Here is a 72089-nt window from a genome sequence, read left to right on the forward strand (position 1 = left end):
CCTAGTTGTGCTCCATCTTTCTTTAGTGAATCCCTCAAGGTAATGGAGTCAAAATCTTCTCTTTATATCATGATTCAAGAGATCCAATAACTACATCTAGGGGTGAAACACCAAACTCAACTACTTGTTGAAATGGAGGAATCCTTAGTAGAGGCATTTCAAGCCTAAATCTCCACCACTCAAACTAGAAGGAACTCAAGGAGCATCTATTTGCTACCGAGTCCAAAGTCCGAACTGAGCTTGCCCTGAAGAAAAATGTCTCTCAGGACTTAGCACAAAGGACTATGAAATTATATAACCTGAAAAAGATGCATGCTTCCGTGATATCTCGTATGACCAGGGAGGCAAAGGCCAAGGATCGAATAATACTGCAACATCAGCAAGACTTGGACCTACGAGTGATCAACCTAAGCACCCTACAAGCTGAATTGGAACGAACCAAATATGAGTTGGTGTCTTCCCAATTTGCCTCACAGGTCTATAAGGGTAAGTTAAACAAACGTTTGAAGATAGGGCAAGTGGCCTATTTCTATTTGGGCTACAGTTTGGCCACCCGCTCGTACCTAGGGTGGGAGGAGCAATATGGTACCTCTGCTAGGAAGAACACCTAATGATTGATCTGCCTGATGAAATAATTATAGGAGAGAGACCAGAGGATACATTTTTTCTGGATTGAGTAATCAAACTATCTTTGTATTATGTGTTCGATGATGAAATATTGACTTATGTGTCAGCTTATCATCCTTAATTATCGTGATCAACCCGTAAGATTGGGTATATGGTGTCGAAGGGTTCAATATGCATGTATTATCAAACGTATATTAAGCATTGGGTAGAGCAACTTTTGAGATAATAGCGGGTAGAACAACGATTGAGATATGAGTCGGGTCGAGCGGCGATTGAGATATGAGCTGGGCAAAGCGGCAAATATGAGCCAAGAAGAGCGGTGATTAAGATATGAGCTAGGAAGAGAGGCTGTAAAGATAAGAGTTGGGTGGAATAGCTGTGGAGATAAGAGTCAGACGGAACAGCTGTAGAGATGAGAGATGGGTAGAGCAGCTGTAGAGATGAGAGTTGGGCGAAGTGGAGATTGAGATATGGGTCAGGTGAAGTGGCTGTAGAGATGAGAGCCAGGCGGAGCTGTTGTAGAGATGAGAGTTGGGCAAAGCTGTTGTAGAGATAAGAGTCGGACGGAGCGGTTGTAAAGATAAGATTCGGGCGGAGAGGCTATAGAGATCTGTGCTAGGAGGAGTGATTGTAGAGATAAGAACTAGGCGAAGTTTTATCCTGACCGAGAGGTTATAAGTACGAGAGCCCACCTCGTTTACACTCTCATTGGGGTGAGAGTCTGGAATTTGATCGGATGGTCGTCTGACATGCTGGTCATTGGGTCATAAGAGCCCTGTTTGCTTATAACTCGTACTAGGGCGAGAGTTTGGAATTTGATTGGCTTGTCGTTGAGACATGAGAGTCCTGCTCGCTTATAACTCACACTCAAGTAAAAGTTTGGAATCCAACTGATTTGTAGTTGGGATGCGAGAACCCTGCTTGCTTATAACTTGCACTGGGCAAGAGTCTGGAATCCGACCTGCTGGTCATTGAGACGCGAGAGCCTTGTTCGCATATAACTTGCACTGGGATGAGAGTTTAGAATTCGATCGGCTAGTCATTGGGATGCAAGAGTCCTGCTTGCTTATAACTCACACTAGGGCGAGAGTCTGGAATCCTACCGATTGGTCGTTGGGATACGAGAGCCCTGCTCACATATAACTCGCACTAGGATGAGAATCTGAAATCCGACCGACTGGTCATTAGGACGCGAGAGTCCTGCTCGCTTATAACTTGCACTAGGGGAAGAGTCTTAAATTGGACCGGCTAGTCAGTAGGATGTGAAAGCCCTGCTCGCTTATAACTCGTACCGGGGAGAGAATCATAAATCAGACCGGATGGTCGTCCGACTAGATGGTCATTTGACTGAATGATCATCCTACAGGATGGTCGTTGGACGCAAGATCCCTACTCGCTTGTGTTGGAACCCCAAGGTTGTTTTGGTGTGATCAACAAGTTAAGTTAGGTCTTGGTGTTTCTAACCTTGTGTCTAAGTGTGCAGGAGCTTAGGAGCACAGGTACTCGAGTGGAAGATGCAGATAGCAAGAAAGACGGCACGCGGTGCATCCGAGAGACGAGGTGCTGCGGAAGAGTACCCCGGTGGATAAGAAGGAAGCGTACGGTGGTTCTGAGGGACGAAAGTCGGAGCGGAAGATTACTCGGGGAGCAAGAGACGCAGCTAGCAAGAAGGTCGGCACAGGGTGCGACCGAGGGACGAAGACTGCGGATGAGTAGGCTGGTGGACGAGAAGGAAACACGCGGCGATTCCGAGGGACGAGAAGCGGGAGCGGAAGGCTGCTCGAGAAGACTGGAACTTGGGTTCAGGTGAGCCCTTTTCCTAATGGTAGAGATCACCCAAGCAAGTGGATACGGAGGAGAAGAACCGGACCGAGGCGGGACTGAACCAGAGAAGAGGTCCCGGACGAAAAAGTTAACATCTGTTGACTTTGGGCTCCGAGGCGCCCGAAGCAGTCCGGGGCGCCCGGAACCCTTTCGGGCGCCTGGACCAGATTTTTGACCAGGATCGAAATTTGACTCAATCTGATCGTTGGGGGATAAAGTTTATCCCCCCAAGGGCGCCCGGAACCCATTCGGGGTGCCCCGGCCAAGGCTATAAATATAGCCTTGGTCCAGAAGCTTTTTCAACGAACTCAAAATTGTAAATCCAACGCTTGTGCACTTTAGAGTTTTAGTTGAGCTTCTTTCTTTTTGCACGTCAACGCTGTAAGAGGCTTCTTCGCTTGAAGAAGATTGATATTGGGCTTAATCTTCCTTGGATTAACAACCACATCGGTTGTAACCAAGTAAACACTCGTGCCTCTTATTTTATGCTTTTTAATTTACTGCTTAATCTATTTATGCAAGTGTTAGCTTAAAGAGTTCGAGGAAGGTTGTTTTTGTTTTATTCTACAGGACTATCCAACAACCCCTTCCTAGCCGGCCCAACGGTCCTACAAGTGGTATCAGAGCCGAGGCGCTTCAGGAGGACTAACCGCCGATCGAAGCAATGATATGGCCGGAGCTAACATCTATCCACCAACATTCGAGGGGGAGTTCGCATTCTGGAAGCGACGAATGGAGGTTTACTTTAAAACTGATTTCAATATGTTATTAATAATGAAGTATGGTTTTGTAATGCTCAAAAGCGAAGAAGGAGAAGAACTAAAGGAGCATCAATGGACTGACGAGCAGCGCGACAAATTCATGGCAAATGGTAAGGCTGAATCCAGTCTTTTGAGCGTGTTACCTGCTAAGGATCTTGACAGAGTCGGAACATACAAAAGCGCAAAAGAACTTTGGGAAAAGTTCTTAAAGCTCTACGAAGAACCAGTTCAAGCTGTCTCCTCAATAGACATCGAGCCGTCATGAGAAGAATCCGAGATGAAAGAAATTACCGAGACAGCCCCAACAAACTCAATGGTCGAATTCCATCCCGAAGCCACAGAAAGCCCATCCCGGATGAGCAACGATGCAGGGGAAGAGACTTCGGAAGAAAGCAACTCGACAGGGGGAGAATCAACTATCGAAAAGATAAGTCAGGTATGGACTTGAACTTCTGATCAATTGGTTCAATCAATCGAAAAATTGCTTGAAGATTTTTTCGAATCATAAATTGAATCTTCGAAAAAGTTTTTTAGATTAAGAAATCTATTATTAATAGACTCCTACAAATTAGAATTTTTGTTAAAAAATTCCTACAAACTACAAAATATTTTTTTGAACGAATCTTGCACATTGCCGAAAGAATTTTTTATATCGTCGGAAAAAAATTTTGGATTAAAAAATCTTTTGTCAAACGAATCTTGTAAAACAGAAAAATTGCCGAAAGATTTTTTACCTATTCTTTTGCTGAAAGAATGTTGCTAAATAAAAGTATTGTCAAAAGAGTCTTGAAAGTTACAAAATACTTTGTCAAACGAATCTTGTAAACTTGAAACATGTTTGAAAGATCTTTTACCAAATATTTCGTCAAAAGAATTTTCTGCATGTTTAATACTATTTACTTTAAATCTGAAAAAGTGTGATTTAAGAAATTATGATATATTGAAATGGAAATTTAAAACTTTCTGATAAAAGTATTAGAATAAAATAAATAAATAAATAAATGTATAGAATTTTTTTTTTTAATATTATCAATTTTCTTAAATTTTCTTGCATAAAGTTTTGGGCTTAGAAAAAAAATTTTTATGGTGAAAAACTTAGAAATTTTTCAAAAGTTATTCTTAACTTAGAAATTTTCTCTAATATTTTGATATTGCTGTTGTGAAAATTATTGCAAAATTTTCAAAGTTCTCAAAATTTACTAAAAAAAAGTCTTAATGACTTGGAATTTTTTTTTACCTAGAAATTTTCCTTGACTTAGAAATATTTTTTTTTGAAATATTTTTTTTCTAAGTCTTTAACCATTAGATTGTTTTTCTTGAAACCCTATTTTTTTGTGATCAAAGGGGGAGAAGGGAAAGTATAAGTCTAGGGGGAGGTAGATAGATTTATTTTTTTTTTTTCTTTTCTATCTTTTTGCACTTAAATTGTAAATTAAGTAATTTACTTAATTTTATTTAATGTCTATTTTAACCCTAGCTTAACTTGGGTTGATCACACCAAAAAGGGGGAGATTGTTGGAACCCCAAGGTTGTTTTGGTGTGATCAACAAGTTAAGTTAGGTCCTAGTGTTTCTAACCTTGTGTCTAAGTGTGCAGGAGCTTAGAAGCACAGGTACTCGAGCGGAAGACGCAGCTAACGAGAAGGAAGGCACGCGGTGCATCTGAGGGACGAGGTGCTGCGGAAGAGTACCCCGGTGGATGAGAAGGAAGCGTGCGGTGGTTCCGAGGGACAAAAGCCGAAGCGGAAGATTGCTCAGGGAGCAAGAGACGCAGCTAGCGAGAAGGTTGACATGGGGTGAAACCGAGGGACGAAGACTGCGGATGAGTACACTGGTGGATGAGAAGGAAACACGCGGTGATTCCGAGGGACGAGAAGCCGGAGCGGAAGGCTGCTCGAGAAGACCGGAACTTGGGTTCGGGTGAGCCCTTTTCCGGATGGCAGAGATCACCCAAGCAAGCGGATCCGGAGGAGAAGAACCGGACCGAGGCGGGACTGAACCAGAGAAGAGGTCCCGGACGAAAAAGTCAACATCTGTTGACTTTGGGCTCCGGGGAGCCCGGAGCCCTACGGGGCGCCCAGAACCCTTCCGGGCACCCGGACCAGACTTTTGACCAGGATCAAGATTTGACTCGATCTGATCGTTGGGGGGTAAAGTTTATCCCCCCAGGGCACCCGGAACCCCTTCGGGGCGCCCCGACCAAGGCTATAAATATAGCCTTGGTCCAGAAGCTTTTTCAACGAACTCAGAACTGTAAATCCAACGCTTGTGCGCTTTAGAGTTTTAGTTGAGCTTCTTTCTTTTTGTACGTCAACGCTGTAAGAGGATTCTTCGCCTGAAGAAGATTGGTATTGGGCTTAATCTTTCTTGGATTAACAACCACATCGGTTGTAACCAAGTAAACACTCGTGCCTCTTATTTTATGCTTTTTAATTTACTGCTTAATCTATTTATGCAAGTGTTAGCTTAAAGAGTTCGAGGAAGGTTGTTTTTGTTTTATTCTACAGGACTATCCAACAACCTCCTCCTAGCCGGCCCAACGGTCCTACAGCTTGTAACTCACACTAGGGTGAAAGTCTGGAATCTGATTAGTTGGTCGTTGAGACACGAGAGCCCTGCTCGCTTATAACTTAGACTGGGGAGAGAGTCTAGAATCCGACTGGCTAGTCACTGGGACGCAAGAGCCATTATCACTTATAACTCGCACTGGGATCAAAGTTTGGAATATGATTGGATGGTCGTCCAACTAGGTGCTCATTGGACGCGAGAGTCCTACTCACTTATAACTTACACTAGGGAGAGAGTCTGGATTCTAGCCAGATGGTCGTCCGATCGGATGGTCATTGGACACTAGAGCCCTACTCACTTATAACTCGCACTAGATCGAGAGTCTGAAATTTGATCGACTGGTTGTTAAGACGTAAGAACCCTACTCACTTATAACTCGAACTGAGGCAAGAGTCTAGAATCCAACCGACTGGTCATTGGGGTGCGAGAGCCCTGCTTGCTTATAACTCTCACTGAGACGTGAGTGGAATCTGACCGGATGGTCGCCCAACTAGATGGTAATTGGGATAGGAGAGTCCTACTCGCTTATAACTCCCACCAGAATGAGTGTCTGGAATATTAGACAAAGGTGAATATGGCTAGAGGATGCCCCTTAAGTGTTGTAAGGTCAGAAACACTTCGCACTCCATGGGCGATCCAGTTTCTTACCACCGATATTTTGGAGATAGGGATCATGAAACAGGTTTCTTGAGATTGTATACAGCCCATGCCCTTGGGGCGCTAACTTAGTTACTTTTCCAATTGGATATACATCGCCTTCCTACTGCATATAGGATCCACTTACATAATGATCCGGCAGTAAGAAGGGTCTCAGCCTGAGAACCGATGAAAGGCTGTGCGGTGGATGGCCGAGCCGAGCGGATGGGTAGGTCCGAACGGAGCTATAGATAAACCCATCCATGGGCTCATGTTTCCGACGCCCAGGCAGGAAGACCGAAGGGCCGAGCGGGAGTCCGATCAGCAGGGGCCAAGGGCCGAGGGGGTTGTCCGTTCGGCCAAAATAGGGGCGAGGGTATAAAGGGGGTCGAGCGGCCTATGCGCTCGACTCAGGATATGAGATGTCAGCCGAAGCATGTCTAATGATTAGGCCGTACACAAGATCGCACGATCTTGCCGTCACATCATGGAGAGGCTGATACAGTAGCAGTATGGTCTCATGGACGTCTCCCTGACAGATCCATATTTAGACATGGCCCTTTTGACAGACCCATACCTGGGCATGGTCAAAGGCAGGTGGTTGCTTTGATTGGCACGCCCAGGCTTCTTTGAGAAATCTATATAAGGCTTCCATTTCTCCACTGGAGGTATGAAAAATCTTCATCTTGAAGCCACCTTTTTGTTATTCCTCGCCTGACTTGAGCGTCGGAGGGCCGTCGCCGGGACACCCCTCCCGGCTCGGTTTCGTTGCAGGTTCACCGGAGCATTCGAGGATCTAGCAGGAAGCGCCACATGATCAAATTGGCGCCGTCTGTGGGAACGCTCCTGCATCCGATCGGTAACAATGGACGAGGCTGGACGACAAAACACGGTGACGCTTTCGAGGGAAGAGCTCGACGCTCTGGTCGAGATAAGGGCCGCCAAACTTGTTGAACAAAAACAGAAAGCAGCGGCCGAACGACAGGAGCAACAAGCGACATCTGCGTCTGGTGGCCGAGCGGAAGCACCTCCAGCTACCGTCGCATTTCACCGGGCCTTATTTCGCACCCCTGAAGCCGCACCAGCTCGAAGAGATAGAGGTTCTTCTTCGGACGAAATACCAAGGCGGGATGACAGAAAAGGTAAGGCTCCCCGGGCGGACTCATCTCCCGAGCGGGCCAACCGCCAATTTTCGGAGGCTATTCTACGAGACCCTCTGCCCAAGCACTACGTGCCTCCGACGATCGGCGAGTACAATGGAACAACGGACCCGGATGACCATCTGGGTAAGTTTGACAACACAGCCACGCTCCATCAATACACCGATGGAGTGAAATGTCGCGTCTTTCTTACCACTCTCTCGGGATCTGCTCAACGGTGGTTCCGGAGGTTGCCGAACGGATCTATCACAAGCTTCAAGGATTTCCGAACGGCCTTCCTCCACCACTTTGCTAGCAGTCGGCGTTATCAGAAGACAAGTGTCAGCCTGTTCGCCATCAAGCAAGATCCAAAGGAATCGCTTCGGGCTTACATCCAACGATTCAACCAAGTGGCAATGGACATCCCAACGGCCACATCGGAGACGATGATGAACGCCTTCACACAAGGCCTGGTAGATGGTGACTTCTTCCGGTCGCTCATCCGAAAGCCGCCCCGAGATTATGATCACATGTTGCATCGGGCCAACGAATACATAAACGTGGAAGAAGCGCAAGCCGCTCGGAAAAAGGAAACTCTAGCCGAGCGTGCACCTGTTCAGGCCGAGCGGAAACAGCACGCCGCTCAGCAGCCACCTAGAGGACCGAGGGCCGAAGCAATTCGATCCCCCCACGCCAGATCACATGTACAAGAGGTGGCTGCCGCTCGGCCCAAACCGAAGAAGAAGTGGACCCCTCTGTTCTGCTCCTTCCACCAGTCGGATACGCACAACACGAGGGATTGTCGAAGTCTTCCCTTCGTGACTAATCCCATTCCCAGGAGAGCCGAACGACGGTCTCCTCCCATCGACAGAAGACAAAGGACCTATGAAGCTGACCGGACCCGCACCGAGAGGCGACATCACCAGACGCCCGATCGGCACCGATCCCCAAGACGGGAGAATCGCCGGGCGTCCAGAGAACGGTCCCGACCGTCCGCTCGGGAGGAGGAAAACAGGAGCAATACTTCCCGGGGCGAGATCAGCGTTATTGCTGGAGGGCCGACCGGAGGAGACTCCAACCGAGCCAGAAAGGCGGGCGTTCGGCAGCTGCAGATCCACGCGGTCGGCTGTAGCCAAGAGCGGGCAAGTGGACCGGAAATTACTTTCGGGCCCGGAGATTTAGAAGGAGTAGAAGTGCCCCATGACGACGCGCTGCTCATTAAAGCGGTAATAGCAAATTACACCATTCACCGCATATTTGTTGACACAGGGAGCTCGGTCAACATCATATTCAAGAAGGCGTTCGATCAGTTGCAAATTGATCGAGCCGAGCCGCCATGACGCACCCCGCCCACGGGTTTTAGCAGCACGGTTCACCGGTCGGGCAGATCCGCTAGCCACCTCTGGGAGAAGAGCCGCCAGAGGACCGGGACAATAAACTTGTGGTGGTCGACTCCCATCCTACAACGTCATTTTGGGACGACCGGCGCTTAGCGACCGTGTCCACCTTCCACCAGAAGATAAAGTTCGTGGAGGACCAAGTAGGAGAAGTGCCCGGAGATCAGCTAGCAGCTCGGCGGTGCTATATAGAGATGATTCGAGCAGAAGCTTGCTCCGCTCGAAAGGCACACGCCATAACCGAGAAACCTCCTGCTTTAATTTATGATGAAAAGGAGGAAGTTCAGATCCATCCAACCCGATCGAGGCCACGACTTTTATCGCCTGATCCGGAGGAAGAACGAAGGAGAAGCTGATCCAATGCCTCCAAGGAAATCACGATGTCTTCGTGCCGTCGATACATGAATTGCCGAATTTCACGAGCATAAGATGAGTTACATGTCCGACCGACGCCTACCGATAAAGCAGAAAAAGAGATTTCGAGCGTAATGCCATCATCCGCGGAAGTAGAAAACTTCAAGGCCGCCACGCACGCGAGGTGCGCTCAGCCGTGCCGCCAACGAGTATTGGTCTCCGGGCGGCAAGTGGAGAGTTTGCATCGACTTTCGGGACTTGAACAAAGCATGTCCCAAGGATTTTTATCCTCTGCCTGGATAGATCAGTGGTGGACTCTACGGCCGGATTAATCTGCATGCTTGACGCCTACCAAGGATATCATCAAGTGCCGCTCGCCCGAGAAGAAAAAGTAAGCTTCGTGACGGCCGATGGCACTTATTGCTACAAAGTGATGCCGGATTGAAGAATGTCGGGGCCACCTATCAACGCTTGATGAACAAAGTATTCCGGGAGCAGATCGGGCGGAATCTGGAAGTTTATGTAGACGATATTCTTATTAAATCCGTCCGAGCGGTAGATCTCTGCAAGGACATGGAAGAAACCTTCCGAACGCTGCGCAGATATGGAGTCAAGCTGAATCCCCAGAAGTGCCTGTTCGGAGCAAAAGGAGGGCATTTCTTGGGATATATAGTGACCGAGCGGGGAATTGAAGCCAACCCCAGCAAGGTGAAAGCTCTGCAAAACATGCTTCCTCCTAGAAACACAAGGGAGGTACAACGGTTGACCGGTCGGATAACTGCATTGTCCAGATTCATCTCCAAAACCGCCGACCGGAGCCTGCCATTCTTCAAGATCCTGCGCAAGGCTACTAAGTTCCAGTGGGATGAAGAGTGTGACCGAGCATTTGAAGAGTTGAAAACATATCTAAATTCTCTGCCTGTGCTGGCCAAGCCGAGCGGGGGTGAGTCACTTTATATGTATCTATCGTCAACTGAGCATGCTGTAGGCTCAGCACTTGTGAGGGCGAGCGTCTGAGCCACATTTTAAAAGACGCCGAGTCTCGTTACACCGGCTCGAGAAGTTGGCCTTTGCTTTGGTTCTAGCCGTCGCCTGCGACCGTATTTCTTGGCTCACACCATCATTGTCCGGATGAGCAGTCCACTCGGAAGTCTGTTGAATCCAGAGCGTCCGGACGGCTCATCAAGTGGACGGCAGGAATTAAGCGAGTTTGACATCCAATATCAGACCCGCCCGGCGATTAAAGCCCAATCCTTGGCTGATTTTGTGACCAAGTGCAAAGCCTGAGCCGAAGCTATGTGGAGAATATATGTGGATGGATCCTCCACTCGGCTAGAGTGGGATCGGAATTACTACTCTCACCTCGGGAAGAAAAGATGCACCTATCCGTCCTACTGGATTACAAAGCTACTAACAATGAGGCAGAGTATGAGGCCCTTATAGCCGGATTGCAGGCAACACGGCATGTGGGAGCCGGTCGGGTGACACTTTATTCGGATTCACGGTTGGCCGCCAGCTCTCCCACCTTTGAAATCAACGCTCGGCTCAAACTCTAGCCGAGGCCTTTGAAAAACTCAAAGTCGCTTTCCGAGAGGTGCTTATTCGGAAGATTCCCCGGAGAACCAGGCGGCCGATGAGTTAGCCAAGCTTGCGAGCTCGATAACGCCACGCCCTTCAAAGAACCAATTGAAAAATCTTCTGGTAGCGCATGTCGAGGATGCAAGGCCTCACGTTTCCAAGTGATGGAGGACACCTATTATAGAATTCCTCCGTCGGGCACCACACCATCCGAGGAATATGCACCGGCTCCTCAAGAAGAGCCGTCGGTTTACACTCATCGAGATCACTTTACAAGAAAGCTTTTTCGCGTCCTTTGCTGAAATGTGTAAGTTCGGAAGACTCAACACATCCTCCAGGAAGTACATCAAGGATCATGCGGGGGACATCCGGGCGGACGCTCGTTGGCCAAGAAGATCCTCTTGGCCAACCTTACAAACAGATGCCGCTCGGACAGTATCTACATGCCTTTCATGCCAGAAGTATCATAACTTCATCCACCGACCGGCAGAGGAGATGAAGGCATCAACCATCTCATGTCCGTTTGATCAATGGGGAATGGATATTGTGGGTCCATTTCCGATGGCAACCGGGCAGAGGAAATTCTTACTAGTGGCGGTAGACTACTTCTCCAAGTGGGTGGAGGCCGAGCCGCTCGCAAAGATTACTGAACAAATGGTTAAAAAATTCATCTGGCAACACATCATTTGTCGGTTCGGCATCCCCCGCCGACTAGTGTCCGACAACGGGCGGCAGTTCACAGGGAAAATGTTAGAAGAGTGGTGCAGGAGCTACGGCATTGAGCAACATTTCACGTCTGTGGCCTATCCCCAGAGCAACGGTCAGGCTGAAGTCGCCAACAGGGAAATTCTCCGTATTCTGCGTGCTCGGCTCGACCATTTGGGGGGAAGTTGGCCAGATGAAGTGCCGAGCGTCTTGTGGGCCATCCGAACGACGCCAAAAGAAGGGACAGGAGTCACACCGTTCCATTTGGTATATGGCGGTGAGGCCGTCATTCCAGTCGAAGTCGGCGTTGATTCAATCCGGATCCAGAGCTACGATGATGACAACGCCGAACGAAGAAACATGGAGCTGGACTTGGTAGAAGAGGAGAGGGCGAAGGCAGCCGTTCGGCTGATGGCATACCGCCAGCGGATGAAGCAAACTTACAACCGGCGCGTCATTCCCAGATCATTATTATTTGGAAGACAAGGACGGTCGGCAGCTAGATAGACCGTGGAGCGCGAACCACCTCCAGCCTTACCGGGCGGGATGAAAGGTGTATCACTGTAAATCACTCGGTGTACTTCATTTTTCGACTGAATGCTTGAAATGCAGAAATGAAGAGTCAAAAGAGCGAAAATGAGACGTTATCGTGGGTCGAAGGCCCTGTACCGTTCGAACGGCGGTAAATTATCTTAGCAAAAATGCTCGACGAAGCAGACCCTGAGCCGTTCGGCCAGGAATACGTTCTCCGCACTGGGTGAAAGGTGCGCTAAATGTAACTGTATATGCTCCTCGGTCGCCTAGGCACTTGCGATGCAGGAAGTAGAAGGATGATAGCACAGGGTATCCTCTGCGAAACGGAAGGCCAAGGTCGCTCGACCTGGTAAGGAGTTAGCCCTAAAGCCGTCTAGCCCAGACATTAAACCGGAGAGCCGCGCCGACCGGCTATAAATATCCGCGCCGACGAGCCCCGTCGTTAAAAATCGAGAGCCGCGCCGACCGGCTATAAATATCCGCGCCAACGAGCCCCGTCGTTAAAAATCGAGAGACGGGCCGATAATAATCCGAGCGGAAAGCCGACGAGCACCGTCGTTAAATCGAGAGCCGCGCCGACCGGCTATAATATCCGCGCCGACGAGCACCGCCGTTAAAATCGAGAGCCGCGCCGATCGGCTATAAATATCCGCGCCGAGCCCCGTCGTTAAAATCGAGAGCCGCGCCGACCGCTATAATATCCGCCGACGAGCCCGCCGTTAAAAATCGAGACGGGCCGCTATAAATAATCCGAAGGAAAGCCGACGAGCACCGTCGTTAAAAAGCGGCACCGACCGGCTATAAATATCCGCTACCGACGAGCACCGTCGTTAAAAATCGAGCGCCGCCGGCTATAAATATCCGCGCCGACGAGCCCCGTTAAAATCGAGACGGGCCTATAAATAATCCGAAAGCCGACGAGCACCGCGTTAAAATCGAGCCGCGCCGACCGCTATAAATATCCGTACCGACGAGCACCGTCGTTAAAAATAGAGAGCCGCGCCGACCGGCTATAATATCCGCGCCGACGAGCCAGATCGAGAGCCGCGCCGACCGGCTATAAATATCCGCGCCGACGAGCCCCGTCGTTAAAAATCGAGAGACGGGCCGGCGTCTATAAATAATCCGAGCGGAAAGCCGACGAGCCCCGTCGTTAAAAATCGAGAGACGGGCCGACGTCTATAAATAATCCGAGCGGAAAGCCGACGAGCCCCGTCGTTAAAAATCGAGACGGGCCGGCGTCTATAAATAATCCGAGCGGAAAGCCGACGAGCACCGTCGTTAAAAATCGAGAGCCGCGCCGATCGGCTATAAATATACCAAGCGGAAGAACGAATATCGGAGTAAGAAATTGCGGAAACTATAAATATTAAAGCATTCAGGCCCGAAGGGGGGTTGGTCCTTCGACACTCGGCGTTTGTTGACTTCACGCAAGCAGGATACGTGCAGAACGAGTAGGTCTGCTCACTCGCACTTTATGCAATGAGCCAAGCCGATCGGACGCGTGAAGGAGAAAGTTTAAGAGCACGACTGGCGAAAATTTTACAAGCATTAATGTTAAGCAAACAGAAGAATATTATGGACAATGAGTAGGAAGACAGGAAAAGGGGCATCGTTTCATTAGAAGAAAAATTATGCCGAACGGCACGTACAAAAATTTCACATCCGCCGAGCGGAGGAAGTACAAAAAGTGCTTGAAATAACCCACATCACTCCGGATCCTCAAAATTAAAAAAGGTGTCCGGGATGTCGTCGATCATGGCCGCCAGGAGGAGGAATGCTCAGGTCAGCAGGAAGATGCCCCCCCTTCTTGAAGTACGCCGTGGTGACCTTGACCGCCTCGAGGAAGGTTGAGGAGACGTTGCCACCAAACTTTTCACCAAATCGCTTTGAGTGGATGTATTCTTGGCGCGCTACAGCTAGGCGACTCGGCTCTCCCTCATATTTTTTGAGCAACGCCCGGGAAGCAGTTAAGGAATCTTGGAGGGCCTTCAAGTTTGCTTCAGCCTTTGTGCATTCAGCCGAACGGACCTCCCGTTCGGCGTTCACCTGGGCCTCCAGATCCTTAGTTCGCTGATTTAGCGCATGGACATCTACTTTCATTCTGAGTCTTCGAGTCGGGCCACCTCTGCAGCTAGATCGGCAGCCTTCTTCTGTTCGGCCTCAAGAGCTTGTTTCTCCCGCTCGGCCGTGGGACCGTCCGACACTTGGAGTTTTTCCAGAAGGCCCTCCAACTCGGCTAGCCGATGGCTAGTGGCAATTTGCTCAGCCCAGCGCTGTAAGGGAAATAATAATGTCAGGAATCAAACAATAGCATGACACGGGAATGAAGAGGGGTTTACCTGAGTGGCCTGCTGCATATTGTTATCGCCGAGCTGCTTGGGCGTCATAAGGGCCACCTGAATCTGGGCGTCCTCGAAGAGTTTGGCGAGCGGACCAGTCAGGAATCGGAGGGTAGTCTTGATGGTAGGGTGGCCGGACGGCGCTTCTTCAGTCGCGGCCGCCTGATGCGAGGACTCCCCTATGGTGGAAGTTTCGCCCAACCGACGTAAGCGGCGGCGAGGTCGGGGAGGAGAGCCAGAAGACTGTGCGGCAGGCGAAGCCATAGGGGTCCCGATCCGGGATGGCGTGCGGTCGGGCGAAGTTACGCCGATCGGCGCCTGTGGTTCCCCTTCTTGGGCTGACGGAAGGCGGGGGTCTCTTCGACGTTTCCGCCGAACCTCCAAAGGTGGATCTCCAACCTGGGGAACGCCCAGCTCGGCGGGAGCCGAGGAAACAGGATCAATTTCCGCCTCAACCTCCGCTGAAGCGGATGAGGCAGCTTCTGTTTCAGGAGCGGACTGTGCCCCTCCCTCTCCTGCATCTGCCGGGCGGCTAGGGATTAAACCCCGCTCGGCGAGCTCCTTTTTGGTGGCCGCTTCAATTTCTACAGACTTTAATTTCAAGTGAGCGGTAGCCTTGGATCGCCACATGACATCAGCTGCAGTGAAAGAAATTAAAATCAGTTAGACAAAAAAGACTAAGAGAGTAAAGAGTCCTTACTCATGCGGAAGGGGAGATTCGCCCGAACGGGAGATAATCCGAAAATATATAGCACCCCCTTCAGGAGCAACTGGTCGATCTTGTATCGCTGGCCGGACAACCAGTTCGCCGCATGAAGATAGGCTGGATTACTTCTGAACTTGCCGAGCTCCGGCTGGGTCGGCACGGCGGTCTGCCATTGGGTGCGGAAGGCTGGCCGATCGGGAAGTCGGATGAAGAAGAAAAACTCCTTCCAGTGTTTGTTGGAGGTCGGCATGTTATCAAAAAATTTAAAGCCTATTCTACTTTGGAAGATAAAAGTGCCCGGTTCGGATTGTTTGGGGTAGAAGAAGAAATGGAATATCTTAGGGTCAAGAGGAATACTGTGCAACTTAAAGAGGACGACCATCCCGCTCAGCAACCTAAAGGAATTCGGCACAAGCTGGCCGAGCGGGATGCGGAAGTAATTACAAACCTCCAGAATAAATGGATGGGTAGGAAATCTAAGGCCGCCCTGGAATTGGTCTAAAAAGAAACAAATGGAGCCGATCGGCGGGTCATTTGGACGGTCGGTCGGGCCGGCTATAATTATTTCGTGGTCATCAGGAAGCCCGTATGTCCGAACAAGGCGCTGGGCATGCTCCTCATCGAATCGGCTCTCCATGGTCAGGTACCAGGGGCCCAAAATGTTAACAGCGGGTTCGGAGGAACTCGCCATCTCAGAAAGAAATCAAAGGAAGGGAAACGAAAGGAGCGAAATGAGCAGGGAAGACCTATTAAGTGAAGGCAGAAGACTCACTGGGAAGGAAACGGGGGGAAAAATCACCGAGGAGGTGATCGCCGCTTAAGAACAGACACTGGGTCGCCGAAGGCCGCAGCAACAGGACGAAGCAGGAGGCAGCGCGCAAGCAAGCATGCGGCGAAGGAAGGAGGCGGGGGCCTTATACTGCCGAGGCTGGGTAGCCTCCGCCGTCGGATGCAGGTCACGAAGGACGAGGCCGTCATCCGACCGTCTATTTCAAAGCAATCGCGTCCCATCGTATTAAGCATCGACGCCACGCGAGAAGAGCCACGTGGCGTCTTGCCACTAGGCACAATTAATGCGCGTCATACCGCGCATGCTACGACTTAATGGAAGGGATTTGCGCGATTTTCGAGAAGATTTAGACAAGCCAACATCCACTTTGAGCGAGGCATCCGAAACGAAGAGCCGAGCGGCTAAATCCGGCATAAGGGCCGAACGGCTAAAGAAAGAATATAAGCTACGGAAAGGAGGCGACAGCCCGCTCGAATACATATAGTCCAGTCAGTCGGACTCGCTGCCTCCTTCGACTAGACTTGAAGGGAAGGCAAGTGATCCGGCAGTAAGAAGGGTCTCAGCCTGAGAACCGATGAAAGGCTGTGCGGTGGATGGCCGAGCCGAGCGGATGGGTAGGTCCGAACGGAGCTATAGATAAACCCATCCATGGGCTCATGTTTCCGACGCCCAGGCAGGAAGACCGAAGGGCCGAGCGGGAGTCCGATCGGCAGGGGCCAAGGGCCGAGGGGGTTGTCCGTTCGGCCAAAATAGGGGCGAGGGTATAAAGGGGGTCGAGCGGCCTATGCGCTCGACTCAGGATATGAGATGTCAGCCGAAGCATGTCTAATGATTAGGCCGTACACAAGATCGCACGATCTTGCCGTCACATCATGGAGAGGCTGATACAGTAGCAGTATGGTCTCATGGACGTCTCCTTGACAGATCCATATTTAGACATGGCCCTTTTGACAGACCCATACCTGGGCATGGTCAAAGGCAGGTGGTTGCTTTGATTGGCACGCCCAGGCTTCTTTGAGAAATCTATATAAGGCTTCCATTTCTCCACTGGAGGTATGAAAAATCTTCATCTTGGAGCCACCTTTTTGTTATTCCTCGCCTGACTTGAGCGTCGGAGGGCCGTCGCCGGGACACTCCTCCCGGCTCGGTTTCGTTGCAGGTTCACCGGAGCATTCAAGGATCTAGCAGGAAGCGCCACGTGCCCAGCGTCCACTGATTCCCGGTTCGGACAGGATCACATAATATCCTAGATCGTAGCATTTCCCCAATTATCTACCTCTTGAGTTTCCAACAACTTCTTTCCCCTGTCGCTCGATGGGTCACTCGTGCTTTCCTTCCCTTGAGGCAGATTGTTCGATTGGGTTGAAACGTTGGGATTGGTGGCCTGGTACTTCAGGCGTTGAGGTGCAATTTCGAGTGAGGGGAGGCCTAGCTCGACAGCTTGACGAGAATCCCAAGTGAACTAGAGGCATTTCCCTGTGTCATGAATGTGAAACCGATGGTAAGTATAATACCGAACTTCCCACAATGAAGGTTGGTTGATAGGGGCCCGAAGGGCCTCTACCCGCTACGCTGAACTAGAGGGAAATTTGGCCAGGGGTCCTTAGAGTGGATAGAAGGCGATGGCGTCCTCCTTTCTACTCAATCGATTGGGGCAAGGGTCCTTACTTCTTTCTTCCTAGTGATCTGAGCTTCTTTCATATTAATATATTTAACTGATTTCCCCAACAAATCATCGAAGTCCTTCATGGGTTTTCGAATGAGGGCTCAGAAGAAATTCCCCTCCAACAGGTCCTGAGAAAAGGCGCTTATTAATATCTCAGAGGTGGCGGATGGGATGTCGAGCGCCACTTGGTTGAAACACTTAATGTACACCCACAAACACTCTATGGCTCCTTGTTTGAGGGCAAATAGACTATGATTAGTCTTCTAGTACCTTCTACTACTAGCGAAATAGTGCAAGAATACATTTTTGAATCCTTTGAAGCAAGTGATAGTCTCGACCAACAGTCTATTGAACCATATCTACGTTGAGCCTGATAGAGTAGTCAAGAATACTCGGCATTTGATTGTGTCTCTATACTAGTGGAGAAGGGCAACATTTTGGAATTTACAGAGGTGATCCTCCGAGTCCTTGTTACCCTCATATTCTCTAATGGATAAGGGCTTGTAACTCCTGGGCAATTTCTCGTCCAGCACATCTTGGGAGAAAGGCACGCTGAGTTGCTCAGGCTCTCTCAACAAGCCAAAGCCTTTCCTCTCTTCAATTCTCTTGGGGGTGAGTTCTTAACCAAGGAGGCTTGAGACCACTCCTTGGTGCAATCCTCTCCAAGTGTTGGATAAAATGCTCAGGAGAAGTCACATGGCCGCTTCCTCTTGGACTTTCCATCCGAGGTGGAGGGTTTATCCTTTGAGGTTGCAAGTGCGCGACGTGAAAGAGAATCCGCAATCTATTTTCTAAGATCGCTCGCACCTTGGCCTATTTGAACAATTCATATTCCTCGGCCTCATCTAGACTTTTGTTCATTAATGCTCCTCTAGCTGCAGAGTCTAAGAACACTTTTGTATGGTAGTTGATGTCGTTATAAAATGTATGTAGCACTAGCCATTTTTCAAGTCCATGATATGAGTATTGTCTAAGCATATTATTAAATATATCTCATGCTTCAAATAATGATTCAGAATCTGACTGTCTGAAGCTTTCTATCATATTTCTCATATGAGCAGTTTTGCTAGGAGAATAGAATTTGTCCAGAAATTATTGCTCACATTGCTCCCAAGTGGATATGTTGTTGGCTGGCAAAGAATTTAGACCCTGTTTGGTTCTATCTCTCAAACAAAACACAAACAATAAAAGTCTTACTACCTCTACCAGAACACCATTCATTTTCATTGTGCTGCAGATTTTATAAAAGACTTCAAGATGTTGGTTCAGATCCTCATATGGTCTACCCTCAAATTGGTTCTGTTGTACCATGGTGATTATTGCAGACTTTATTTCAAAATTATTGGCTTCAATAGGTGGTCTGGTGATGCTAGACTGAATCCCTCATGCGTATAGTGCAGTGTAGTCCTTCAATGGTTTGTTTGCCATAACTGAATGTTCTTGTTCTTCTTAATATCTTTGCAAGATTCTTCTTCTATGAAAAGTTCTATCAATCTCAAGATTAAGGGGTAATAAATCTCCTATAAAGTTAGATCTACGCATACAAGAACAAGATTGCAAAAAAAATTTATTTTTTTATCACATATTTGAATTACAAAGACTAAACTAAAGTGTTGAAAATATAAAATGTAGAATTTAAATTTCAAAAAGGAAGATTGCAGAAAAAGAAATAAGGAGTACAAGATAAAATTGCATAAATAGAATTTTTAAGACTAGTTGCAAGTATGAAATAGAAAAGAAAGAAAAGTTTTGTCTAACTCAAATGATTATCTCTAATGTTATAAGTGCAGTCCCCGACAATGACGCCAAAAACTTGTTACACAACCGCAAGTGCATGATTTTGTCGTCAGGAATAAAAGATATCGAACCCACATGGACTAGTTATAAGCACTAGAGATGTCTCATGAAAAATTAGCTAAACAATCGACTAAGATAGAAAATGTGTTAAGTAAAGAAATAATGGAAAGAAATAGAAAAGTAAATGAGAAACTTGTTTTTTGCGAGTGTTCTAGGAATTCAGTTTCATTGTGATATTCATCAATGCAACATGGTTCACCAATTCATATCCTCAATTAATATGTATTTGTAGGAAGTGACAGGTTCCCTCCTATAGAAGACAACCAACAAGGGACCTACATCAACATCACTATCAACTAAATAGATATGATTCCTATGAAGTTTGTTAACGGAATATGTCTGTCACTAGCGTCCTTCAGTCATACAATACAGAAATGCATACTCTACCTAATGTACATAATGATGAAGGTGACAATTGCATTCAACCATCCCACCTCCTTATAGAGACTTGCTTTACATTTCAAGATGACACCCTAAACGTCCATTAGCGGGACTTCCTATCACTAGCGTCCTTCGGTCATACAATAATATAGGGCATCCCTCTATGAGATCCACAAGTATCGTAAACATTCAATCGAACATGGTAGTTAAGTCCAAACACATAGATATCTTCACAATTGCATGATATTGTCCACTTTGGGTCTAAGCCCTCATGATTTTGCTCTTGGACTCTACCCAAAAGGCCTCATGCAAATGGAGATATCTTTTCTCTTATAAACCCATGATCTTTCCCACCATGTGTTTTCAATGTGAGACTATGTTTGCAACCTTGCAACCCCAACAATCCCCCCTTCAAACAAAGGACCACAGACTTCCCACGTCCGATCCTCGACCCACCAGATCTTTCTGCTTCTCGGTCCACCCGACCTATTAGAACTTCCTTGTCTAGCCGCAACTAGGACTTCCTGCCCCTCGGTCCACCCGACCTACTAGGACTTACTTGCCTAGCAGCAACTAGGACTTCCTGCCTGATGTCTAGTCCTCTTGATCTGAACATACGAGCCCCCACTTTCTTTGTTTGAAGTCAATATTGTACTCACATGGCTCAATTAGATCATAGCTCTTGTGCACAGTTGGCAGTTAAACCTTCTGGCAGTCCGGGCTCTGATACCAATTGTAGGATCGAAAAGAATTTAGATATCTCCACAATTATATGATATTGTCCACTTTGGGCCTAAGTCCTCATGGTTTTGTTCTTGGGTTATACCCAAAAGGCCTCATGCCAATAGAGATATCTTTTCTCTTATAAACTCATGATCTTTCCCATATGTTTTTAATATGGGACTATGTTTGTAATCTTACAACCCCAACATCTACTCCATAGCACAAAGATAAAGAACCGAAGACATAAAGATTACAAGCATTTTAATCTAAATCAAGAGAAAAGAAGAGAAATGCTTATTCAAATGGCGATGAGTGATCTTTAAAACCAATCCTTAGCTTCTAAAGTCGATGTGGAGATGGAGATTACCTCGGATCATCGAATCAAGGTCAGAGAAGACAAAGATCGGCACCAAGATGGATCTCCCTAAGGGGAGAGCTTTCCTCCCCTTAAAAAGAGGAAGAAACCCCCTTTTATAGAGCAGGGCACGGGCACCACACGGCCCGTGCCATGGTCGCGTGGATCCACATGACCTCCCCCTTCTGGCTCTCGGCTGAGATGACACGACTGTGTGGATTCACACCACCATGTTCTAGATTAGTTCTGGATGAGCCACACGGACATGTGACTCACACGACCTAGCTGCTCTTACTTTCTAGAGATGTTGAACAGCCGTGTGGATTCACACGGCCAACCTCTGCTTGCTCTCTGGATGTACTTGTGGGTCACACGGTCGTGCCTTGCTCCTTCTATAGCGAGGCCACATGGTCGTGTGGCTTCACATGGCCTAGCAGTTCTTACTTTCTGCTTCTTTGACATGGCATGTGTTGGTCACACGGCCTAGTACAGTTTGCCTTTGGTTGCTGCTCGGATTGACTACAAACGTCGTTTTCTCTCCGAATTTGACTCCTGTCAACAGAAAATACAGAAAGAACAGATCACCGAACAAAGAAGAGTAATTATGCTGAAAGTAAGACAAAGGGTATAAAAATGCATAGACAAAGCATGTGTAAAGTATGTGCATGTGTGTCAAAACATGCATAAAAGTGTATATAATCTACGCACATCACAAAGCAAGGGGAGAGGATTGCTAGTAGTACCTATGACCCTACAAACACCACTGACCAAGCATCCAGGACCGTTAGAGTGAGAATCAAGGAAAAGGTCTCTGGCATAGGCCCTATGATGCTCAAGTCAAAAGCGGCACGAAAGCAAAAAGTGCAGACCAAAAATTAAACAATAGATGTGAATGTATGAGCACGTGTGCATACTTGTCCAATGGAGATGACCTCCTTTTTTATACTATCTTTCGTAACCTCCGTAATTATCAAGCGTCAAAGAATGTCGAGTGTTAAGGAATGTTAGATGACAGAAGATGCACGATAAAGTCCCATTGGGTGGAGGAAGGTTCTGTGACTCCCATGTGGTAAAGTATCAGAATATTCTCTAACAACTAGTTGTTACTCTGACAAACTATTGTGATTCCCTTACAATGTTGTCCCTTGGTAAGGAGTCGACCGGGGATAGTACGACCAACCAATAAATGATCGACCAATAAACCGATTGGGAGTAAATTGGTACGGTGCCCAAGAAAAGTGAGGGGGCTAAGCTCTGGGGGTCCGACTAGCTAAGAATCCGACCCGGTATAAGCTAGGGTGATGCCCATGGGAAGTGAAAGAACTGAGCCCTGGGATTCGAATAGGCTAAGAAGTCGACCGAGAATATGCTGGAGCGGTGCCCAAGAGAAGTGAGGGGACTAAGCCTTGGGGTCCAATAGGCTAAGAACCCGATCGAGCATAAGCTAGGGTGGTGCTCATGGGAAGTAAAGGAACTGAGCCCTGGGGTTCGAATAGGCTAAGAAGTCGACCGAGAATATGATGGGGTGGTGCCCAAGAGAAGTGAAGGGACTAAGCCTTGGGGTCCAATAGGCTAAGAACTTGATCGAGCATAAGCTAGGGTGGTGCTCATGGGAAGTCAGGGGACTGAATTCTGGGGTCCGACTAGATAAGAAGTCGTCCAGGAATAAGATGGGGTGATGCTTAGGGGAAGTGAGAGGACTAAGACTTGGGATCCAACCGACTAAGAAGTCAACTGAGAATAAGTTAGGGCGGTGCTCAGGAGAAGTGAGGGGACTGAACCCTAGGGATCTGACCGGCTAAGAAGCCGACTGGGAATAAGCTAGAGAGATGTCTAGAAGAAGTAAGGGGACTGAGCCCTGGGGTCCGACCGATTAAGAAGTCAATCGGGAATAAGCTGGGTGGTGCCTAAGAGAATTGAACTGTGTAAAAACCTGTCGAGAGTAGAGAATTGAACTGTCTGAACCTGTAGTTCAGGACTTTGACTGTCATCTCCTCCTGACTTTTAACTGTCACGTTATCTTAACTATCGTCTTCATCCTATCACTGGGTCATCGACTATTTCCCATATCAATTAACGAGATCTAGTAGTTGTGAACATAGAGCTTAAAAAGAGTTCAATGATTTTGTAGCTCGATCATGGAGCTTAATGGATTAAGCTTCTCTTGAGTTTTAGGCTTCAATCAAAATATTTCTTGAACCACTCAAGGTTGGGGGGTTTGGATATATTATTGAGGAGAAGATAAGAACCCGAAGACTTATAAAACATACATGTGGTTATAAATTATGTAATCTCTGGCTTCGTAAGCATGTATTCTAACGATGTTGTGATTATTTAGGGAATAGATAAGTTAAAGCTTGGTTGCTATAAAGTTCTCAAATTTGGGATATTAATTCTCAAGTCGTGTATATCGATTATCGTAGGTCCCGAACCTTGAGCATTATTGGGAAAATGATGTTCTTTTGTGCTAGTAGTTTGGTTTTTATGCATTAAAAATAATATAATTTTAGTTTGGTATTTCTTAAGGTTTTAATATATGCATCGAGTGTGCGGAAACTTAGATAGTAGACATGCATCCAGTAAAGTTTAACCTGAGTATCAGATCAAGTTACGATCAGATCAAGTTACGATTAGGGAGTTGAAGGATCAATGGCATGGAACATTGATTTATATCACGTCTACTAGATAAATCTGAAATATAACTTATTCACACGGTCAGTCTTTAAAATATTTTATTTTTAATAAAATATTTATAAAAATTTTATAAATAGAGAACATAATCAAAAGATAATGTACTTCGGATTGTTCATCGTATATTCACCGTATATACTTTATCATTATTTTTGATGATCAATAAAAAAAATTTTATAGCATCAAATTTATTATTCTAAAAATATCAATGAGAATAAGACTCATTGAAATTATTAATTTTTTAAATATTTTATCATTATATTATTTGGGAGAAAAATCAATTTATTTTAACGATCCTATCATTATCTCTCTCGTGATGGAGGCAGTCACGGAGTCACCTGATCTGATCTGGCGGAGCATATGACACTCACAAGTCAACTCACTCTACTTCATCCAAATAAGAAACTATTTCTTGCGAAACACTTTAACTACAGTGCCTCTCAGGAACACTTTATCCGATGCCCTTAATCAGTGAATCCCAGTGGATTAAATTACCAATTCGCCCTCCCTTGCTCATTTTCCACTACCAGTCGCATTCCTCTTCCTCTTCTTGCACCTCAGCAAGAATCGGGCGATCGCCGCAACGATGTCAAGAGCAAATTGGAATCGAGCTCGATAAAGATCAAAACATTGGAGATCATTCACTTCGGTCGATCGATCGGCTCGCGATGGTGTGGAAGCGCGTTCGCCGCTTGCCCCTTCCCCTGCGCCAAGAACCAGGAGAAACATTGCTCCTCGATTGGAGCAACCTCCGGCGCCACGAGGTGACTCGGCCGCGGCGAGGTGACTTGGCCGCCGGTGCAATCACCGTGCCCGAGGATGGCGCAGCTAGACGAGGAGATGCTGGTCATGTTCCGCGGCGTCAGATTCTGGCGGAGCCATTCTCAAAGTGAACGATAATCCAGACCCAAATTCTAAACATTACAAGCTGATCAAAAGATGGTCAAAAGCTAGATTTTTCTTTGTTTTGTTTTTTACTGTTCCAATTCTCACTAAGTCTACAAATCAAGAAAGAATGGAGAAGAAGAAGAAGACAGACGAAATCTTGTTCCTTATAAAAAGTCATCCATCATTTTTTTCCTCACTTAAAAGTGTAAATTTACACAACAAATCTAAATTCTCCAGTCCTTTTTCATGTATATATCTGTAATTAATTCAATAAAAAAAGCACTCCCACAGAAAACTGTGATTAAGGAGATGTGTTTTTGTTTTCTTGCATTCGTAGACAATCTTGTTTCTTGCATTTGGAAGGAATACAAAGAATCAGAATAAACTAGTTCAAATGCTAAAGAATCCTCTCTTTGGCCTTTTTATTGACATTAAGTTATATTATTTAGTGTTTAGAATAATAATAATAATAATAATATTATTATTATTGGGGGACATTTGAACCACCAACAAATTTATCATTTTAGTACCAGCATAAAAGTCAATTGAAATAAGTCAACTGTGACTATATTATTTAAAAGCATCCAAGTCCATCAAATCTTGAAATTCAAAGCACTAAACCCTTCCTTGAGCCAACAATGGAAATAAAAGAAAATAAAACCAAGAGATGATTTAACTCCATTCAAGTTTTCATCTCATTCTCTCATGAAAAGTCAAGGTAAATTTTTTCCTTATATGTTAGTCATTATTCCAAAGGTTAGTGGTTCTCTATGATTTAACTCCTCCGTGTTGACCTTGAGACGAGTTGACGGAGATACTGGAGACGAACGTATTCATCTTTTGTCATCATCTTCACTTGCAAACCTCAGACCACTTCAGATTTTAAAAAACAAAAAGATTGCAATACGCTTGCAATGACAAATTTGGCGATGGATGTTTCATAAAACCTTTTACAAACTTATCGTGCCTAGGACTTGAAGTTCAATTCGGGTCCGCAATCTCTAATTTTTTTTTTATCTCTTTCACAATTTGCATATAGGATTATCGTCAAAGTCTGATTAAAATTAGTTACGATCTTCCCTGAGTTCATCTTCCTACTTAAGTTATAATTTGAGTCGAGTCAAGCGGCCGGAGGCAGACAATAGTTGGGCAGACTGTATGGCATCGACCGGGTGTAGCTCGCCTACCTCCGGCCACCTAACTCGGCCCAAACTATAACCTAGGTGAGAAGATGAACCTAGCAGAGATCACAGTCAATTTTAATCGGATTCCAACCGCAATCCAATGTATAAATTACGAAAAGAGTCAGGAGGAGATCAGATATTGTGGACCAAAAGATCTATCCAAAACTTGACACAAATGGTATAGACGTGATAATTTACTTATAATGGGCAGGATTCGAGTCCTAATAAATACATCGATTGTGTTTGTCCCGTCGTACACTTAACGCTGATACCTCTGATGAACCTCTTTCCATTGACGTAGAGCCGTCACATCTGGAGACGCTAATACGGTTCCATATTTTTTAACTAACATATCAGGTAAACCTTATTTTTAAGCTACCGTCGATACAAATACCCGGCTAGAAGTCTACTTCTAAATCTCGTGGCGAGCTAGGTGAGATCGACTCCATCTATATTTATGTAGTCCTTTAATTTTTAAAAACTTATTAAACTAAGTGATGATAATATTTATAACTGACTTTATAATTTATTCTCGTGATTGCCTTTGGTTTTAGCGAGGAGAATTCACCTCTCTATGGTTTTGAGTCTCAAATTATTGTGTCGCCACAAATTATTGAGTTAATTGTCAACTCGCGTGGCAATGATGTCATCCACAAATAAATAGCATAAATTATAATAACTATGTCTTTGTTATAGTTCAATAATAGTGGTTCAAAGAATTATCTTTGTATTTTATTTCTATGGAACATTCCTATTTATTTTATTTCTATCAAACACTCTTATATAAATAATAGATGAAATGATATAGAAATAAAATAATATAATAATATATCAATTAATAATCAAATCAAATTAATCATCTCGCTCTCTGTTAAATGATTAATAAAGAATCCAACGTTGCCTCATTAAAACCTTGACAGTAAAACTCAGTAGGGAAAAAATTTAAACGAATTCAATCACTGAAGATCTTTTCATTAATGCATCCCTATCTTGTGCACCAATTTTTTAAATGTTGACAGTAATGCTTTTGTAAATAAATTAGCTATATTATCGCTAGAACGAAACATTCATATCACCTTTCTTATGAAGTTTATATGTGTAGAAGAATTTTGATGAAATATGCTTTGTTCTATCCCCTTTAATATAACCTCCCTAATGTAAGCAACATTATCTTCAAATATAATCATCAAGTTATGTTTAGTTTTAGTCCGCATAATTCTTGAATATGTAGCATCATGAATCTCAACCATATATATTCTCAACTTGCATATATGACTTTGTCACATTTTTTGTATTAACAGAAGCATCAGATAATTGATTAGCAGTTCTTTGCAATGAATAATTTTTTTCACTTCTTGCTCACATTGATTGTTACGGGAATGAGATAATATTTTTTTATTCAAATAAATTTTTCATTGTTCTTAAGGCTATAACTTTCCTCCTAATGTTGGAAAATTAGTTTCATCAAAGTGACAATCTACAAATTTTGCGATAAACAAGTCACCAATCAAAGGCTTTGAATATCCAATAATGATTGGTGAATCATATCCCATGTAAATCTCAAATCTACGTTGTGGATCTATTTTGATTCTTTGTATAGGTGGGATAAGGATCTATACTGCACAACCAAACTACTCGAAGGTGAGAAACATCATGTTCTCGACCATAGGCAAGTTGTAACGATAAGTATTGGTGAAAATTAGTTGGTCTTACACGAATCAATGATGCAGCGTGTAATATGGCATGACCTCAAACAGAAGATGGAAGTTTTGTATTCATGAGTAGTGGTCTAGCAATTAATTGCAACTGTTTAATAAATGACTCTACTAGTTTATTCTATGTATGAACATGGGCAACTGAATGCTCAATTAAAATTCTGATTTACATACATTAATCATCAAATGCTTATAACTTAAATTCAATAGCATTATCAAGATAAATTATCTTGATTAAGTAATCAGGAAATTATGCTATTAGTTTAATAATTTGCCTAAGTAGTTTAGTGAAAATTATATTTTAAAATGGAAGCAAATTAACATGTGATCATCTAGTTGAAGCATCAACCAATATCATGAAATATCGAAATGGTCCACACGGTGGTTGTATAGGTCCACAAATATCCCCATGAATCCTCTCCAAGAATGTTGGAGTTTCAACATCAACATTTGTGGGGAAAGGTCTTATAATTAGTTTGCCCTATGAATAAGTCACACATGAAAAATTATTATGTAAAAGAATCTTCTAGTTCTTTAAAGGATGCCCACGTGAATTATTTATTATTTTCGTATCATTGTTGTCCCAGGATGACCTAGTCGGTCGTGCCATAATATGAAACTGTACTTGTCATCAAACTTCTAGTTTGTTATTATGTTTGTCTCAACTACTTTCATTGTTATACAATATATTTCAGAAGGGAGTGCATGCAATCTTTCTTTTTTCCTCTTCTGACAAGATATAATAGATATAATACAAATATATTCAATATTATTTTCATTTAATGTTTCAATATGAAATCCATTTTAACATATATTTTTAAAGCTAAGCAAATTTATATTAGATTTGTCGATATAAAGTGCATTTTCCATTTATAAGATTATATCATTTTGTAAAATGATATACGTTTTTCCAGGGTCTTCAACAATTTTTAATACACTCGATATTATCATAACATTATTTTCAACTAATGTTAACTCCAAAAAAATATCTTTGCTTTGAAGGATGGTGTGGATTTGTATCAATTCATCTTGATATTCCATCATTAATTTTAAAAGAAAATTGTATAAGTAAAGAGTTATAATTTCAATATAATTTCTGGTAAGATTTATAAATAAAATATTTTATTAAATGAAGATCCAAAATAGTAACTCTCATTGTCAACTTAGAAGAAAATAAAATTTTAAAATAGAAAATAATTGTAAGCCAACTAAAAAATAATCATTCCATATTGTCTAACACATTGCCATCAATAAAATGATCAATATTATCATTTGGTTGGGCAAAGAAATTAGAGTCATCCAAATGAGTTATGTCAACTGGATCATAATTATCAGTAAAATTTGTCTCTATTTTTTCTTATTCTTTGATCGAATTTTGGTATAGATCCATAAGATCTCTAGTTGTACGGCAGGTATGAGACCAATGCTCCTCTATCCGGTATTTAAAACACTTATCTTCATATTCTTTAAGATTTTTCCTTTTACTTCTTCTTTGTTAGATGTTCACTATTGATTGCTTGTTTTAAGCCTTTTACCATTTTGGTGCTAATAATTTTTCCATTGGCGACGCCCTCGACTTATCCCAAGTTTATGATTTTGACATGAGTTAGCATTCACTTCGGGGAATGATGCTCCATTTGCTTTAAGAAATAGTGTAAATCCAATTGGACCCAATTGCTGATTTTTTTATGAGTAACTCACTATTCTGTTCAACAACTAGTAGATTATAGATAAGCTTAGAATATTTTTTAAATCCACGTTCACGAGATTGCTACTGTAGGAACACATTCGATGCATGAAAATAGGGCTGTAAATGAACCAAGCGTTCGTGAACAAGCTTGGTGTTCGACTTAGTAAGAGCTTGTTTATGTTCGTTCATTATACATAAGATTAATTAAACAAACAAGCTTGAACAGCTCGTTAAGCTAAACAAACAAGCTTGAACACATATGTGTTCAGCTCGTTAACGTTCGTGAACAACGTTCGTAAACAATATTCATGAACAACGTTCGTGAACAATGTTCATGAACCATATTTATTAATAAAACTCTTTTCAATATGTTAAATAAATAATAAAATTAAATTATCAATCTTAATAACCAATCAAACAATTAAAAGTTTCAAACAAGCTTGAATTGAGAATTTGATAATATCTAAACGAACCAAGCTCAAGTCAAGTTCGAACCAAGCTCAAGCCAAACTTAAATTGAGAGCTTGATAACATCTAAACGAACCAAGCTCAAGCCAAGTTTCAAACAAGCTCAAGGTCATAAAAAATGAACCAAGTCAAGCTTGAACACTCATTTCAAAAGTTTGGTTCATTTTAAGCTCGGCTCGGCTCGGCTTAGTTATCTTATCAAACAAGCTTGAACACCCCAAAACTTGGCTCGACTCGACTCGTTTACAGCCCTACATGAAAAGTAGAGAAATTTTTTTCTAATAAATCTTGATGAGTAATTTCTCTCCACAAAATATGAGTTTAGAGCTAATCTTGAATGTTGAGTTATAATCGCTTACATATTTAAAATCTTGCAGACAGAGATGCATCTGTTATGACCAAAAGGAATTTAGATATCTCCACAATGACATGATATTGTTTACTTTGGGCCTAAGCCCTTATAATTTTACTCTTGGGCTTTACCCAAAATGCCTTATATCAACGAGACTATGTTTGCAACCTTATAACCCTGACAATCCCCCAAACAAAGGACCACAAGATCCCCCATGTCTGATTCTCAACCCACCAAATCTTCCTGCCCCTCGATCTAACTGACCTACTAGGACTTCCTGCCTAGTGTCTGATCCTCTTGATCCGGATATGAGAGCCTTAATTTCCTTTATTCGAGATCAATATTCTACTCACATGGCTAAATTAGACTATAGCTCTTATGCACAGTCGACGGTTAGACCTTCTAGCAGTCCGGGCTCCAATACCAATTGTTAAGACCAAAAGGAATTTAGATATCTCCACAATGAATAATATTGTCTACTTTGGGCCTAAGCTATCATAGTTTTTCTCTTAAGCTTTATCCAAAAAGCCTCATACCAATGGAGATATCTTTTTGTTATAAACTCATAATCTTTGTCGTGTGTTTTCAATGTGGAACTATATTTGCAACCTTACAACCCCAACAATATCCATTCATAACGAGCTCTTGGGAGAACTATAGTTCTCTGATGATCAAATCTTTCTTTCAAATTATTCCAAAATTCTTATGCTTCTTTTACAGTGGGAAACTCAACTTTCAATCCATCATCAAGATGATGATGAAGGAAAATAAGTACTTTTGCACAATCTTGCAAGAATTCGTTATTTCCTTCTTTTATTATATTTCCTAAACTCTTAGTGACAAGGTGAATCTCGACGTCCAAAATCCATGATAAATAATTTTTTCCCAATTTGGTCAAACACTTCAAATTCAAGTTTTATAATATTTATCATAACAATCACTATATAAAAGCAAATTTTAAAAAATAATTAGAATAATATCATTTATAGAACAAAATGTATTACTACTTAAAATAATGAAATATTTGTGTCCTTATAAAAATATTTTAGCAACAAAAATTAAAAAGAAATAAATATTAAATAAGCATGATCAAATTAAATATATATTTTAATATTATTTAAGAATATTGATAAATATTATATCTTTAACAAAAATTCTTCAAGAATATTATATGTGTTGATAGTAAATCAATATTCTTAAAGAATATTAATAGAACTTATATGATCAATATTCTTTAATAATAATATTGATAAATCTTATATCTTTATAATTTATAAATTATAGATCTGTCAATATACTAACATAAGTTCATATTACTATTTCAAGAGCATCAACATAAAATTAAAAATATTTTTTTCAAGAATATCAATATAGAATTAAAAATTATACTTATCAATATAAATTTAAAATTTGTACTAGCATCAATATTAAATCTAAATATTGTGCTACTTCAAAAACATTAATATAAAACTAAAATTTTATATTATTTTGAGAGCTTAAAAAAACAAATAAAAATAAGAATGTTTATAGGTTCATACCTTAAACCACGCTCGTACTAATAACATATTATAATTTAATAGTAGAAAAAAAAAATTTGAAACAATGCAATAATATATCAATTAACAATCAAATCAAATTAATCATCTATTATAATATAGTCTTCATAATTATAGCAATTTACCCCGGAGCTATGGTGTAACGACAGGATATCCAAATTGTTACCCAGACACCCGCAGTTTAAACCCCAGTTATGATGAATTTATAAAAAATTTTCCTCCAAATGAGACACGCAACTAAAGGATGCTGGACTCCTGCGCTGCCTGCTGTGAGCGCTTTCCGATTTACCCTGATGATCGGTGGAAAACTTCCGTGGGGTCGAATCGATCACCCCAAGCTCGACGTTACCTAGTTGGTTAATCATTTTTTTTTTTCGTAATTATAGCAATTTACTATATTTATATAAACTATTAAAATGACAATAGCTAATAATAATAATAATAATAATAATAATAATAATAATAATAATAATAATAATAATGTCTTAATTTTAAGACATAATATGTCAAAATAATTAAAATCATTTAATTATATATTAAAAGATTATTTCTTTTTAAGCCATTAGTATAGAGAATGACCAAATTTATTGATACGAGAATAAAGCCATTAAACACGCATGAAGCAAGAACAAGTATGAGAATCAGTCGCACATTAACTTCAAAACATTAAGATTAAGAGGGTGTATGGTTTAGGGGTTTGAGAATGAGAGAATGGAATAATAGAAATATATGGTATTTGGTTAATGGGTTTGAGAATACAAATTTAGGAATCATTCCTAAATGTTTAGGAATGAACAAAACCCAATTAACTAGGTGGGTTTAGAATTCATTTCCGTCGATGAGTTTCGTTGCCGATATTTTTTTTTTTTTTGGTTTTTTTTTCTTTCCTTTATTTTCCCCTCACTAGCTTCGTGCGACACCACCATCCTCAAGACAACAGCGCCCCACGACAACGCTTCCAACTTCGTGCGACAACAGCGTCCTCTCCGACGCAAGTCCTGAGTTGATTTCAGAGGAACAAGAACAATCGGCGTCGACACCCGAACCAAAACCCCACCTCGCCGTCGTCTGCCGCAATGAAGCAATCGGCGTCGACACTCCGAACGCCGATGAAATTTGAGATCAGAATGAATTCCAAAGAGAGCTACCGAGTGGAGCTTCGATCCGCCGCCCGCCATCTCAGTGATCGCGGCCTCTACTGTGCCGCCAAATGGTTCTCGATCCCTATCCTTGATTTCCTTGATACTATCGTAATGTCTAACCCTCTTTCCCTCCCCGGTAGGGCTTTGGAACTCCTCGTAGATCTGAACGTTCTCCCTTCGGCATCCCCGTCAGCTGTCTCCGCCCGTGCCAGTGCTGGCCCCTCTACCTCCGCAGCCAGCGGCTTCGGCTCCTTCTCCCACCTGCACCCTGATGCCTCCTGTCGCCGCTGCGTCCGCTCTGACTCTTCAGCTCCCGCGTCAGCCGAGGCCGCTGTCACGCCCCAAGGCGGCGTATCTTATGTCAGCACGCCTCTACCTGCCGATGATGGGTTCGACGGCGGAAGCAATGATCGCTACCACCTGGCCAAGTCATACTTTGACTGCCGCGAGTACCGGCAGGACGTCTACGTTCTCGAAAATCAAACTGGGAAGAAGGCCGTTTTCTTCCGCTGCTATCCCTCTACTTGGTACGCTTTGCTCTGACTGCCCTCCCACTATTTACTGAGCTCGTTTGGTATTTGCAGCGTCCTCTTCGTGCGACAACAGTTGCAATTTGTTCCTCATGTTGTTTGATGAAATGCATCCACCATGGTACTCCCAATATTGATCATGATGCAAATCCTGAGTTGATTTCAGAGTACAAAATTTACGGCTTGCCATCACTCGTAATCTTCAAAAATGGTCAAGAGGTTCCAGAAAGTCAAAGAGAGGGTGCAATCACCAAAGTTAAGCTGAAAGAGTACTTGGACAATTTTTTGGAATCCACATCTGTAACCTAACCTCGTCTCAGCTCATTTTGATGTAGACTATCGTTAATTCATGATGAATCAGAATCTATATATCTCTCTGTAAAATCGATGTGTGCTGCTGCTTGAGTTGCAGGTTTAAGAATTGGCATGGCAACTAACATTTTCATTCCTGTTGTAGATGCACGATTCCCCAAGTTTTTTTGCTAACACTTTAGATTACATTTGTTCATATGAGCCTTCGCAATCTTAAGCAGAGCCTTGAGCTGGAAATTTTCTTAGTATGATGATAGAATTCCTTTTCTTCTAAATCAAAACTACCTGAAACTTATGTTTCTCTTTGCCTTTTCATTCTGTCCATATCTATTAAATATTAGTTCATTGAAAAATACTTTATTTAAGCTGTTTCGACTTTATTGTTCGTCAGCATGGAATTGTATTCCTAAACCTTTGGTAAACCAAACAGTAGCATTGGTAATCATACCTAATCAAAACTTATAAACCAAACAATAGTATTGAAATAATTAAACTCATTCACATTCCAGTCTACTATCAAACTCATTCTCATTCTCATTCCTGCACTCTAAACCAAACACCACCTAAGTAAAGCTATTGTTGGCTAACTTATTAGTTAAATAATCAGGCACGTATGCCAAGACAAGACACGCACGCCCAAAAAACAAACAAAGAGTTCATTGTATATTTGGCGACATCTGTTTTCTTCATTAGTAAGGCCGAAGTATGTCGATGTCTAAATCTAAGATTGTATTTTTAAAAAAAATGAGAAATGCAACATGTAATAAGAAAAGAGTGAGCATATAACTATAGTAACAGCATATCAATTATCATTGCATATGATAATGGCTTACTCATCATGGCTTGTTATTGCTGAGCTTCTTGTCATCGTCCTTGCCGGTAACCGAGTTAGTGTGGCAATTGCCGTTTGTTAACTTGGCGGCTTCAACGAGGCCTTCTTGGAAAATTCGGTGCATATCTGACTTACCAAAATCCAACAAAAAACTACTCCCGGATGATCGAACATCAGGCTGACCAACCCTCCTCAGCTCTTCTTTCACATGCTGGAACAGAGAAGAACAATAAGAGGGCGCCAGTGTGAGATAAACCAGATATTCATTTCGTTTCCACAAACAAGAATTTCGTTAGTTTTCTTCTCACTGTGGGATAAATAATGTAGATGCCATTGTGATAAACCAGAAAAGAAAGAAAATGTATCACCAGAAAACATTTCGATTCTGGTAGCAATCAATTTAAACTGTATAATTTATTCTTAAAACAGCAAGTGTGCACTTTTTCTGGTATCTCAGCAAGTTGTTTGAAGAGTATCATTCAAAACTTTAAGCATATAGGATTGCCTTGAATCAGCCAGCTCTATTAGAATCTTAAAGGCTCAAAAATGTAGGTAATATGGGACTAATTGAATCTGAATCCCCAAGAAAAAATTGAATTTTGTATACTAATTTAGCGGTTATAAAACATCTGTGTTTTCCAAACACGACATTGACAAGATTATTAAATTTTCTAGACCATCTTTTCCATTTCTTAAACAGAGGTGAACTACTGGAGCACCATTTCGATACAGATAAACTACTACATTTGGTATTAAACACCTGTTCAATTGTATTGTGGGGGAAGGGGAAAACATAAATGGAGAAAAAAAAGTCTAGCTAAGAAAATAGTAAAAACAATAAAACAAAATTGTCTTTAAATAAGTGTCCTAGATAGCTTTTCCGTCCACCTCTATCAAATGAAATACTGATTTTAAAGTTGCACGTTCGTATTTTTCATGTATGAATGACATTGCTAAAAACAAATCAAAATTGGGCTTACAGTTTATGTATGAATTATCTGATTAACCAAAATTAAGGATAATTTGATACTTCAATAGATGAAAGGGAAACTCATTTTACTTGATAAATTGAAATCCCATGCAAACCAAACAGGAATGCACATACTATCAGACTAATTTACTAAGGACTCGCATAATCCTTGAAACAAATGATTCTAGAGGGCTAGAAATGAATGAACAAAAGTGATTAATTTTAAGCATTTAACAGCAGAGTTATTTTCAGCCTCCCAATTGTGTTTGTTTCATTGTCGTCAAAGCATTTAATGGTGTGATTTTCAACAGTGAAATTTGCACTAAAAGCATGTTCCTTCTTTGTCAAACTTCTAACCTCTAGCATATACAACCTGAAATATATACTTTTAATTATTTTGATAAATTATTCTGGCAAGCTCAAATAAGCATGCTTTTTTGTTCAAACTTCAACTCCAAGAAAGAAGGAAAAGCATTTCAGTTTGACATGGACAAGACAGTCAAATCAAGTGATGTTTCTTTTACATATGTCATTGAACTGTTGTTAAATTACAAGTGTAACTAAAATTCAAATCAAAATTCCTCTCCTTTATTAGAGATAAGCAACTAGTCTTGTTCTGACACCTTAACACATTTCATGTTCTGTATCAGTATTCGGAACTAAATGTCACTAGGGGCAAACAGGTGATTGATACAGACCCTCGATTTTTATGTGACAAAGGACCTTTAGAACACAGAAGCAGTTGCAGTTGAAAGAACAGATAAGAATTTGACAAACATACGAAGTGCTCCATGAAATATGGCATGAAATCTAATAGAAGAATGCCCACCTGAAACACAGATAAACAAACAATTGTGTCCCAAATTCTCTGCAAAGATACCTTTTTACAAAAACAAAGGAAATAAAAACTATTGAATATCGATATTCCTATACCTTTCAAATTACTATAGTATAGCAAGAGTTAAAGGTTTCTAATTCACAACACGTAGATGCATGACCTACAGGACTATCACTGTGGATGTGCAAATCAATTTCAGTATGGTATGACACCCTTCTCTGGTCCTTTTCTTCGAATAGTCAATCTCGATTTCAGAAAATCTGCATTATAACATCATCCTATTTGGTATGCTAGGATCCCCTTAATATGCTTTGACAAACTTATTTGACGTCCACCATACAGTGGAACTCCAAAGTAGGGAAAATTTTACCTTAGTGTAGACTCGCATGCTAATTTTTTTATTTGGTAGGAAGCATCTCCAATTCCAGTGTGATCGTGCAAAATGTCGTGAGTAACCACGAAACTAACCAGAAAAGTTTCATAAATTTGAAATACTATTTTCAATTCCTTCCCAAAACTAATCAGAAAAGCAGATTTGTAGTTAACCATAGGTTTTAGATTAGGTGGATTGAGCATTAAGGTGTGAAAGAAATAATTATACTTTTAGAAGCAGACCAAAGGATGCTCAAATCTTCTATTGGATGATTAACTTGAATGAGCTTTTACTGTTCTTGGTCCAGGTAAGTTTCATACACATTCCTATTTTTTTCTCTATTGTAAGTACAACCTTAACACTAATTTTCTGATATCTAATTCATCAGGTATGGCTCTTGTTTTTTACATCCACAAAACTGGTTATTATAACTGTATGAGGCATGGCAGCTAGGAATCATGGAGTAGAAATGTTTAGTATAGATGAGAATGCTAAAATGAATACAGAATGTTATTAGAAAAGATGGGAAAAACAGAATACTATCAAGAAGCAATCAGGTGTAGATCCAAAGGAAGATACGACAAGAGAAACTAAATTAAGATAATATGAATCTGTTCAAGGACAGCCAACAGATTCATAGTTAGGTTGAATCGATTGGCAGAATTGTAAGCAGAAAGAGATCAAAGAAAACTCATTTTCTAATGTACTTCACGAAATTCAATGATTCTCTCAGGGGGCACAAAGTACTAAACTAGATTTGGACATTCAAGTAGCAAGAGCAGATGGGATTTAAAGATTTCAGGTGTGAATTAAAGTTTAAATTTCTAACTCCAAAATGCTTATCATTTCAAACACTGAAATTATCTGAAAGTATGGACAATTCAATAACTTTTGGTTCCAAACCGAGCTGTAAGAAGAAATTTGTGACCTTTTTATGCTCATAGTTGTTTTTAGAAGAAATCCATAACGATGACTGTAATCTTCATGAAGATATATCAAGATAGTTCAAATGGTGCACAAGCTTTCAAGCACCTAAAATCAATTCAAGCCAGCAGCATGCAGAAGTAGTAGATATTTTAGCAATGAAGAACCAATGAAAAGCACAGAAAAACCAAACCTTCAACATCCTGTCGTTAAATTTTGGAACCCCGACTTGAGTAACGGTGAGCGAGCCGAAGAAGTTGCCCAGAAGCGCTGCATCTGGTATCGTCAATCCCCAAACCAACCCAGCCACAAACCCACCCAAGAAACTATCACCAGCCCCTGTGGGATCGACCTCCTCAGCTTGGAAGGGAGATACGTCCATTTCTCCGTCCTTCCAGTAGATCCGACACCCGTCCTTCCCTTGAGTCACAATGACACAGCACCACTTCCGCACCTCTTCGATGTCTACGAAGGGCGCCTCCTCCGCTGAGGCCTTGAGGAACCCAATTCGCGGAAGGAGATGGAAGAATCCGGTGCTTCGAAGAGGCACGAGGCCGACCGTACCATCGATCGGATCGAATGATCGAATAATCCCTTGTACATCGACCAGAACGACGCTGCATAGATCGAGCATGCGGGCGAGGGTCTCCGGCAGTATTTCCCCCGCGACTCCCACCGCGAGGCCGAACTCAAACCTGGCCTCGTCGGGGAGGTCAGAGGGGGAGATTGGGTCGCACGCTCGGACGCGCCGGAGGATGCGATCGCCGTGGTACCCTCCGTGGGAAGGAGCCGGAGGGAATTGTGCGTGGAAGAGGGTGGTTGGGGAGGAGGCGACGCGGGGCAGGTGGGGGACGTGATATGCGAAGTCGTCGCCGACCTTGGCGATGTAGATGAGCGGGGAGGGAGAAAGGGCGTCGAGGACGTTGGAGACGAAGGAGGCGGCGCCGCCGAGGGTCTGGCTCACGGGAGAGCCACCTCGGAAGAGGACATCGTGGCAGTAATTGCCGACGACGAGTCCGCCTCCGGGAGTCTTGTTCTGGTGGTGCAGATGGTAGCGGTCCTCGTGGAGGCCGTCCTCGCTGACCATGGCGTATGTGCTACGGCGTGGGCTACACGATCGGGGCGGCGTTAGAACGGTATACGGCGGTGAGGGGAGAGGAAAAGGAGGAGGAGGCGGCGATCCTCCATGGCGGCCTTCTTGTAAGGAGGGGAAGAAATGAGGACACGATCACCGCGGGGAAGGCCAGATCGAGCTTCCACACGCCCGATACAAAGCAATACGTGTCTGTGTCTGGAGGTAAATGGGTCCCGACGGACGGACGGACGGCGCAGGCGCAGCTTCCGAACAACTCTTCTGGGAATCGAAATTGGAATATTTCACTTCAGCACGTAAAGTTTTTCCTTTCATTTGTTTAAAAAAATCCTTAAATATTTCAAAATCCTTAATACTCTTATTCCTTTTCAAACTTTTATAATTTCAAATTAATACTTAAATATAGGAAATATTTTAATATTTCTATTAAATATTCATAAATAATAGAACTTGTCTAATACTTTAATTCTAAACATTTGGTGATATTAAAGTATATAAAGTGATATTCAAAATAGAACATCAACTTAAGTATAAAAACCAATGAAGATGCACCTTTAGGTAGGATAACAAATTTACATTGTCCTGGTTTGCTAGAGATTCAATACACATGTAAACTAACTAAGGGGATAACTAAGAAATAGTTATTTCAAATAATTATTAGATAATTAATTTATTATTATAAATCTTATTATTTTATTAAGAAACTACCTTTTACTAATTAATTTTGATGAACCCAAAATAAAATTATGTTAATGTCATTTTTTTTTTACATTGAAAATAATTATAAAATTTATTAATAATTTCTATAAATACATTAATCAGAGATCTAAAGTTCAAAACTCAATTGTGGTATATTATTGAGAATTTTTCTCATTAATTAATCAATGATCTAAGTTTGAGAATCAGCTACGACGTATTATTAAGAATTTTTTTTTAATGAATTAAGGATTTAAAGTTTGATACTATGTATTATTAATAATTTTTCTCATTAATCAATTAGAAATCTAGAATTCTCTTTAATCTCACATCTTAGAATTTGTACCTTGAGCTGACAATGTTAAAAAGATACTTTTCTCAACTTTTTGACTAAGATCAAATATGATATTAAATTAAATTTTTTATAAAGGGGAGTTCGTTACCTACTAGGATTCACCCTAGCATTGCACTATTACATTAGTTTAGTGCATCCTTATTCAATTTAAGGATGATCTTTTGGCTAAGATTAAGTATAATATTTGTTCTTATCAGTTTAATATCTAATATAAAGAATTAAATTAATTTTTTATGAAGAAGAGTTCGTTATTCGCACATATATTATATTACACACGTAACCATATATTATATTACACATGTAACCAAGGGTGGAGTCACGTATAGTTTTAGTGAGACAGTTGCCCCACCTCAATTTTTTGTAAATACTCATAGAAATGTATAAAATTATAAAAATATTAAAGTCTTACCCCCATCAAAAAAAAATTCTTCCCTCAAATCTCTCCCTACATTGCCTCACTTGATATAACGAAATTATATTACGCAACGCGTATATATGATCGCTAGTAATAATAAAGAATTTATTTGAAATAAATTAGGGCCAATTAAATAAATGACTTAATAAGGACTCTATCCCTATCATAGTTTTTTAACCTTAGCCATTCAGGATTCTCTTCTCGACTTTTGGTTAAGTTATATATGGGTTCCTAGGAGATTTAGGATCATAACCTAGCATTAGCATTTTGAAGGTATAAAAGTATAATGGTAATCTCATACTTACATTATTCTATTAAATTTCACCTAAATAGACTTACAATACTTAAAATAAAAGTCAAAGAACATGAATAAATAAAGCATAATCATATTCTATACTTGCCGTTTGAGCATTACAAGTGGATAAAATAACTATTTCAAAATAGAAGTTTATGAACATACATAAATTTATGGAACCTCTCATAGCATATTAGTGGGCCTTGCAATAAGATTTTTAAACATTGCAAGTTTATTAAAGTGAAATGATAACTTCATTTTACTAGACCTACAATGCTCAAAATGAAAGTTAGAAAGCATCTATTCGTTCCTGAGACCTTCGAGTATATATAATCACTTCACCTTAATGGATCGACTGTGCTCAAAATAAAAGTCTCAAGGGTATGAAATTTAAAGCTATACTAATGAGAAGCATCTGACTTGTAACTTGACAGAATGTCATGTAACCGAGCTTCGAATATGCTGCAGAGGGTGGCATGTTATGACAGGAGAAAGTGTTGTGGTAGCTTTGGCATAGGAGCAAGAAATTCCACATTTGGATACGTACAGTGTTGGTCGATGGGGGTAACCAGAGAAGAAAACTCCCTCCATTATCTTATGCATTTACAGCTGCAGCTTGGCCATTTGCGACACAGGAAGAACAATAAGTATCGACACATTCTAACAAGATAGGCAAAGGCAATACATTATGGTTTGTCTGTTTGCTTGTGATAATCAAGGAGGGAGCTCAAGTACCTGTAGTGGGCTAGAACTTGGTGCCTCGGAACCAAGCAGCAAGGCCTTGGTCTAGGGTTTATTCGATGTGTCGCCCATAAGCAGTGGAGGGTGAACATCTGATTGATTTCTTGTGTTAATTTCCTGAGAGAAAATACTAAATGGCAAATGCTCCAACATATCAACTATGTCAAAGAACTAAGATTACTATGAATAGTTTTAAATACTCCTTGTGTGGTAAAAGATGATTTGCTCGTCTCTAGCACCCCCGTCAATTTATCCCTAAACCAACACGGAGGAGGTAAATCACATATGACTACTAGCCATTAGTACAAGTGGCAAAGCAGGGGAGGGAAGCATGCTCGGACACACCAAGTTTTAACCCCAAGATCTCATATGGTAATACTCCATGTCTTAACCACCGCACCGTCCCGAGGATACAGTTTTAAATCCTCCTTGTACCTTCAGAACATTGTTATTAATATCAGTTTTTCCAGCAATTTGTTCCTTTATCGAAATAAGAGTGCCACTGAATCTGTTGACCACTGCAAGGGAAGACTGCATTGTTAAAGACCGATGGTGAGCTAGTAAGCAAAAATATGGTAGAATACCTTGATTTCACTCTGTCGTAGGTTCAATCATGAGCATCCCTGGCACTGCCAAAACATTCTTGGTGCATGGAATCCATAATAAATTAGCGTTAGGCAACATCTTCAGGCTAAATACCCGCAGTTGTCCAAAAAAACTTCAAATCTCCATAATTATCAGAATCATATGCGTAGCAAGGCCAATTACCAGATGACACCATGCTGATTTTAATCACCTTGAACCCCCTCAAGACTATAACGAATATGGGGGCAACAATTCCTTTGACTACTCATAAAAGAATAGGACAATACTTCTGGAGTAACAGAATGGTTGTTAAAGAAAAAGAAAATCAAAATGGATGAAACAAATATTAATCTTCATCGTCTTTTCTTTTATTCTCAGTTTCTTTCCTTTCTCATTTCCCTTTATTTTCTCAAGTATAGTAGTTTATCAAACAAATTTCATTACCAGCTGAGCAAAACATTTACAAAGTAAATGAACATTTTGCATGATAAAAAAATCTTCATATGAAGTTGCAACTTGTAAATAAAGCTTCAATTAATGTACCTCTAGATGCTTTGCCATGTAGTTTGCATTGATTATCACTATCTTTTAAGCATTAGTTAACCCCTTCAAACCATCCTGGCTATGTATGTGAATAGAACAAGTGCAGATCCCCACCGTGCCATAGCAATAGTACGTTTGTCACAAGTAGACACCCTATGATTACAAAAATGGGCAACTGATCAATTATCAAGCACTATAAATCAACACGAAGTAAAGAAACTTGGATATTTGAGTCACACAGTTGATCTATTTTTTATAGGAAAACAAGAGAAGAAAAAAAATGAATAGTGACAACATCACTTTAGTGAGGCAATGTATTGGGTTGGAAAATTAGAAAATCCTGATTGCATAAAATCAAGAAATAATCTTTGAGATATGAATTGCATAAAATTATGAAAGAATCTTTGGGAATCAGGAAATAATCTCTAATTTTAGTAATTTCCATTTCTTATGTTTTCTTTCTTTTATTTGTTCCTATTTCATTATTTTGTATCTTCTATTTATTGATGTAATGTCTAGTTGAAAAATAATAACAATTCCTCTTCTTCCCATTTTCTTCCCTTCAATCTTCCTGGTTTTCTTCATGGTATCAAAGCCCTAAGTTCGATCTAGTTTTTTTTTCCATGGCAAATCAACATCAATGGAAGACTATCTTAACCGACACCATAAGTAGTGTCACGCCCCCAAAGGAGTCTCTGCCAGACAAAAATCCGGCAACATCTCCCCTGTACCGGTGACAATATGAAGCATCACTACAAACGAAATATACATCAGCCACATGCGGCTGGAATATTTATATACACAACCACGCAGTTATAATAACAGCCCACACGGCTGGAATGAAACAATCACAACCACGCAGTTATATATAAAACAGCCCACACGGCTGTACTGAAAACTAACACAGCGGAAAAAACGAAAACGGAAAACCCAATACAACACAAACAACACACTGCTAGCCGGCTAGGCTTTATACAATAACCACAACAACAAAACCATAAGATAGCCACATGGCTATACACAAATACAATGCCGAAAATAATAAAAGAATATACAAAAGAAAACAATCACGATCTTCGGATGTGACGTAGGACCCGGCAGACAGGATACTCCGAGCGACACTCCAACCATCTACCTGAAAACATGAAGATATACATGCGGTGGTGAGTATAGGTAACTCAGCGGGTAATAGAAAAGACAGTGCACGGTCTACAAATAAAACATGGAGATCACAAGTATACAGTCTCAGTAGGGAATAAGAACATGATCATACCATCATAATCAATGCATCCGAACATACCTGACATAATAACCTGACATATAAACCGTACAAACCACAACTAACATAACGACGGATACATACCCAATCTGGAATCACATGGTACGATGATCAGTAAACTCACCGGATCTACAACAGATATACCGTGACACATGTGCAATATATACGATCGCATATACATGTAAAATAAATGATATGTATGCAGTAACAACCATATGCAACAATCATATCGCAAACAAATGCAACATACCACAAACACATGCAACTAGTATCTAGTAGGCATGATGCAAATATAACCCCGGACGCATCCAGATCATACGCAAAGTGCGACGATCCACGGTCACCCCGCCACCTCTCCGAACACCACGACCCGTGAGAGACTTGGTCTGACGACTGTACTACCCTCCACCCCACTATATAGTGGTCGAGGCGACATCCGTTAAGAGCTATCTAACTACATAAGATCGTGGTCCCCCCGCCACAACGGATCTCACTAAACCTCGTGGCCGGGTGGCACGGACAAGCAGAATCGCTCCAACTACCACTACCCATGAGTGGCCGAGTGTGCGGTGCTAAACCAAACCAACTGATGACTCTCTCACCACAAGGGAGACAATGGTCATCAGATGCAATGAATGATGAACATGATATATATATATAATCATCATCCATGCAACAACCCCAAACCTCATAACTCCAACATGAGTATAATCGTCATGATACCTCCACATATCCCACCAAACATATGTATACAACTACACATGTATAATCAACCAATAATCCCCAATGAACATGCCAGACACACATGGACAACCCCACATATACAATCAACCTATATCCTCCAATAAAAACACATCGGACACGTGTATAAACCACAGACGTGCAATCAACACAACTCCTCCAAAAGTACATAACAAATACGGATATACACACCACATGTAAATGCACGGTCAACCAGATGACTCCTATACACATACCCACCTATGTACAGTCCACATCATATACCCAATCAGCATGATAATACAAACCACCCGACAATCCCTACAAGACATACTCTACACGTGTAATCACGATAGAGTAGATATCAAGAGTTGAGGCCAGATATGAATTAAATGGAACACCTCAAAGATCAAGCATAAGTCTCTAGCAGGAGGTCAACAAACAGATATGATATAAGGTAAAGCGATCTGATCCATCGGATAACAACCATGCACTAAGTACAAGAAATTCTACATAGAGGTAAAGGAAGAAATACCCGCCTTATCTGTCGATCGTCATCCGAAAATCCCATGTCGAGACGCTCGTCCCGAATCCAAGTCCTGCGATCACACGGTATATATATAATGTTTAGCTAATCACATAATCAACAACAACCTAAACCCAATACCTAATCCTACGTCGATTAGGTAACCCTGTTTAGTTTCCACCTAATGATCCAACCCAAAGTAAATCATAGGCACATCCTTAAATTCAACTCTTCCTAAATCCAAACATAATCCAATGATCCTTAATAACAATCATGAACTCATCAAATGCAACCAACCCCTAATTAATCAAACCATCACATAATACAAACTCCAAGATGGGCACTACTCTAATTCAGAAAATTATCCATCCATTACATCCCATTATTATCCACCACACATCATACATCGAACATGCATAATCATCCTCATGACCCCCCTCTAACCATCAAATCTGATAATCAATCTCATCATATTTAAAACCCAACCAACAATCAATCCAATAATCCAAAGAATGATCACATAACAATCTATATTAACCAATCACTATATCCATAAATACCAACCCAATACAAACCCTAATCACTCCAACACATACCAATAATGATCATGTGTCTATTTACATAAATCATTTACTAAATAACCATCACGAATCGACTTATCACAATCAAATTCCAAATCCTAAACATTTAATCCATTTGATCGACCACCAAACATCATAAATCCAACACACAAAATTCTTCCACATAATTCATCATCAATCAAACACTAATCCAAACTCATCACAAAGCCTTCTAAATCCGCTAACCAGCCCAAGATTCAATCCAAATCAATATATCAAAGCTAAATTCCAATTCCTTAACCATGAATCAATTTCACACTAAGAAGAAAACTAGTGGTAGACACTTACCTTGAGGGATGGCAGCAAACCAGTAGCTAACAACCCTACAACCCACTGCCAGAAGCTACAAAGGATACCCATAATCAATTCTTCCAATGATCAATCCATAAAACCAATCATATAGCAAAAGATTTGCTGAAACCCTAATTCACAGCACTAAACTCACCTCAAACAGATCCCTAACTCTTCAGCCGAGACCTCCACAACTCCAAGAAATGGACTTGGCAGTGACCGGCAACTGGGAAGATCCACCACATACTGGTCCAATGCTTCCTCTATTCCAGAACAGAAAGAACATCACCAAGAAGATCAATCAAACAAGATCTTGAAGCCGTATGATTCAAGGTGAAGCATACCTCAATTAAACTCTCCCTGGTGATGTCGCCCACTTCGATCCAGCAATTTTGGAGTTGCAAGTCAAACTCCAGTGAACAGATAGAGGAGAAGAACTGAGAGAGCTCAATCTACCGAGAGAGATGCGAACCAATTCCCCCGCTGCCGTGCCCTAGCTCCGCCGGATCACCTCGATCGCTCGCAAGAAACAACCACCAGGATGCCTACTCTGCCGGAGATGATTGGTACCCTTCGAGCTCCAACGTCCTATCTCCGGTAACTCAACAAGAACTCAATCGCAGTGGACGAGACCTCTCCGTCGGCGATCTAGGGCAGGAAGAGGAGGGAGAGGAAGGGAGGAGGGATCCACACCTCAAGAGGGAGAGGACGGAGAACCCGCCCTGCAAAGCTCCGGTGGTTGCTTGCGCCGGCGACACCGAGAGGCGGAGAGGAGAAATCGCCGGAGAGGGGCTCGGGCAGAGGGAATCGGGGAGGAGGAGATCGGCGTCGGGTTTGGGGAAAACGGCACTTGGGAAGGGAATTAAAGGAAAAGAAAATAACTTATAATTATAAACATTTCCTCACCTAAACAGGTATCCCAAACAGGCCTTATCTGTACTCGAAATTGATCCCCTCAAAACCCATCTTACGAGCTCTGAAAAATTCCCAGAAAATTTCTAAAAATTCCGAAAAAATTCTATAAGGCTATTTCCCAAATAACCCTATCTATTTAAATTTTTTGATATCTTACAAGTAGAGATTAGATGGTGTCTAGAGAAGCAACAGCTGTGAACTCAAATTTAAACTGACCGATATCTTTCAATGGTCTGACAGAGATATCCTCTAATTCACTGCAAGTTAATATTAGCATCTTAATAGGAAGAACTACATAGAATGGTCATAAACTGTGCGCCTAATTTTAGAAGGAAAAGATAAACTTGGATATGTTACCGGAAAAGTGAAAAAATCAGCTGATGGAGGCTCTAAATTTAAAGCCTGGAAATTTGAAAATTTATTGCTTATTGCATAGTTAGTAAATTTCATGGAGTCCCCTATCGGAAAGTCATTTATGTTCCTACCTATAACCAAAGAGGTATGGGAGGCTCTACACTTGTTTAGATTTGGAGAACTCTTTGCAAATTTTTAGCCTAAAATCAAGGCTATGGCAAACGAAGCAAGGGGAACACGATATGACTTCCTACTACAATGAGTTGATGATGTGCAAGAACTAGATCTATGCTATGATAATATTTAGAATTGTGTTGATGATAGTATTCGTTTTATGAAACAACAAAAGAATAATCGGATGTTTATTTTCTAGGTGGGACTAAAAAAGAATCTAGATGAAGGGTCGAATCTCAAGAAAGACACCTCTACCAACGACCCGTGAAGTATTTTCAAAAGTTGAGAGAGAAGAAGCTCGATAAACTATTATGCTTAACAAATCTACCTCAGTCTCTTCTAACACAAGTTTGGAAAGTTCTGCCCTAGTTACTAAAGGTTTTTAAGAGGAAACGAAGAAAGATGGCAAGAGTTTTGGAAAACCATGGTGCGACCATTGTAAACACCCATGACACATGTGGGAAATATGCTGGAAAATTCATGGGAAGCCAAAAAAAATTGGAAGAAAAGAACTGATAGTGAAGGTCGTACGCTTCTGACTATTATCTCAGATTAAGAGGGGCAATCTATTCCTAATGTACTTCGTTTCACCAAAGAACAAATAAACTCAAAAAAAAAAACATTCTTGTGCAATAGCTCAAAAAAGGTAATTGCATGACAACAACCTTCCTTAGCGTCAATTCTAATTGCGCCTAGATCATTGACTCAGGTGCAACTGATCATATGACAGGAATGTCTAACCTTTTCTCTTCATATAAACCTTGTGCAGGTAACTAAAAAAATTAAGATTGCAGATGGTTCTCTTTCAGCCATTGCAAGAAAAGGTTCTATTGTAGTATCACCTATGATCACTCTAAATGATGTTCTTCATGTTGCAAAGTTATCTTGTACCCTTTATTTGTTAGTAAATTGGTCCATGATCAAAATTGTCAAGCTAATTTCTTTTAGTCTCACCAGGATTTGACCTCAGGGAGGATGATTGGCAGTGCTAAACAAAGTGGACTCTACTTCCTTGAAGATGAATCTAAATCAAGAAAACAATCTCAACCAAGAGGTTCCTGCCTTAAATCTATTTCTGTTTCAAACAGTAATATTATATTGTGGCATTTTACATTAGGACATCTAGGTTTTTATATTTAAAGCACTTATTTCCTAAATTATTTCACAATAAAGATCCATTGTTGTTTCATTGTGAAGTATGTGAGTTTGCAAAACACCACCGCGCATTCTTCTCTTCACAGCCATACAAACCATCAAAACCGTTTAGCAAAATTTATAGTGATGTTTGAGGCCCTAATAAGATAAACACACCCTCTAATAAGAAATGATTTATCACATTTATTGATAATCATACTCGACTTTGCTGGGTGTATCTATTAAAGGAAAAATCAGAAGTTGAACAAGTCATTAAAATTTTTTCAATATGGTGCAGACTCAATTTCAAACTAATATACAGATTTTTAGAAGTAACAATGGGAAGGAGTATTTTAACATGATCTTAGAAAATTTTTCATTGAAAATGGGATAGTTCATCACAGTTCGTATATAAATGCACCTCAACAAAATGGTATTGCTAAAAGAAAAAATAAACACCTCCTGGAGGTCGCCCGAGTATTACTTTTTTCAACCAAAGTACCAAAATATTTGTGAGGTGAAGCTATTTTAACTACTGCAATATTAATTAATAGAATGTCATCTAAAGTTCTATAATTTAAGACTTCATTCAATACATTTACAATATATTTTCCTACTGTTCGTCTTTCAAGCTAATTTACCACTAAAAATGTTTAGTTGCGCAACTTTTGTTCACAAACATAGGATAACCGGAAAACATGAGCCAAGGGCAAGGAAATGTGTCTTCGTGGATTACTCCCCTACACAAAAAGGTTATAAGAATTATAATCCGATATCTAAAAAAAACATTTTTTGAAAGGCAATCTTTTTTTAAGAACATTCATCTTCAGGAGGAGAGTTCAAAAGAAGATTCATTTACTACCAGTAAGGATATGTTTTTTGTCAAATGATGTTTGAGTTTGAACCTACTACCTCTGTACAAATAACAAATAGTCAAGGATCGTTCTTTGAAACTCCTCTCATAATGAGTGATGCTTTTACTGAATCCAAGCCTACATTTGACAATCAAAAATCTGAAAAATAAAATTGTGAAAAACCTAGTACAATACCACAACATGATATGACAGGTAATAGATTCATGGAAGGGGAACAAACTTGGAAGGGAATCGTCTACTTGAGAAAGAATTATTAGAAAGAGATAGATGAATCATCTCTATAGCATAGCCATGATTCTGAGCCAAGGGAGAATCTTCATCCTAGTACTGATAATTCTGATAGTCAATCTAAGTCTGACATACCAATAGCTCTTCGAGATCTTGTACCAAACATTTATATCAAAGTTTGTGTCATATTCAAATTTGTCTTCATCTCTTGTCACTTTTTGTTCTCAATTATCCTATATAAACATTCCTAAAAATGTACAGGAGGCCCTACAAGTTCCAAAATGGAAATTATGCTTGAGGAGATGAGAGCTCTTGAGAAGAATAATACTTGGAAGATTATTACACTGCTAGGGAAAATACCGTGGGATGTACGTGGGTTTTCACTATGAAGTATAACTCAAATGAATCAATGGAGAGATACAAGGCTAGATTAGTGGTCAAAGGGTTCACTCAAACCTATGGTGTTGATTACTCTGAGACATTTGCTCTTGTTGCAAAACTAAATACAGTGATTATTTTTATCTATTGTTGCTAATCTAGACTACTCTTTGCTGCAATTAGACGTAAAAAATATCTTCCTCAATGGTGATTTAGAAGAGGTGTAATCCACCGGGCTTTAAGGAGAAATTTGGCTTAAAGGTGTGTAAATTTAAGAAAGTCTTGGTGCGGTCTCAAGCAATCTCCGGGAGCTTGGTTTGAGAAATATACTCAATCAGTCAAGAAGCAAGGATACACTTAAGGATAAATAGATCATACATTGTTCTTAAAATTTTCCACCGAAGGAAAACTTGTTGTACTTGTTGGGACACTCTTTTTTTTTTGGGGGGGGGGGGGAATGATTTGCAGCAGAAAACACGAAGTGAAGTTCCACCAATGCTAACGCAAGGATTTACTTGGTATCCACCTCAAGATAAGATTACTAATCCAAGCATTCACACACGAACACACTTGCCCCTATGAAATACACTCCTCGGAACAATCCGAAGGTGGAGAAATCACGTACAACACTCCAATACAACAAGGAGAAAGGATAAGCAAATACAAATGAGATCTTACAAGATTTACAATAATGAAACACTATCTTGCTCTCTTCTTGTTTGGAAATGCCTCTTGATGCTTAGAAATGCAGCAACACTTCATCCCTAAGCTCCCAAGAACTGGAGTGAGTATTGGTGAAGGTGGGGAGTTCTATATATTCAAATCTTGACGAAAGCCCTTTTTAGGATTCTTCGACGCCTCCCAATCGATTCAGCTTTTCCCTAATCAAGCGTCACGTCATCCGACAGTTTGCACACCTATAGAACGACTCTTTTTGAACCCTAATCGATTGGTGAGTCATCCCAATCGATTCAAAGAGTCTTAATCGATTACCCAATCGATTCCGCAACTCTCTGTTCACTCACAATAAGGCGTTAATCGATTATCCCAATTGATTAAGCCTTCTTAACTGATTGCCTCAATCGATTCATTTTCTCGCGACAAAAGCACATGACTAATTGATTAACCCAATCGATTAGCATGGCCGAAATTGATTGGCCAATCGATTCTGCCACCTTCTGTTCTCGCGACAACCTACCCTAATCGATTGAACCAATCGATTCGGCCAAGCCTAATCGATTGAACCAATCAATTCAGGCTCTTTCTGTGTTCTCGCAAGAACCTCCTAATCAATTACCTAATCAACTAGCTTAGGAACAATCGATTGCTCTAACCCTAATTTGCTTAATCAAGTCTAGGGTTCCCTTGCCCAACATCTGGTCAACCGTGACCTGTTGGGACTTCGTCACCAAGTGTTCAATTAATCCTTTGGCCCACTGACTTTTCTCCTCGTGCCAAGTGTCTGGTCCTCCTTAACTCACTTGGACTTTCATACATCAAGTGTCCGGTCAATTTTTACCCACCTGGATTTTCACATGTTTGGCTTCACTCACCAAGGTTTTTCACCACTCGGTCAACCTTTACCCACCTGGATTTCCACATGTCTGGCTTCACTCACCAAGGTTTTTCACCACCTAGCTTCACTCACTAAAATTTTCCCACCTGGCTTCACTCACCAGGACTTCACTGCTCTACCTAGCTTCACTCACTAGGACTTCTCAATTGCTTGGCTTCACTCATCAGGACTTTTCACTATTTGCCTAACTTCCCTCGCTAGGGCTTCTTAACTGTCTGACTTCGCTCACTAAGACTTTCCAACTTCCCGACTTCACTCACCGAGATTTTCCAACTGTCCAGCTTCACTCACCATAACTTTCCAACTGTCTAACTTCACTCACCAGGACTTTTCAATTACCTGGCTTCACTCACTAGGACTTTCCCATACCAAGTGTCTGGTCAACACTGACCCACTTAGATTTTTTTCTTCTGTCAACCTTTCCGTTGGTCTTGCCCTTGCTTAACCTCTAGTTAGGACTTCCCAATCAAGTATCCGGTCAACCTTGATCTACTTGACTCTTCTGGTCAACCTTTGATCGTCAATCTTGCATATGGACAATTTACACCAGTAATCTCCATATATTGTCAAATATCTGGTCAACTGTGACCTATTTGACTCCTTCCTCTCATATTGTCAAACATGGAAACTCAAGCTCAGGCCAACTCAAGTGACTCAGGGAAAATTACACCAACAATACTATGTATGTCGATGATATTATTCTTACAGATAATGATGTGATTGAAATAAAAATATTGAAGAAAAGCCTAGCAATTGAATTTGAGATCAAGAATTTGGGAACATTAAAGTATCCTTGGTATGGAAGTCGCTTGCTCTAGAGAAAGTATTGTTGTCTCTCAGCAGAAGTATATCCTTAATCTCTTGAAGGAAATAGGAATGAGTGGTTGTAGACCCACAAAGACTCCATGGATCCTAATATAAAACTCTAGGAAAAAGGAAGTGTTATGGTTGATACCAGTAAATACAAAGGGTTAGTTGGGAAACTAATTTACCAATCTCATACTCTGCCAGACATTACTTTCCAGTCAATGTTATGAGTCAGTTCATGCATGCACTGTTTGAAGAACACCTTGGGGTTATTTATAGAATTCTGAGATATTTGAAGAAAACTCCCAGAAAGTCTAACTTTCAAAAAGACTCATAAACGAAATGTTGATGTGTTTACCGATGCAAATAGGTAAGATCGGTTAATGACAGGAAACATACTTCAGAATACTGTACCTTTGTATGGAAAACCTAGTAACATGGAGAAGTAAAAAACATAGTGTTGTAGTCAGAAGTAGTGCAGAAGTTGAGTTTAGAGCAATGACTCAGGGAGTCTGTGAGGTGTTGTGGATATACATAATACTTAACGAGCTAAAGAAACTCATAGAACTTCCATTAAAGTTATAATAAGGCCACAATAGGCATTGCTTATAATCCTATTTAACATGATAGAACAAAACACATTCAGATTAGTTGACATTTTATAAAGGAAAAAATTGAAATTGGAACCATTTGCTTACCATTTGTACCTTCTAATCAACAAATAGCTGGCATCCTGACGAAGAGATTTGCAAGAGTCAACTTTGAACAATTAATAAGTAAATTGGGCATGATTGATATTTATGCACCAACTTGAAAGGGAGTGTTGGAAAATTAGGAGATCCTAATTGCATAAAATCATGAAATAATTTTTGAGATATGGATTGCATAAAATCAGGTAAGAATCTTGGAAAATCTAGAAATGATCTCTGATTTAGTAATTTCCATTTCTTATGTTTTCTTTCTTCTATTTGTTCCTATTTCAGTATTTTGTATCTTCTATTTATTGATATAATGTCTCGTTGAAGGATAATAACAGTTCCTCTTCTTCTCATTTTTTTCTCCTTTAATCTTCCAGGTTTTCTTCATATTGCAATCTTTAATAAATCTACAATGGTATATCAAGCACAAGAATAGCTGACCTCAGATAATTGGGACTGGATGTATACACAAAAATGAAAGGAAACATAATATGTAATTAGTTAGTTGGCAAAATGAGTAGAGATCATCATTTCCAATCATGTTAGTACCCATCAGAGTAAACAAGACAATATAGAGGTACTAAGGAAAATATTGGATTTATGGTAGAAAATTGGAACATGATTGAGAGATTAATGTGTTCATGGTTTTTGTATGTGAAGCAGAATCAAGATTTAGCCAGCTCATACATACCACGGGTGTTATGGTAAAAATGGACCCATGTACTTCTTCACCCCGATGTAACTCATCCCAAGCCCCTCTGCCATCATGTGAGATTCAAAATGTCTTCTGGATGTTAAGATGGCAGACACCTGTGCCAATGTAGCCAATCCAAACTAAGTAAAGCATAATACTCCTATTAAACTTTGACTTTCAGAAAATTTTAATCTGTCAAAACCTAAGCATGTAAGTTTTAAATTTTAATCCTACTAGATAACAACAGGAAAGAGTAGTAGGACAAAAGAAGATTGTTAAAGTCAACTAACTTGAGTCTCATTAGTTTTAAGTTAGATATATGCACATGTAGGCAATGATCCGGTTTAAAAATTAAAAAATAAAATTTCAAAACAGGAAGTAATAAATTGTAACAGGTTTCAAAAAAGATAATAGTTTTTCTCTAAAGTAAAGGATAGCCCGGTGCATAACCCCCCGCCTATGCGAGGTCCCTGGGAATGGTTGGGTTTATTGTACACGGCTTTATCCTACATTACAAAAAGTTGTTTCCACATTGCAAGAGGAAGTTAATAGTTTCTATGAAGTAGTGACGACAAAATTGTAAATTTTAATTAGTAGCATAACTTATTTTAGGAATTATTTATTTGTAATTTTTAAAAGGATAGGTCAATGCTGAATCATTTAAAAGGGACCTCAACCCCTCTTGTTGTTTCATCTTTCAATTAATGAAATTTTAAATTTTCTATGTGAGATATTTTATTTCTCGATGAGAGACTACATATCCCCTTATGCTTCATCAAATGGTATCAGAGTCTAAGCTAGTTCAATCTCTACCTCTCTCATGTGTCACCACAAAGCTAGATTTACCACTTCGCCAAACAATGGGTCAAGCAACTCTCTTTTCAAACCTAGCATCAAAAGATCACTTCGTACCCTATACTGACTTTGCAACTCTTGTGCATCTGCCTGTGAGCTCAATTCCAAGTGAGGTCTCTTACCCCATGCAGACCTCTTCCACAATTTAGTAGACTCCCATACACCCATCACTTGGCATTCCTCTTTGCCTCAAGCATTACCCACATCTCTTGTGCCTAATTACTTGGAGTTTGCACAAGAACCACCTAACTTCTTGAACACCATCATGACTCCAATCTCCTGCAATCAACGGAGGTCACTGTGCTGCTATCACAATTGAATATAGTATCCCATCTCTACTCACCACCACCAACATCGTACCCTCCACCTGCACACTCCACCTCAACCTCAAGTAAGTCTCCTTCAACTCCTTAGCTAAACAAGAACATTATTAAATTATCACGACATATATATTAACCCTAAATTTCAGTCCATATAGTAAATAAACTTTATTCTTAACCTCCTATTGAACAAATTAAGGAGAATATCTTAAACCAAATGAGAAAAAATCTCTCATTTATAAGCTGGTTGTAGTCATATCTAGATTACCATCCTGCAGTCAAAAGCATGTCAAGTAGACATTATTTTTTTTATTGTCTATATTCGTAGAACTGAAAATGACCATATTTTAATGATTCTCTATTTTTCTATTATAATTATATGCATGCATATAAGGGAAGTTGTATACTCGATGGAATATACAGTATGGACACCCTTTAATAAATCTACCGTCGGGGTGAAACAGTGCAATATATCACTTTTTGAGTTTGAAGGAGATAAAATACTTCATTAGCTACAAATATAATCTAATTTAATAATTGGTCAGTACTTGTGCAAATCCAATTAAATTTGAAGTGCTGAACTTTTCCTAGTAACATGTGATCAATAAATGTAAGAAAATGTGAGCGTTCATGATGGGAATTCTCTTCATATAGCACTTTTAGCAGCATGACTAGAAACTTCCCTTTGGAAAATTATTTATATTCCTAGGGGAAGCTCAGAGATCAAACCTGATCAATCTCTTCATTCTATGGCAATCATAACAGGCATTAAGCTCCTATTTAAGATGACACCTTTTCACGAACCTGGAGCACTGTATTTGCAGTTTTTTCTGCTCAAATATGATTGAGGCCTCTCAGACACTGCATAGAAAACAAAGAAATATAAGGTAGAAATGTTAGATAATGTTGGTTTACTCCCTAGAGACGCAAACTTGCTAACTTAATTCACTGTTCCAAAGGAATTGTAGAAAAGAGAACATCAATATATCGGTGATTATAAATTTACAATTGATACCTGGCTTCTGGGTCCTTGGACTTCATTGCAACAATCAGTCTTTCAGAAAGGGTTTTGTCAAGTTCAAATCCCTTTTCCATCATATAATCCCTGATCTTATGAGCTAGGACAAATTTCCCATCCTCCATAAGTCCTTGAATCAGTAATGTAAACGTCACTTCATTAGGCATAACTCCATTGTGGCACATATCATGAAATAGACTGATAGCTTCATTTATTTTAAATGCTTTCAGGAGCCCATGCATGAGAGTAGAATAGGAAATTGCATTAGGGGATAGCCCTTTACTAACCATGTCAAAAAAATATGTGCGAGCAGCTTCTATCTCACCCTTTCTACATAAGTAATGTATTATTGTGTTATATGTATTCACATTTGGAACAACACCAACCTCAAGCATTTGGTGAAACAACTCCTGAGCTTGAAGGGCATGTCCAACCCTGAAGAATCCTTGAATTAGAAGACCATAAGAAATAGCATCTGGATAGATTCCTTTATTACTCATCTCTTTACACAATTTAAAAGCAGCTCCCAATTTTCTGGTCTTGCAAAATGAATTTATAACAATGTTGCAGGATACCACATCACATAATCCTTTTACCTCCATGCATTTCGTGATCAAAGAATAGGCCCTATCAAGTTGATTAGTCTTGCAAAGACCCTTCAGCACTTGAGAATAACTATATTTGTCTGGACTTATTCCACTATTTTCCATTCTTTCCATCAGTTTCCATGCTTCATTGAGCATACCTCTATCGCAGTAATGATTCAAGAATATGTTACAAGTGACCAAGTCAGGTTCACAACCATTTCTTCGCATGTAAGACACTAGCACTTGGGCCTTATCAAATCGACCAACTTTGCAGAAACCACATATGATAGCATTATAAATCGTAACATTTAGCTCAGCATTCATCTTTATCATTCCAATCATTATTTCATAAGCTTCCTCAACCTTTCCATTATCACACAAACCAAAAATTAATGGACCAGATGCCGAGACAGCTGGCTTGATGCCCCTCTTGAATATTTCTTCCCATAGCTCTAAGGCAGCAGAGAAGTGTTTAGCAATGCAGAAACCATTGATTACTGTTGAGTAACTGACAATGTCCGGCTCTCTTCCTTTCTGGGACATTGAACGAAGAATTTCTACAGCTTCTTCCAACCGATTTTGTTTGCATAAGCAATTCAAATATATGTTATAGGCCCAGATGTCTGGAACTAAACGAATCCTATCCATATCTTGCAAAAGTTTCTCAGCAAACAGAAGATTGTTCACTAAACACAGACTAGAAATGAATCTTGAGTAGGTAAATGAGTTCAAAGTAAATCCATCCAATATCATCCTATTGTAGTATTTTTCAGCAGTGTCAAAACAATTGTTTGAAATTAATACACCAATAAATTTATTAAAATCAATACTGAACATACGGCAGCCTGATTCAAACATAGCTTCAAATGTACGAATCGCTGAGTTAATCTGGCCAGATCTAATGAATCCTGAAATAATAATTCGATAAACAGAGCGGTGCACTGTAATTTCATTGCCACTTATTCCTTTCAAAACCTCTGACAAAATGCTAAAATTTTGATCTTCGAGCAACAAGGAGACGAGGGTCTTAAATGTGAAATGATCATGCCTGAAATCAGGTTGGCATTCCGCCCACTTATAAAATTGGTAGGCTGTATAAGAATTTGACAAGCTCTTCAACACCTGGTTAACGATATATGTATTTAACTCAATGTTAAGCTTCTGTAATTCAATCTCCACCAACTCCGACCACTCTTTTCTAGATTCCAGAACTCTTCGTATCCTGCAAGAAGACTTCAGTAATGATTGGGTAGGTGACGGAAATATTGCCGAAATTTTGACGCACGATTCTGATGAACACCGACGCGCTGGGTTTGTCTGGTAATGGAAGAAACTTATTGGACTCCTAAGGGAGAAACCTGAGCTGCAAAGGCCTTTCTTCGGGAGGTGCCAATAGCACCGGATGCCCAAAAACATAAGATTTCTCTGAGGAGGGTTCGTCGAACAGTTTCTGATCCCGGAAAATCATGAAAAAAAATCAGACCGGATAGAATGGAGTGAAGGATCAAAGGAGATTTACACCGTCAAGAGGAATATAGAGAAAAGATCGCGCCTTTATCTTTTTTTTTCTTAGCTTTGCAGTTGGTGTGTTGAGGTTCTACCATCAATGAATTTCTTGACGCTCGAGAGGTGGAATGGAGATTGCTTCGTAACCCGAGGGAAATAGAGGACGGAAGGAAGCAGGAAGCGGTGGCGTCGGCGCACACAGCGAACAGAGATGAGCACCCGCGGTGCCGGGAATGGTTGTGCGGAATCGAAGGTGGAGGGCGGAGACGAGCGCGGCGGCGAGACGAAAGAAAATATTAGGGCAGATTTAATTGATTTTGATGGTCTTGATTTGTGACGTTTTCTTACGTCACAGCCACCCAAAAATTTAAAATTTCGAGCTGGCCCGAGGACCAGCCCAGATCCTCTGGACCGCAAAAAACGATCCAGGGGATGGTCCCTTGATCTGGATTGATGGGGATGAATGATCCCCATCTATTCTATGAATGGGGACCATCCCCTGAACTAATACAAACCAAGAGACCATCCCCTGGATCGCTTTTTGCGGTCCAGAGGATCTACCCTCCCCGAGGACGGGAGACATTATCTCCTCGATCACCTTCTATAGTCTAGGAGATGTATCATTCGTATTTGCGGTCAGATTATAGTTATAATCCGACCGCAAATGATTGCGATCTATTTTTGGATTTATCGTCCCTACCAAGTTATAGTTTTTGTTCAGAGCGAGCGGTCGGAGGTCGCCCGGATGACACCCTCGCTCGTCGCCCAGGCCACTTATCCATCACCGAAGGCCTCCGAGCGGCTTCCGGTCGCCCGCTCCGACCAAAAATTATAACCTGGTGGGGACAATGAACCCAGGAAGGGATCGCAACCATTTGTGGTCGGATCGCAGTCACAATTTGACCGTAAATACGAGTGGCACATCTCCTGAACCACAACAAAGTGGTCCACGAGATCTGTGCTCCGAGGACTGATCCTCTGGTCTGCAAATTACGGACCAGAGGATGGTCCGCTTTTTTAGACTATTAATTTGGATGAACTCATCTATTTAAAGATGGAGTCTATCCAAATTAAGAGTCCTCATGTAATGGATCATCTCCTGGTCCATAATTTATGGACTAGGAGATCCCTACTGTGTTCGCCCCTTCCGCAGGATCTCCTAGACCACTTTTTGTGGTCCAGGGGATGTCCGACTCGCATTTGCGATCGCGATCCGGTCGCAAATGGTTGTGATCCCTTCCTGGGTTCATCGTCCCGACCAAGTTATAGTTTTTGTTCTAAGGGGGCGGCCGGAGGCCGCTCGAAGGACATCCTCACTCAGCGCCTAGTAACTTGGCCACTTATCTACCATCGGAGGCCTTCGGGCGGCCGAACTGCTCTGAACAAAAACTATAATTTAATGGGGACGATGAGCCCAAGAAGGGATCGTAAATATTTACGATCGGATCACGGACCATAAAAAGTGGTCCAGGAGATCTGTGCTCGATTAATTATAGTGTTTTTTTATTTTGAGCTGTAAAATGATTAGGCGTTCGTAATCAGACTTGGCAGGGTTTGCTGTTGGTGCGAGAAGCATCCGACGATCGAACCCAAGTTTTGATAATGGCAAAGGGATTCAAAGTTAAAATTACTTGTTTTCTAACATGCTTGAATGAGGTTTCAGGAAAGTTCTAACTGTTATTAGGCAGGTGGAAAATTTTAAGGGGTGGTAACCTTAGGTCCTAGGGGCGACAACCCTAGGTGGAGGAAAATCCTAAGGGGGTAACCTTAGGTCCTAGGGGGTGGTAACCCTAGGTGGAGGAAAAATCCTAAGGGGCGGAAACCTTAGGTCCTAGGGGGTGGTAACCCTAGGTGGAGGAAAATCCTAAGGGGGTAACCTTAGGTCCTAGGGGGTGGTAACTCTAGGTGGAGAAAAATCCTAGGGGGCGGTAACCCTAGGCAAAAAGTCTAGTCGGTCTGGAGGACTAGACTAGTATCAGGTAACTCTCCTTAGAGGAGTAGGTGAGGACGCGTTTCCCGCAGAGGGAACAGTAGGCGTCGGGTCGACCTAGGGTTTCCAGTTGGAAATCCGAAGTCAGACCCAGACAGTCCAGAGACTGTCAAAACACCTTTCTTATCATATTTATGTGTGTTAACCTTGTCTTGCAGGGTATATGTGTATTTTGTGAACTAACACATTGTGCAGGGATAAAATAGCACACTTGACCTCGGATGAACAGTGTCCGAGGCGCCTCCATGGGGCTTGGAGGCGCCTCGGGTGCAAAGTCGAAGCAAGTTGCGAAGAGGAGCTGGAGGCGCCTCAAGAGGATCTGGAGGCGCCTTGGACCGCCGGCTGAAGGCGTCTTGGAGGGCGTTGGAGGCGCCTTCAAGTGGATGAGGTGCGACCTCGCTCGATCCAATCCACGCGGCTGACTCGACTCGTTGTAGGCACCTTGGAGGGTGTTGGAGGCGCCTTCAGCACAGTATAAAAGGATGTCTCGAGCAGCAGTAAGAGACATCTTCTTCCAAGCGATCTTTCTGCTACAAACTGCTAACGAGACGATCCCGGAGTGCTGCAACGAGATCCCGATGACCCGAAGCTTCGAAATTACACATTCTTATTGTCGGTATACTCTTTCAATTCAAATAGATTGTAATAATTCTGTAACCATTATTCGAGCTTATAGTTGTTGCCCACCGGAAGCGATCAACGATCGCGGGCTTTGGAGTAGGAGTCGTCACAGGCTCCGAACCAAGTAACTCCTCTTGTTTGATTGTGTTCTTTTAATTTTCGCTACTTTAACTCGTACGATTTACGAATTCGAAGATAGTGAAAGCCACGAGTACTATTCACTCCCCCCTCTCTAGCTCTTTCGATCCAACAATTGGTATCAGAGCAGGGTTGCTCTGAATTGGTACAACTACTGTTCGAGCATTTTTTCGTCGCTTTCTCGTTCGAATAGGGTAAAAATAAAACCTTACGCCTTTCGTTTTTTCCCCTCCAAAACTATTTTCGAAAAATTCATTTTCATCTCTTCACTGTTTATTAGTATTGATAAAATATCGAATTTAGTAAAATTTAAAATAATATATTTTAATAATATTTTATTATTATTTTATTTTTTTCTCGAAATTCATGAATTTCTACTTCTATTCTTTCCCGCACTACTGATCCAAGACCAAGTCTTGGAACAAGTTTTATTGTGTTTATTTTGTGAGATTCCTTCTTAATGGCCTACGAAGATGGGTACAACTCCACATATCTACCACCTCTGTCCAGCAAAAATTTTAGATACTGGAAAGACCAGATGGAGCACCAATTGAAGACCGAAGCAGAAATATGGACCATAGTCCATATTGGATTTATTCTCCCCACCGAAGAAGGTGTACCCATCACCTGTGACAAGTGGGATGCACAAACAATAAGAACATTCGAGGCAAATGCAAAAGCAACATGGATTCTCCTATGCAGACTAACAAATTCATATCTTGATCGAGTTGGAAAATTCAACAATACTAAGGAGCTTTGGAAGAAAGTGCTCAAGCTTCATGAAATTCCTTCAGAGTCAGAAGATTAAGATAAACCAAAGTTCGAATTCGAACATGACTTTCCAGAATCAACCTCTAAACCAGACTCAGAAGAATCGGATCAGACCGACTTCATAGCACTAATGGCCAGAGAAGAAATTGCTAAATCTAAGTCTGAATTCGAGACTGCAACAGTCAAGGGGGAGGATCCTATCACGGATCTAAAAGGTAAAATTATAAATTCAAATTGTAAATCTCTCATAACCTATTTTAAGTGTAGGGAGAGAGGGCACTATAGAAACGAATGCCCCACTCGTAAGACTCGACCGACACAATCGGAGGAGAAGGAGAAAAAGATCAGGAGAGGGAAGAAACACATTAAATGCTCCAAATGCAAACAAATGGGTCATTACAAAAGACAATGCCCAGAAAGAAGACCTAAGAATCCAGAGGGAGAAATCAAGGTTAGTACATTTACATCATATGAAAATCCAGTTTTTACAACACATGATTGCACTAGTTTAACTAATCTTGCTTGCTCTAGTATAGATTTCTCTTCAAAATTAGATATACATGCTAATAATGTAATGAATAAAATTAATTCAAATAAAAATAAGAAATTAACTCTTAGAAAATTAGAAATACAAAATAATATTTTAAAAGATAAAATTGATAAATTAGAGAAGATTGTTAATAATTTAGTCAAATCATGAAATCTATACTTGGGTTATAAGTCTAAAGTAAAACTTAAATACTACATACCAAGCTATAATCAAGTACCTTTTATTTACTAAACTTAATTTAAATATAACTCAAATCTAATTAATAAATAAATAAAAATTATCTTAACAAATAAATAATTAATTAAATTCATCTTAATAAATAAATAAATAATTATCTTAACAAATAAAATTAAAGGAATATAATCAATAATGGAGGCTCCAGAATAGCTAGCACCTCCAAAAGGAATCTACCCGACAGGGTAACCAAACACAACCTACCCAGCAGGGTAATTAGGGCTAGAATAAAAAGGGCTAAGTTTAACTTGACCCACGGTATTGGTGAAGTATTGGATGATAGTACGTTAGGGAAGGTTAGTCTATACATGTCTAGGAAGATATGGCTTTGACCTCGTGCATTTGGTTAAATGGAACTGACCAAAGCTACCATTTATGGATCCTAACTAGTTAGACCAAGGTTTTGTACTAAGTTCAGTGGATAGGACTATTTGAAAAACCTCGAATGCATGAATACTTTAATGATGTCCAAGTGACTCACCATACCCCAGAAGTTTATCCAAAGAATGTCTATTTGTTGAGCCCAAAGCTAAACCTAAATCTAATATAAAGTTAAACCAAACTCTATAATTGAACCTAATTCATCTCACAAAATTATAGGATCTCCTGATTGAAAAATCTAGATCGGGTGAGATGACTAAGGACAAAACTCAAAATTCAAGTTAAATTAAATTAAATTAAATTAAAATTAAATTAAAAATTAAATTAACTTTAAAAATAAATTAAATTAAAAATTAAATTAAATTAAATTCAAATTAAATTAAATAAAAAATTAAATTTAAAATCACTTTAAAAATTCTTTTAAAAATCATTTTAAAAATTCTTTTAAAAATCTTTTTAAAAAATCATTTAAAAAAATTCTTTAAAAATTATTTTAAAAATCATTTTAAAATTCTTTTGAAAATACTTTAAAAACTATTTTAAAAATTCTTTTAAAAAATTCTTTTAAAAATCATTTTGAAAACTATTTCAAAATTATTTCAAAATTTATTTTAAAAATCATTTCAAAAATTATTTAAAATCTTTTTAAAAATTATTTCAAAATCATTTAAAAATAATTTTAAATCTTTTTAAATTATTTGAAATAATTTTTATTCTATAATTAATTTTAAAATCGTAAATCTTATTTAATTCTATATCATTTCAAAAATCTTATTTAATTCTTTAATTATTAAGGTTCCAATCATAATTAATTTTTAAAGGCTAATTAATTTCAATCAAAGTATTAATTTTTTCATCAAAATTCTAAATGTTCACTCATTTGAAAATCAAACTTAAACTTAGTTTAAATATCAATATTTTTTAATTAAAATAAAGGCAACTGCATCTCACACTCACTCATAAGCTGAACATGCTTGATAACCTAGAATGAGTGAGATGGAAAATTAGGAAAATAATTCTTAAATACATGCTTGGACTATAGGACCCTAAGAATTTATTAAGACATTAATCAAGGGGGAGTTGATTTTTTTAAGTTAGTTTTCCTTTAAAATAAAAATTATCTTTGACTTGGTTTTAAAAATTATTTTTGACTTGACTTAAAATAAAAAATTATTTTTGACTCAGCTTTAAAATAGATATGATATTAAGCTTAATATTGAATTAACATTATTTTTAAAAGCTTGGATTTTTAGTTAATCATTTTTCAAAACTAAGCACTAAAATTATCCAAATATTTTACTAAGTTTTTTTTGCAAGAAACTGTCTCTCAAAGCTAAGTACTTAAGTTAAGCTTTTATAAAAATCCTTTTAAAGTTAAGTACTTAAGCAAAGTTTTTTTTAAAAAAAGAGGGTTAAGTATTTATACCTTTAAGTGTTTGTCAAAATCTTTTAAATAGCTCATTTTTCAAACAACAATTAGTTTCAAAAGATTATGTTTAGCTAATCTTTATTGAAATTGAGCTAAGTATTTTCAAAACCATTTCAAATTGAGTTAAGTGTTTTTCAAAAGGCTTGTTAAAATTTAGCTAAGTATTCTCTAACGTTTCTTTTCAAATTTAGATAAGTGACTTCTATAGCCTTTTTCAAAATTAACTAAGTTAAATATTTTTCTCAAAAGACTTTTCAAATTTAATTAAGTGTTGTTTAGAAAATTCCTTCAAACTTAGTTTTCTAAAAAGTTCTATTTAAGCATTTTACAAAAGTTTCTCAAGTTTACCTAACTTTTTAGAAGCTTTTCAAAATTTAACTTAATATTATTCAAAAAGCTTTTCAAAATAAATATCTTTTAAAAGGCTTTAAGAATTTAACGAAATATTTTTCAACAAAGCCTTTCGAATCTAACTAAGTTTTTTTCAAAAGTCTTTTCAAGATTTACCAAAGTATTAAAAAGTATTTTAGCTAAGGCCATTTATCTCTCACTTTCTTTTTACTCTCCTTTTATTTTGATATATGGCAAAGGGGGAGAGTATAAGGAAATTCAAATAAAAATTTTAAGAAAGCTTTTATTTAGGGGGAGCTTTATATGTGCTTATTTATGCGTGTGTTGGATTTATGTATTTATGTGTGTGCTGAATTTATGCTTATATGTTTTTGCTAAATTCATACTTGTGCTATCACAGTCTTTTTACTTAACTTTGAATTTCGGTTGCCATAATAAAAAAGAGGGAGATTGTTGGTGCGGGAAGCATCCGACGATCGAATCCAAGTTTTGATAATGGCAAAGGGATTCAAAGTTAAGATTACTTGTTTTCTAACATGCTTGAATGAGGTTTCAGGAAAGTCCTAACTGTGGTTAGGCAGGTGAAAAATTCTAAGGGGTGGTAACCTTAGGTCCTTGGGGGCAGCAACCCTAGGTGGAGGAAAATCCTAAGGGGGGTAACCTTAGGTCCTAGGGGGTGGTAACTCTAGGTGGAGGAAAAATCCTAAGGGGCGGAAACCTTAGGTCCTAGAGGGTGGTAACCCTAGGTGGAGGAAAATTCTAAGGGGGGGGGGGGGTAACCTTAGGTCCTAGGGGTGGTAACCCTAGGTGGAGAAAAACCCTAGGGGGCGGTAACCCTAGGTCCTAGGGGGTGGTAACTCTAGGCAGAAAGTCCAGTCGGTCTGGAGGACTAGACTGGCATCAGGTAACTCTCCTGAGAGGAGTAGGTGAGGACACGTTCCCCGCAGAGGGAACAGTAGGCGTCGGGTCGACCTAGGGTTTCCGGTTGGAAATCCGAATTCAGACCTAGACAATCCAGACTCCAGAGACTGTCAAAACACCTTTCTTATCATATTTATGTGTGCTAACCTTGTCTTGCAGGGTATATGTGTATTTTGTGGACTAACACATTGTGCAGGGACAAAATAGCACACTTGACCTCGGATGAACAGTGCCCGAGGCGCCTCCATGGGGCTTGGAGGCGCCTCGGGTGCAAAGCCGAAGCCAGCTATGAAGAGGAGCTGGAGGTGCCTCAAGAGGATCTGGAGGCGCCTTGGACCGCCGGCTGAAGGCGCCTTGGAGGGCGTTGGAGGCGCCTTCAAGTGGATGAGGTACGACCTGGCTCGATCCAATCCACGTGGCTGACTCGGCTCGTTGCAGGCGCCTTTGAGGGTGTTGGAGGCACCTTCAACACAGTATAAAAGGATGTCTCGAGCAGCAGTAAGAGACATCTTCTTCTAAGCGATCTTTCTGCTACAAACTGCTAACGAGACGATCCCGGAGTGCTGCAACGTGTAAAATACCGGAAATAGGCGAATATGATTTAGGGAATTTTTCCGGAACTTTTGGAAATTTTTCGGGAATTTTTCGGAGCTCGTACGGATGAGTTGACGGGGATAAAAACGGGGTCCGGAAAAGCCTGTTTAGGCTACCCCATTTAAATGAGGAAAAGTTGAATTTCTAAATTCCTTTTTCTTTATTTATTTCTTTTTCCTTTGCTTTTGTCGCCGAACCCGAGCCGTCCCCGCACCCTTCTTTCTTCTCCCCGACGCCGCGCACCTTCTCCTTCGGTGCCCTAACCGCCGGCCACGGCGGTTCCTCCCCTTTATCTTCTCCTCTTCTCGGTGAAAGCCGATCGCCACCTCAGCCGGCGACCTCAAACGCCGGTGCCTTAGCTTCTGCCCCGACGCCAGCGACGCCGGCCTTCTCCTTCCCGACGCTGTCTCCCCCTGCCCTAACTGCTCGAGGCAGTTCTTCTCTTCTCCTCTCCTCTGCCGCCACCGCAGAGCCGACGCCGACCATAGAGCCGACGCCGACCACAGAGGCCGAAGCTTTCCTCAGCCCTAGCAGTTGAGCCTTTGCCGATCTCCTTTGTGTCGGCCTCCCTCCACTGTGCTGTGCCCTAGATCGCTGGAATTCAGAGGTTTGAGAAGGTTTTTAGTTGGGAGCAGCAACCCTAGCCTTGGTGTGTTCGTCCGTGCCCTAATTCCACTGTTGTGTCTTTCTTCAGCCACCTCCTACAGTGAAGTCTCGGCAGAGGAAGCAACAGGCAGTCATCTTCTAGTGGCGGACAACCCAATTCAGCCACAAGTCTTGATCTAGCAGCAACAAGGTAAGGATTTGGTGATTCTAGGTAGCTGTCAGTGGAAGTTTTTATATGGTTGTAAGCTTTGCGTAACAATTGTTAGGTTTGCTTGTTTTTGTTTACAGCAGCAAAACAACCCTTCTCCGGTAGGAACTATCTGGCTGTGAGTTTAAGGTAAGATTTAGGGTTTTGGACTTTGTTGTAGATGTTTGCTAGTTGTGTTGGCATTATATGTTAATTTGGAATCGTGTGTAGGTTTCAATTGAACCCGAATAGTAGGATGGTTAAGGTTAAGGAAACTAACTCTAGTTAACTTGAGTTATATTTGATTAGGGTTTTACTCTAATTTTAGGATTTAGAGATTGTATTTAGCTATTTATGAGAAGTGTAGCTAAATAAAAAGATTTATGGTTTGACACAGGACTGTGACGCGAGACGAGTATCTCGGAGTCGGACTGGACCTTTCTATTTTATCGGAGGCGGGTACTTTTGACTTATGTCATTTGATATGCTTAGTAATTAAATTAACATGTTGTATTAATTGTGTTTCTTATCTGTTTCGGTTAATCACTGCCCAAATCTTATATGCTTGATTGATTGATTGGTTTTGCATCTCAGGTATATTTTACCTGTTTATACATGCTTATAGGGGTAGTGATATACCATGCTTGACCATGTTCAGGACCTAGGTTTTATACCTTCTGTATACCTTTGGATTGTTTTGGATTCGTTGACCTTTGATGTATTTTTATATATATGTGGATTAGGTCAGGATATTCTTGTGGTTAGTGCCATGCACCATTTGCATGATTGCATGCTGTGCGATAGTCCGCTCCATTATTGTTGAGCACATCGCCAGTTACATGGATCTGTACACACCACCACTCATGGGTTAGTGGTCGATTCAGGCTGAGTGTGTTGCAGCAAGGACTCTGTTAGGCACCGTTGGTCCGCTCATGGGTAGTGTGACACAACGTGTTATCCGGCAGGGATTCCTCCCCGTCTTTGAGTACCGGGAGTTGAGAGCATTGCGCTCCCCCATCTATGATTTGGGGTAGGAGGATAGGTGTACTCCGACAACATCCCGTCCACTCGGTCACTCATCAGGAGTAGTGACGACAGAGTGCACGGTTGTCACAGCCCTACCCACTCGGCCTCACTATGTGTGTGAGATGATCGACTGGCGTCAGGGGTGACCAGGATGCATCATTGGCATCATATGCATGATGCATTTATTGCTTGTGTTTGTGTTTGCTGCATTTATATGCTGCATATTGTTTGGATACCTATGTTTGACATGCATCAGATTTCCTTATCCCTCGATTGTTGACCTTATACTCGGGACTCAGTTAGTACAAAGATTCTCCTGCTTATTTCAAATGCATTCTTATCTTTCTTATCGGAAGACTGTGCATGATTAGTGCTAGGTGTTGTTTCTTTACTTTGCATATCAACTGTACTGCCGAGTGTTGGACTCACCCGCCTCCATTGTTGATATTTTCGGTTGATCTTTGTCGGGAGGGAGTTCCGTCGCTAGTCCTCATGACGTAGTCGGGTCCCGCCTCCGGATATGTTTGGTTTCTTTGGTTTCTTTCTTCTAGACCGTTTGAACTCGTTATGTTCGGATTTATTTGCTTATGGACATGATATAGATTTTATTATATTGATGGATTTGGATTTGGTTTTATTCTACTACATGCCTGCCTGGATGGCGGAAGAGGTGAGTTCGTCGGTTTTGAGCTTTACGAGTATAGTTGAGTAGGGTGGTTTTTGAGTCGGAATATATATATAAACTGCGTGGTGATTGATTTTTATTATTGTTATGATTCCAACCGCATGTGGTGAGTATGTAGTTATGTTTTAGATTGTCACCGGTACAGGGGAGATCTTGCCAAATTTTTGTCTGGCAGGGACTCCTTTCGGGGCGTGACAATTTAGTGGTATCGGAGCAGGTTTACGATACTTGTTATGCGTTTTGGATTTTCTGAAATTTATCTGATACCAATTTATGGTATCGAAGCAGGTATGATACCTGTTTTGGTGTTTTGGATTTCGGATTCGATTTTCTTGATGTGATTTTTCGGGTTTTGGGACCAGGCAACGGCAGGCATTTTCAGGCTATATGGTTATGTTTGGATTTTGCTTTTATTTATTTCCGATATGTACGTTCGGAATTTTGAGGTCAAATTGGGGACTGGACAGCGACGGAACATCTCCAGACGGCAAATAGGTATGTTGTTATTTTTATGTTAGTTATATTGGTATTGATATCTGTAATTTAATTTAACATATATGAGACGATCTACTCGTATTGCTGCGAGACGTGGTGCTGGACGACCACGTGCTAGGACCACGGGATCTCTGGATATGCCAGAGATGCCCTTTGTTAGTGAGCCCGACCGTGAGACTCAGGATGCAGCAGGAGCATCGGGCTCTCAAATCCCGATAGCTCCTGTAGAGATACCTACTTTGGCCACACCGACGGTATCCACGCCTACCCTGTTTACAGTACCATCAGGAGTACCATTCATGTACCTGACATCTGCTCCAGCGCAGCCTACGGTGTATTCAGGACCACCGCCACTTGGACCTACAGTGTACCCGACACCAGTGGCACCAGTGCCCCCAGTGCCTACAGTAGCAGCAGCTGCACCATATCCGGTACCATTACCTACCGTACCTCCAGCTGCCACCACTTTTGTTCCCTAGGCAGTACCACCGACGTCTTATGCTCCGGTATATACAGCAGCATCGGGAGTTCCTCCTCCGGTCTATTCCGCGGTACCACCTGTAGTATCAGCTCCAGTGTTTCCGCCAGTTCCTGCAGCCGTCCCGACACAGCTCACTGATATTGTCGCTGCACGAGCTAGGATTCCAGCACTGGCCGAGTCGATGAAGACTCGTTTCACTCTTTTCCGCGGAGATCTCGATCCGAGTATGGCTCTGTCATGGATAGAGACTATGGAGCAGACTTTCTTCTATATGGCTTGCTCCGAGTGGGAGAAAGCAGTCGCCGCTTACCATTTACGGATGAAGTTAATGCAGTGGGTTACTCAACATATTATTGTGAGCGCACGTCACATGGACCAGTTCGAGAGGCTTTTGAGAGCCGTTTCTTTCCACCGTCCTATCGATGGCTCGTGTGAGTCTCGAGGCGAATAATCGCTGATGGCCGAGTATATCTTGAATTCCTCCGGTTGCGCACAGTTTTGTCCGAGTTAGTCGGAGGAGTAACTCGTATGATGCAGATTTATACAGATTGGGCTATCTGCATGTACTGCTTACGGATTAGGGATTTCATCTTACTCGATGCATTGAATCGAGCTTTGATGATAGAGTTAGCTCGGCAGACAAGATATCCGACAGAAAAGAAAGCATACGGGCCGGACTTGAAGGTGTCCAAAGAGACACCGCATGTGATGCCTCGAGTAGTCATGTAGGCCAGTCAGGTGGTACTAAGGCCTCGTGAGGCCTCGTAAATCGGGTGGTTTTCTTGGACGTTCCGGTTTCTCAAGCAGCAACCACCTTCCGGTGATACTCATTGTTTCGATGTGGATCCAGAGATCACCTCACCCCGCTTGCTCTCTGGGACAGTCAGTTTGCTTTTATTGCAAACTGCCTGGGCACCAGAGCCGAGATTGTCACCAAGGCTCAAGACACGGCCCGGAGGGTCGGTCGAGGGGATAGTCTAGTCACCGTAAGCATATCGAGGAGGGCGAAAGCCCAATCTTCACACGTCGATGAGGAGCAACTCCTCCGGCAGCAAAGATTTGGCATGCTTGACAGAGTACTCGGGCTCAGAAGCACCCCAGTTTTGCTCCAGACCTTATTATCCGACTCCGAGGCGACGACTCGGTCTCGGCCAGTCACCATGCTACAAGATCACCATCCTCTCGGCCTTATCTCGCACATAGTCTAGCGGCATCGGTGGCGCTTCACCACCCAGCGGCTACCGGCAGATGTTACCACCTCCTCCTCCACCAGAGACTGGTCGTGTTCATGCGATTACCAGAGAGGATGCTCAGCCGGATCCGTTTTCCGTGATACGATTTCTATTTATGCATTTATCGCTGATATTTTGATTGATATTGGTAGTTCGCATTCTTTTATATCCTGCACTTTATGCGGAGATTGGTAGATTACCCACTGTTAGGTTGCGGCGATTGATTGTCTCCCTACCGTCCGGTGATACTTTAGAGGTCACCCAGAGATCGAGGTTGCCCGTTAGACTTTGGCAACATGATACTTATGATCTTCTAGTATTGGAGATGGTCGAGTTTGATGTCATACTTGGCATGGATTGGCTGTCATCATGTTACCGTTGATTGCCGACGAGGGTGGTCACCTTCCACCTCCGAACCAACCCTCGTGGAGTTTCACCGGCATCGAGACGACGGTATCTCAATTATTTCGGCGATTCAAGCCGCAGTTCTCATCACACGTCATGGTTTCTCGTTATCGCTGATCGATGCGGAGGGCGATGAGTAGTTCGCGACTCTCCGATGTTCCTGTAGTCGAGTACCCGGATGTATTTCCGGAGGAGCTGCCAGGTTTGCCTCGGAGGCGGTGGAGTTCGCTATTGAGCTGATTTCGGGAACCGCACCGACAAAGCTCCGTATCTTATGGCACCAAAAGAGTTGAACGAGTGAAGGTTCAACCCGGAGCTTTTAGACAGGGATTCATTCGCCCTAGTGTTTCACCATGGGGTTCTCCAGTTCTATTTGTCAAGAAGAAAGCGGCACCATGAGGTTATGTATTGACTACAGGCAACTGAATTCTGATCGTCAGAAATAAATATCCATTACCACGGATTGAGGATTTTTTGATCAGCTCGGTACTTCAGTGTATTCTAAGATTGATCCGCGATCCGGATATCATCAGCTGAGATTCCGATATCCAGAAGACGCTTTCCGTACGAGATATGGTCATTATGAGTTTTTGTAATGCCATTTGGCTTACCAATGCTCCACGGTGTTTATGGACTTGATGAACCATCTTTTTCTGGATCAGTTTGTTATCGCTTTCATTGATGACATATTGGTCTACTCGCCCGAGGAGGAGCATGCACAACATCTTCGCAGTCTTGGAGATTCTTCGACGACATCGATCTGCGGTTGAGCAAGTGTGCATTCCGCTATCCTCGATCGGTTTTCGGGACACGTGGTTTCTAGCGGTATTTCATTGATCCTCGAAGATCGAGGTCACACCTGCTGGGAGCAAAGTCGCCGAGAGATTCGCAGCTCGATTGGCGGATATTACCGACGCTTTGTCGAGGGTTTCTCGCGTATTGCTATGCCGCCTTACCGGGAAAGGCGTGAAGTTTATATGGTCCGAGGATTGCGAGACCGGCTTCGGAGTGAAAGCGAGATTAGTGTCGGCTCAGCTTTGGTTTTACCTTCCGGAGAGGATGGATTTGTACTTTACACCAACGCGTCTCTTCAGGGTTTGTTGTTTTGATGCAGACGGCAGAGTAGTCTCTTATGCTTCTCGTCGGTTGAAGGAGCATAAGAAGAATTACCAGTTCATGACCTGGAGTTAGCGGCCATCATCTTTGCTCTGAAGCTTTGGCGCCATCATTTATATGGTATCACATTTGAGATTCTCACCGATCATAAGAGTCTCAAATACATTTTCACTCGAAGGAACTTAATCTCC

The 72089-nt window shown here is 41.2% G+C and overlaps 3 protein-coding genes across 23 annotated transcripts; 1 reads left to right on the forward strand and 2 right to left on the reverse strand.

Moving 5' to 3' along the window:
- Window positions 1-32343: 32343 nt before the first annotated feature.
- Window positions 32344-33527, forward strand: LOC121992412 (anaphase-promoting complex subunit 8-like). Its single transcript, XM_042546745.1, has 2 exons — window positions 32344-32699; window positions 32769-33527. Exons 1-2 carry the CDS (start codon window positions 32563-32565, stop codon window positions 33169-33171), a joined length of 540 nt encoding a protein of 179 aa, XP_042402679.1. The 5' UTR covers window positions 32344-32562; the 3' UTR covers window positions 33172-33527.
- Window positions 33528-34034: 507 nt separating this feature from the next.
- LOC121992411 (inositol 3-kinase-like) lies at window positions 34035-38790 on the reverse strand. Of its 2 annotated transcripts, none has more exons than XM_042546743.1 (2): window positions 37601-38785; window positions 34035-34513 (listed from the first exon to the last, which is right to left on the reverse strand). In XM_042546743.1, exons 1-2 carry the CDS (start codon window positions 38492-38494, stop codon window positions 34307-34309), a joined length of 1101 nt encoding a protein of 366 aa, XP_042402677.1. In that variant the 5' UTR covers window positions 38495-38785; the 3' UTR covers window positions 34035-34306. The 2 variants fall into 2 exon arrangements, with proteins under 2 accessions (XP_042402677.1, XP_042402678.1); XM_042546744.1 differs by lacking the exon at window positions 34035-34513 and adding an exon at window positions 34520-36101 and having other exon boundaries at window positions 37601-38790.
- A 1754-nt stretch (window positions 38791-40544) lies between these two features.
- LOC121992413 (pentatricopeptide repeat-containing protein At1g13040, mitochondrial-like) lies at window positions 40545-57970 on the reverse strand. 20 transcript variants are annotated; one of them, XM_042546755.1, is made up of 8 exons: window positions 55590-57970; window positions 55304-55435; window positions 53397-53515; window positions 41587-42283; window positions 41348-41520; window positions 41203-41257; window positions 40997-41119; window positions 40545-40870 (listed from the first exon to the last, which is right to left on the reverse strand). In XM_042546755.1, exons 1-2 carry the CDS (start codon window positions 57593-57595, stop codon window positions 55429-55431), a joined length of 2013 nt encoding a protein of 670 aa, XP_042402689.1. In that variant the 5' UTR covers window positions 57596-57970; the 3' UTR covers window positions 40545-40870; window positions 40997-41119; window positions 41203-41257; window positions 41348-41520; window positions 41587-42283; window positions 53397-53515; window positions 55304-55428. The 20 variants fall into 20 exon arrangements, with proteins under 20 accessions (XP_042402689.1, XP_042402686.1, XP_042402682.1 ...); XM_042546752.1 differs by having other exon boundaries at window positions 40545-40921; window positions 40997-41520; window positions 41587-41876; window positions 42131-42283; XM_042546748.1 differs by having other exon boundaries at window positions 40545-40921; window positions 40997-41257.
- Between the last annotated feature and the right edge of the window lie 14119 nt (window positions 57971-72089).

Source organism: Zingiber officinale, chromosome 6B (assembly GCF_018446385.1).
Source record: "Zingiber officinale cultivar Zhangliang chromosome 6B, Zo_v1.1, whole genome shotgun sequence".
In the NCBI taxonomy this organism is placed as follows: Eukaryota; Viridiplantae; Streptophyta; class Magnoliopsida; order Zingiberales; family Zingiberaceae; genus Zingiber; species Zingiber officinale.

What these genes read in the sequence shown, in the direction of transcription:
- LOC121992412 (XM_042546745.1), top strand. Translation starts at nt 32,563, where the DNA reads ATGAAGCAATCGGCGTCGACACTCCGAACGCCGATGAAATTTGAGATC. An exon ending in CTCTACTGTGCCGCCAAATG is followed by an intron (nt 32,700 to 32,768) that starts GTTCTCGATCCC and finishes CCTCCCCGGTAG; the next exon opens with GGCTTTGGAACTCCTCGTAG.
- LOC121992411 (XM_042546743.1), bottom strand. Translation starts at nt 38,494, where the DNA reads ATGGTCAGCGAGGACGGCCTCCACGAGGACCGCTACCATCTGCACCAC. An exon ending in TTAACGACAGGATGTTGAAG is followed by an intron (nt 34,514 to 37,600) that starts GTTTGGTTTTTC and finishes TCTCTGTTCCAG; the next exon opens with CATGTGAAAGAAGAGCTGAG.
- LOC121992413 (XM_042546751.1), bottom strand. Translation starts at nt 57,595, where the DNA reads ATGTTTTTGGGCATCCGGTGCTATTGGCACCTCCCGAAGAAAGGCCTT.